The sequence below is a fragment of the Elaeis guineensis genome, chromosome 1 (genome assembly GCF_000442705.2).
Source record: "Elaeis guineensis isolate ETL-2024a chromosome 1, EG11, whole genome shotgun sequence".
Classification (NCBI taxonomy): domain Eukaryota; kingdom Viridiplantae; phylum Streptophyta; class Magnoliopsida; order Arecales; family Arecaceae; genus Elaeis; species Elaeis guineensis.
The window spans coordinates 115720089-115774441 of record NC_025993.2 but is presented as its reverse complement, the minus strand read 5'-3'; the positions used below and the strand labels follow the sequence as shown (position 1 = coordinate 115774441).

The 54353-nt window shown below is 45.1% G+C and overlaps 4 protein-coding genes across 4 annotated transcripts; all 4 read right to left on the bottom strand.

Annotated features, from left to right (window-relative positions):
* Positions 1 to 3781: 3781 nt before the first annotated feature.
* LOC105038744 (mitochondrial inner membrane protease ATP23) lies at positions 3782 to 10395 on the bottom strand. The gene is made up of 5 exons (XM_010914619.4): positions 10086 to 10395; positions 9846 to 9970; positions 6566 to 6703; positions 6316 to 6399; positions 3782 to 4138 (listed from the first exon to the last, which is right to left on the bottom strand). The coding sequence occupies exons 1-5, from the start codon at positions 10204 to 10206 to the stop codon at positions 4004 to 4006; spliced, it is 603 nt and encodes a 200-aa protein (XP_010912921.1). The 5' UTR covers positions 10207 to 10395; the 3' UTR covers positions 3782 to 4003.
* A 15993-nt stretch (positions 10396 to 26388) lies between these two features.
* On the bottom strand, positions 26389 to 31545 carry LOC105038743 (pentatricopeptide repeat-containing protein At5g50280, chloroplastic). The gene is made up of 2 exons (XM_010914616.4): positions 30490 to 31545; positions 26389 to 28068 (listed from the first exon to the last, which is right to left on the bottom strand). The coding sequence occupies exons 1-2, from the start codon at positions 31395 to 31397 to the stop codon at positions 26760 to 26762; spliced, it is 2217 nt and encodes a 738-aa protein (XP_010912918.3). The 5' UTR covers positions 31398 to 31545; the 3' UTR covers positions 26389 to 26759.
* Positions 31546 to 34888: 3343 nt separating this feature from the next.
* LOC105038742 (ultraviolet-B receptor UVR8) lies at positions 34889 to 39521 on the bottom strand. Its single transcript, XM_010914613.3, has 7 exons — positions 39243 to 39521; positions 38249 to 38388; positions 37888 to 38167; positions 37463 to 37812; positions 36979 to 37380; positions 36167 to 36551; positions 34889 to 35772 (listed from the first exon to the last, which is right to left on the bottom strand). The coding sequence occupies exons 3-7, from the start codon at positions 38110 to 38112 to the stop codon at positions 35530 to 35532; spliced, it is 1605 nt and encodes a 534-aa protein (XP_010912915.1). The 5' UTR covers positions 38113 to 38167; positions 38249 to 38388; positions 39243 to 39521; the 3' UTR covers positions 34889 to 35529.
* An 11852-nt stretch (positions 39522 to 51373) lies between these two features.
* Positions 51374 to 52517, bottom strand: LOC105054850 (acidic endochitinase). Its single transcript, XM_010936466.4, is given in 8 exon segments — positions 51374 to 51645; positions 51648 to 51758; positions 51761 to 51853; positions 51856 to 52062; positions 52065 to 52127; positions 52130 to 52162; positions 52165 to 52377; positions 52380 to 52517. Coding segments are annotated over 8 exon segments (909 nt in total). The 5' UTR covers positions 52396 to 52517; the 3' UTR covers positions 51374 to 51472.
* Between the last annotated feature and the right edge of the window lie 1836 nt (positions 52518 to 54353).

The window sequence follows — 54353 nt, the reverse complement described above, 5'->3', positions numbered from 1 at the left end:
TTCATTGACTTTTCTCACCATCACTATTTTGACGAGCCAATCAGGATAATTAGCTTCTCTGATGAAATTAGCCGCGAGGAGCTTGTCAACTTCTTCGTCGATGACCTTCTGCCTTTTGAAAGCTAAAGGCCTTTTCTTTTCTCTCACTGACTTAACTTTTGGATCAATATTTAGCCGGTGGGTTATTATCTCTGAAGAAATGCCTGACATATTAATAATCGATCAAGCAAAAATATCGACGTTCGCTCTTAGTAGATTTATTAGTTGTTGCCACTCTGGATCAGGCAACTGCAATTCAATTTGGACCGTCTTCTCAAGATCTTCTTCTTTTAATGAGATGGAAACCAGTTGCTTGGCCGGTTCATCCTTTTTTTATTTTCTCTTTGGTCCAATTTATCAATGGATAAAGAGTCTTCAGGTTGATTATTCTATGTAGAGATCAGGAAATAACGTCGGGCAAGTTGTTGATCTCCATGCATCTCTCCAACTCTATTTCTTGTTGAAAATCGGACCAATAGATGATATATTGAGACTACTGCTCTTAGGGCATTAAGTCCAGATCATCCGAGTATGGCATTATAAGTCGAAAAAACTCGAACAACTGTGAATGTCAATAAAATAGTACTCTATTGTGGATCTATTCTTGTGATTAATGAGAGAGTGATTTCTCCTTCCATAGTAACTACATCTTCAGAAAAACTGACTAATAGTATTGAGACTCTTCTAAGTTGATCTGTCGGTAGCCATATTCGAGAGAAAATCGAATAAAAAAAATATCTGTTGAGCTTCCATTATCAACTAGAATTTTTTTTATATCATAATTTGTTATCATCGTCGAGACAACGACAGCATCATCATGGAGAGTTTGTATTTTCTGAATATCATCTTTCGAAAAAGTAATTACATTATCGAGTCATCGTTTCTTCATCCACTTTTCTTCGAAAGTTGCCCCCCAGCTCTTTGGTTGCCCGAAGATCATATTGATTACTCCCATCGTTGGTCGATTGTTGATTGTTTCCTCAGCTTGCGATTGAGGTTGTTAGTCGGTGGGAGGTTAAGTCAGGCGATCGCATCAAAATTTTTTGAAATAGTCTCGTCGAATCAAGACTTCTATCTCGTCCCTGAGCTGGATGCATTGTTTGATGTCGTGACTGTGATCATGATGAAACCGATAATACTTCTTCCTGTTACGGCTCCTAAACGGTGCTTTCATTGGTTGGGGGTGTCGAAGATACTTCTCTCCTTCAATTTCCATCAAAATCTACGTGTAAAGAGCAGAAAGAGGAATATAGGAGTCATACCTGCCATAGCTGTTTGGCTTTGGACTCCGTCATCAAGGTGAAGCTCAATTATTAATAATCGGCCTACTTGATTCGATTGGAGCTTCACTTTTCTTATGCTTCTTTTTCTGACCTTTTCTGTCTGTTTGGCATTGGTCAGAAGCGTCCTCATCTGCACAGATATACTTGTATGCGTGTTCCAAAAGTTCAGCGTAGGTTCGGGAGAAAGTCTTGTCTAGAGAATAGGTAAATCTGGATTTCCTCAGATCTCTCTTTATGGTCGATATGGCCATATCTTCATTGAGATCTCTGACCTCAAGTGTGGCCACATTGAAAGAGCCATAAAATCTCTCAATGTCTCTATCTCACCCTAATTAATGGAGAAGAGACAGTCGGATGTCCGTGGCACCTTTCGGCTAGTGCTAAAATGAGCCACGAAAGAATGCTCGAGCTGCTCGAAGGAGTTAATGCTCTCCGCTGAAGTCCGGAATACCAAGCTCGAGCAGCCTTTCGAATAGTTGCCGGAAAGCCGATGCATAAGAGGACGTCAGTTGCCTCCTAAATCATCATGAGAGTTTTATAGCTCTCTAAATGATTGATCGGATCAGTGGAGCCGTCATATGGCTCCATCTGCGATATCTTAAATCGAGACGAAATCGGTTTATCCAGGATGTGCTGAGAGAGAGGTTGGGCAGTGCAGAAATCATAGTCACTGGAAGATTTTCGACCTTCCATCTGAAATGGGGCAACCTGGCAGTCGATCTCTTTGAACTTGCGTTTGTAGTCATCAAGCTGCCATTGTCGAGACAATCCAGGGGTAGAATCCCCTGAAGAATTTGAGGATGGAAAAGTAAAAGGTGTACGCAGCCTTTTTCCTTTATTGATACTATATATATGGGAAGGAGCAGGAGAATACCGTGAAGAATAGATGGCATGATGGGAGTGCCACGAATGTGGTTGTCCATCTCGATAAGAGTGTCGAGACGATCATCGTTCTGGAGATGAAGGTGAACGTCATGGTGGACAGTGGCCGTGCCTAGATGGCACTGAATGAGCCACCGGCTCCACCAGCGACTGCTGCTGCTGTTGTGTTTGTTGCTGCTGGAGGCTTTGGATCGCCTCCGTTAATACCTTCATTTACTGCATTAATACAACAATTTGTGCGTCTGTGGTAACCATAGGACGCGAAGAGCTGGACTCTGCCAATAGAGTTGAAGGAGAAACATCTTCCGACAAGAAGATTGCCTCGTAGATCCTGTTGAATGTTGAGCTCTGATTTTTGGCATGATTGTTTGTATCCGCCCCCTATCTGGCACGCCAATCTGTTGCGGTCAATCTCCTGTTGCGTCCGTCGTCGGAGAAGAGCACCTGTAAAAGAAGTCTGCACTGATCAGAGTTGTGTCCAGTGGGGATCCTCCGATGCTTAAGTCAATGGAGAGTGATGAATAATAGATGAAAATTTTGATTAGCAGAATCTCAACTCAAAATTGTCTTATCAATGCTATTCATTTATTTTCTTTTTATAAATGATTCAAATGTAACCCTCGAGCACGTGATCTCGTTTTTTATAGCACTAAATTTTCGAACCATAATTATAGAGTTAATAGGCTGTTTAAGTCCACTAATGATCGTGACATATAGTTAATAACCGTTTATAATGGTCAGATATATAGATTTCACACATTCTGACATTATGTGATCATGAGAAGATAAGCCGACTATATGTCGGTAATCGTGAAGATCCATATGAGTATTGATTGGTAACTCTAATATATCGATGATCATCGATCGGATATTAACTAAATTATCGTGGTTATCCGTTGATGGTTAAAGATAGCCGACTATAGGTTGATCAACTGACTGTCAGTCAACATGTTGTGTTTATGAAATCAATCTAAGTCAAAATAGGAGAGTCGGTTGAATTGTCCCAACAATATGTAAATCATTCTGAGTAGCCAAAATGCTGGAAAATAAACAGTTCTTACAATGAGCTTGCCCTTTTTTTTTTTTTGTTAACTCAATCAGCTTGCCTCTAATTGGCCGAAGGCTTCCAGCATTTGGAGCAACTTCAGAGCCAAATGCCCTTCTTTTCATCATCCTTGTCAGACCACAAGACCACAAAAACCATAGCATTGGTTGCACAAAGATGGTGATTGATCCCGCCTCTGGCACTCCAGCACTGGCAACATTTTGATAGAAGCTTCAAGAGGCCATTACCATGGAGATCCATAGCTTCTGATTTGGCATGCTTATGGAGAACATGACCTGCTAGCTATTTCGCCATCATCACAACCAAAAGTATAATGAAGTGAGTAGACGTCTAATTCCACCAACCTACCACCTTGCACATTGTAGGAAGTGTGAATCTTTCCATGCTTATATAAATTACAATCCTTTGACCAAAATTATGGGACTAATTAAGGATCCTTGCAGTTTATCCCATGTACTTCACAAAAATAAATTTTGATTTATAATCCATAAATTAATTTTCAGCATTAAAATAGCACCAATGCAATAAGTAATTTTTAAGACAAAAAGTTTACATGAACTAAACATCAGTATTTCTCTCAGCCTGTGAAGTAAAAAAAGGAAAACAGGCATAAAATAAATGAAAGGTAATTAATACAATATAAAATATCAGAATTGGAGGGTCTCTTTTGCATGAGAATGCAGGTATTCATTGTGCTTCAATGGGAAAAATATCAGCACACTATTTCAAGATGTTATGGAGCTCTCTCAAATGGGAAGGTGTCATTGTAACAGATATCCCAAACAGCCTCAATAGCATCTCTTGCAGCTGCATCTGAGCAGTATGGATTTTTTTGGACAGACTTCAGAGCTCGCCTTCTCACACATTCCTTCAAATGCCCCCGAACAGAGGAAAAGTAGAATACAATTAGAAGAAATATCATAAAAGCGATGTTGAATATAGCAAAGCAAGAATAGAATTTTGATGATCACAAATGCTTCAATTGACATTGTGCATTGGAACTTGGTAGTTTATGGAAACATACAAATGAAGACTGCAGACAGACACTAGTTACAGAAAAATCACAATTCAAAGAACTTGCTGGCAAAGCAAGAATACAAAAGAGATGATAAACAAAGATACTCTGCACCACTAGTTTGACAAAGCAGTTTGCAGTTCACCATATCACCTCGAGCTTGTCTGGACACCCCTTTGAGGATAAAACACATGCAGATTGAAAGTGAGGAGTCAGACGGGTAGGAAAAATGGAAAATTTCATGGTAGAGGATCTTCAGAGTACATAGCCCTGAAAAAGTCGGGTACTATATTTTGATTTTTTGGATTCTATGACTGGGGACTCCCCTGGTGCACTTCTCTCTTCTCTCCATTAATAACCTTCTAAATTTTCAACCTGGCAGGATTTATACAAGATGTGCATCCATCCAAACAGGCACTTAGCTTCCATGCTCATCAACACAATGCTAGGACCTCTATTTTCTTGAGGAGTAAAACTTCTACAAACTTGGAAATAACACATCGTTCAAGAAAGAAATGGGGCAGGTTTTGAAAAAGCTTAGACTAGCTACACACATCTGCAAATTAAACTCCAAAGTGCCCAACACCAGCAGGGATAAGCTCTCTCCCTGTACACTTTTCAGTAGTTGACGAGAAAAAAAAGGGAACAGAAAAAAGAAAAAAAAATGAATTGATGGAGGATATAAACCTTAATTTGCAATGTCTATATCAATTTCTTAAGCAACATCAGTTTGAAATCAGATATGGCACATTCCAGCTAGTTTCACTTCCACATCTATTTTAGCACTCAAACAAATATATGAATAGATGTAAAACAAATATATGAATAGATGTAGGATATAAACCTTGATGTGATTTAACGTGAGCCATGACAGATGGCTCAAGGCTAGTTTGTTCAAGCTGTGACCATTGCAACATATGATTAAGATATCTCCTTTAGTTATGTTAATTTCTGGAAGCAGTAATAACCACAACAATCAGATATTTTGTACCCATGACAAGAGAACAGCACAGAATTTGAAGTCATACACTGAAGAGTGCACATGAATAAGATTGGTTTTCGGATTTGGTTAATACACATCAGCCATCATTAACAAACATGACTAAATTCTGAGGCCATGCCTAAGGACTTGAAAAATGGATCATGTCAGATTGGAATGCTGGTCATGGAATGTATTGTCTACTCACGCAGGTTTCTCTCTCTCTCTCTCTCTCTCTCTCTCTCTCTCTCTCTCTGCTGGTTAATACAGATCGGCCATGATTAATGAGCATCACTAAATTCTGAGACCGTGCCTAATGACTTGAAAAATGGATCATGTCAAGTTGGAACTGGTTGTTGAATGTATTGTCTACTCATGCAGGTCAATCTCTCCGTCTCTCTCTCCCTCTCAAACCAAAAGAGTTGGTTGAAGTGGAATTGAGATGGTAGGTCTGATCCAATTTTATACAACTTGAATTACACACAATTCTACAAATGCATCTGACATCAAACTCCAACTTAAAATAGGTTGCATCGAGTTATTTCAGGTTGGACCAGGTCCAGGTTCTGATGGGCTCAATTTATTGAAGGCCTACAATTTATCAATACAAGGTAGGAAGTAGTTCAAAAGTATAAAATGATTGCTCCGATTACTCAATTTTTATTAATACAAGGCATTATGTTGAAAAGTTGTCTTCAGAGTAGATATAGCACTTGCCAAGGATGAACAGTGAAAAAATTTCATATAGCAAACCCAAAATGCTGGGATGAGGTTCACTACTTATAGTGATGGTCACATTCTTTTCGCAGGGAAAAACTGCTACTCTAACTGTCACTCTTTCCGAAAGGCTCCAAGGGACAAGCAGAATTAAGCAACAGATCAGCCCTTATTATCAGTATTCTTTATCTGCGATCATTATTGTAAATTGTAATTCTAAGAGGTCCAAGTTAACAAAATGTATAGTGAAATAAATAATTTGTACATTAGCACATAACCTAGGACCATAACAAAAGCATGACTCTTCAAAGTTATGGAATAAAGAAAAACTTACTTGTTCATGCCCTCGTATTTTCATAAACCCTCGCAGCAATTCCCGTTTGTAATGGCAATCCCCACTAAGATGGTTAGCCCGAATCTGGGTTAATAGGTAAGACAATATATTAACAGCCTTAAAACACTTCGATTTAAAATTATCAAAGACATTACTTCTTGAACTTAACCTTAGCAAGCAACAAAATCAATGTGCCTATGCCCATAAATAGCCCAAATAAATGTCAAGACATGTATGAATATAATGTTACCTCAGAGCAAGCATGATGACCACAATTATTCCAGTTCATGTTCTTTACACGACAATCATCATAAGCATGGATTAGCTCATGAATCAGAACTTGATTGATCTCATCTTGATAAGTCATATGATTACAACAAACAGTGATCTGAAATAAAAGAATGGCAGGGTTAGTCTATCTAAGATGTATTGCTCGCAACTAGAATAAGCCTCACTAACAAAGTAGTATCCTTTTTATAAAATTGTAGACAATAATTACCAATTTACAACTTGATGTTTTCAAATAGAAAAGCATGAACCAACTAACAGCAGCTTACAGAATGCATGATACAGGGCAGTGGTGCAAACACATCCACATGCATATTATCACCCTATCAGTGTGCCTAAGAAAAATGAAAGCAGGTAAACAAACATTACCAATCTTAATCCCGGACCCTGTACCCATACCTTACCGATACAAGTCGAACTGATACAGTATTGCCCTTGTACCGACACATAGTACTAGGGCCAAAAATGGATTGGATATTAGTAATAATCTAGATCTATAACTATAATTATTTAGTTGATACATTTATGCACTTGAATAATAACAGATACTAAAATTTGTATTGTCTTGTTTTAGACAGATACAAGTACGAATCAGATACTAATCATATGTATCTTTTAGTTAGATGGATATAGATATTAAATCAGGTATTATTTTAGATACAAAGTCAGATTTTTGAGAAAATTTAACAATGACAATATCGGATTATTGGGAAAGTGACAAGTTACTTGCATGGAGAACTATGTAATTAACAGCCCTGCTCTTGGTCATCATGAATGTACGCTCATTAATGTCAACGTCAGGTAAACATCTATGCACACTTTCAATGGAAAAGGCTTATTCTTTTACTAATATGTATACATGAATACTCATACCTGAAAGTATATCTTCGTATATCTGAATCCAAGTTCAAGATATTTAATATCCGGGTGTTTGAAAAACTTAGAATCATTTCTACATCCACATTTGAAAAATTATGTGTCTCTATATCCAAATTTGCATCCAAATCCGACTAGCTACAGGTTTTTCTATCCAAATCCAACCCAATTGAATATGAATATTGGATATGGTCAGATTTTATCTGATGCACTTTTAGGCCTATGGCATGCTGTTGGAGTCAAGGCAATAGTTATACCATGTGTGAGTACTAGGGCAAACCAAACCCCTGTACCATACCAAGTTAGTACACCTCATTTCAGCTGGTACAGGTCCGTAAACTTTTAGTCAGCCTCAAGTAAAGAAAAGCATGAATTAGATGCTTAAGCCATAAATATTAGGTATAAAGACGGGTGATAAACAGATTTCAGAAATTCTTGAGTGTTCTTTTTAAGAGAAATAAACCTAAAGATAGATTTTTTTTTTTTTTTAATCAATAGAAAAAAGCGTCTTCTAAAATTTGAACCCTATTTTTTTATTTATAAGGAATTTTAAAGTAGCATGCATTTTCAATTGATTTGGAAAATTTTTAATTGATTTGGTACCCTAAAGTGCTAAGGCCATTAGGCCAATAAGGTCAATCTACCTGCAAGTGTAACAAGCATAAAGGCACATGTTTATATGGTTATGAGTCTGATATGATGGTTAACTAAGCTTCAGCATTTAAATTACCCAATATACATCTTAAAAGTATCCAAAAATGAAGTCTGCTTTGAATGATCTAAACCTTCTACCTTATAAACGAACTGCCCCTTCAGGGAAAAAAAGGACAAAGAAATAACCGAAAATTAGTAAAGAGTGGTTAATTCTGAGTCGCATTTGGAATTTTCAACTATACGCCAAAGTTCCTCGTTTAATTCTTAGGTCAGGTAAGTTCTTTCACTGAATTAAAGTATTTGGAAGAATGGATATAAGATTAATATATTTGATTAAGTTATGCAAACAAAGAGAAGAAAAAGAGCACATATATAAAAAAGGCAAAAGGAGGGAAAATTAAGAGAAGGATAAAATGAGCAGAAAGACAAGAAAAGAGATCATATGCACCTTGGCAGAGAAGGTGGAGTTAGGTTTGATTTGGATTAGCAATAGAAGAAGGGAAAAGATTTTCCAAATGGCCAATATTTTCTTTGATCTGTGCACCATCTAGTAGATTTAAGATTTTGGCAAGTGTTTTTCCTCCCTTGGGAATAGTTATGCTAGAGGCTTCTGCTGGCAGAAAGTTTAATTCATTAACTGTAACCTGTGAATCTGTATTTCAAGTGGCAGAGGTGACAGAGGTAGTGGATGCAGATGAAATAATTAATGAGGTCAAGAAATAAGGGAAGCTACCAGTCAGGGAGTAGAAAGAAATCACTGTTACTCTTCAAATAAATATGCATATTTAATGTAGAAACAACTATAACAAACTAAGTTAAGCATATCAAGTTATGCATGCATCTGACGATGAAGAACATATGATTTAGGCATCTGATTGGTTAGCTGATGTCCGGTTCCCCTATTAATTCCAAGTGTGTAGTCATAAAACGGAGAATACAATTAAGTTGGTGAAGAGAAGTTTATAAAAAGGTTAGTCCTCATCAACTACAACTCCTGTTCCTTCAGACCAGCTCTTCTTCCTCACAATATCCCTCTAAATCCTTAGCTTTTGATATTCTAAAACAAATAACAAGCGGGTCCTTGTCTCTTTTCATAAATCTGTATCTCACACTTCAATTAAAAGAAATATCCATGCTGTGCCATATTATATTGAAGACCAAGAGAAAGAAAGAAAGGAGTGTGACTGCCTCATTTCATACTTTAAGCATTCATTAAACTTCACAGAGTAAGCTGATTGCAAGCTCAAGTGTGCAAACCCTATGGGGTTCGGAAAGGTCTGGTGTATGTAGCCTTACCCCTGCATGTAGAGAGGTTGTATCTGTGTTTTAAACCCATGACATCCCGGTCATAAGCCCAAACAAAAACCAAATTATTTTTATTATCTCCAACAACATTAGGGAGCCACTTCTCATAAGAAAAATCTCGCTTCGCTACATGCCATCCATGCTAAGAAACAACGTCAGATCTCCCACAGCATGTTCCATACATGGAAAAATAGGGGCTTGCAATACTAAAAAGTCTAAAAATCACTGCTCCAACAACTGTATGATCTTAATTCTTATGCTTAGATGAACATGAAATAAACAACAACATGCATCAACTATAACTCAAGTACATATTCTACCAGCTTTCAAACGTTCATCAATTACTTCGACAAATTGATAATGAAAGAAAAAGGGGGCGAAAAAAGAAAGAGGGAAAAAGTAATCACCCCTTGGCCGCTGGCATAGCCGCCGGCAGCGGCTTGGTCTCTGCAGTTGATGGCCAGGAGAAGCCGCACCCACACGGGACAGCCGGCTTTCTCCATGTGTTCCCGGAGAAACCTCACCATCGGATCTATAAAAAACCCAACACCAATGCATATAGGATTAGGAGTCAAGAAAAGTCACCTCCCACCTCCTCGATCGATAAGAGAGAGAGAGAGAGGGGGGGGGGGAAGGGGAGTCGTTACGTTTGAGGCTCTTTTGGATCCTATCGGTGCACTCCTTCTGGGACATGCCGGCGTAGGGATTGGTGGTCTCGACGCCGGTGCTCGCGTCCACCATGGGCACGGCGGCATCTTCCCCCTCCATCACTGCGTCAGGCTCTCGGCGGCGGCCGCGAGAGGGAAGAGAAAAATGAAGTGCTTTGGTTCTCTCGGTTTTGAAGGGTTTTCGCTCGGACGCGGTTTAGTTCGCAGGAACCGGGATTATATCGTGATCCACCATCTCAGCGGACCGGTCCGGTTGGACCGGTCTGCGCACCCGTCCTCATCGCTAGGCTCCCGTTCGCCGCCGTCGCAGGAGAGGGATGGTGATGAAATGGAGGCCGGCATCGACGAATATGGGAAGAATGAATGGTTTGACCCAGTTGATGGTCGGCGGGGAGGAGGGAGAAGGAGACGTGACTATATATTCATTTGCTTATTATTTTGTTTTACATCCATCTTACCTAAATCTTATAGTTTATTTTAAAAAATATAAAAATATCTTCTCAATTTTAGGTGGCTCTCAAAGGCATCCTTTTGAATTTAAAAGGCTCAAATAAAAATTTGCAAACTATTCCATATCAATATCCTAACTACCAAACAATATGAATTTGCCATTTCAATTGATTAAAATATTCTCTTCTTCTTTTAGTCTATTCTGATTTTAAAATCTATAACAATGATGGTAGTATCCATGACCAAAATTATATTCTAGAATGATTGCCTATGCATCTACAATTTTAGAATTTACTTTCACATATTTTCTTCACCCTTCAAGACATAATTGGAGTCCTTAGATAAGTTTTATTAGAGACGTTTAAGGTTTGTTTGGATGGTTGGATCCAAAATTCTGTAAAATTTATGATCTAAATATCAAAAATAATAGACTATAAGCAGATCAGACCATTTGTTTATAAATATTCAGAACTACTTTTTGAATGAGCTGGTCCGAATCCTATAGGAAGATCAGCCCATTCAAAAATGATCCTACATACTTATAAATATAAAACCTGACCTACATATAATCTCAGGCTGTTATTTATTAATTCTATTGTCTATTGAAAAATGTTTATCTCAACATAGGGTTAAAATCGGATAGGATACCAGCATATTCATATCCATATTTATTTTATTTGACGAATACAAATATGGATACGAATGTTATTTGGACGTAAAAATTTATATCTATATTTATTTTAAATAGATACGAATACAATTTAAATATTAAAAATATAGATATAATGATGCATATAACTTAGACAATTAAATTTTATGACTACAAAATCAAAGATATTACTAAATAGATGATAAATTAAGTTTAAAAAAAATTATATGATCGTATAATTTTTAAAAAATTAATAAATATTATATAAAATTATATAAAGTTATATATAGATTCTGATATTCGGATACAGATCAGATAGTTATATATCGATATCCATTTTTCTTTGATGAATATAGATATTGATACGAATATAGTCGGATCTCCAATTTCTATCCATATCTGAATTGTTTTGAATATAGAAACAAATCCGAATGAATAATATCTATATCACTTTCATCCATACCTCAACATCAAGTGCTAAATTGAATTTTTAATTGATAATGTGGTCTCAATCATTTGTTTGCATCCTTTGTGCATCTCATCGTTCCAGGACTCCAGAGCACACTAGCCAACGACAACGGTCCTTCTCTTCCATTCTATTATCTTGTTCAAAGAATGACATACATATGTCTTATGCATGGTTTGAAGTGTTCAAACCACTTGAATTTTGGTCCACATGTATTAAGTTGATATATAGAAAACAATTAATAATTTGCATATTAATAACACTTGAATTTTGGTCCACATGTATTAGTTGATATATAGAAAACAATTAATAATTTGCATATTAATAATGTGGATGCTTGGTACATCTACATTGGTTCACCCAAATGTAAATGGTTTGGAGGAAGTTCCCGACCAGCAGATTTGTCACAAGTAATGAAGCTGTAGTCCTTTGCAGTCTGCCACATAATCTGTATGTTGTGCATGTTTGATTTGAAGACTTAAATGTACGTGTCTGCATTTGTAATTTCCATGCAAACCATTCTCCAGTGAACCTCTGTTTTTTGTTGTTGCAGTCATGACTGCATTATTGTAGTTGTACTTCAGGATGCTGACTGCCCTTTCCTATGTTTTTGTTCGGGTTTTGAAGGGAGCTCTAGTGCTGTATGATCTATCATTTGGGTCTGTACTGTACTCATGTTGTTGCTGCTGGATGTGCTGCCAGAAATGTCACTTCACCATCCATAGTTTGAGACCATATAATATTGCGAGAAATGTTACTTCACGATCCATCATTTGAGATCATATAACATTACCGTGCAATTACTCATGTCCAAGTCCTTACCGTATGTTGAGCTGGATGTGCTGTATCATTTGTGAGCCTAGTGATGATTGTTTTGTTTCAACATTGTTACATGCTTGATTCTTTTGTGGGGAATGTGGTTTCTTTATTTCCCTCCATAATATGGTTGTACTCTTGTTGGTTATTTGTGGCACAGAGGTAGTGATGTATTGTTTGAAGTTGGGGTCAGTTTTATAGTCATGGTATTGTGCATACTGTTTTCTAATAATATCAATATTTTGTATATAGAAGGTGATACATAATGCTTCTACTCTTAAAATTTTCGCTGCAGAATTCACCTGATTTAGATCTTTCTGGTTGCCATCTTAAATTGAAGTATTCTGTCGTTCCCCTCCCCATGGTCTGGACTACCAGTTTGTACTATTGTCATTTTTAGTTTTCCTATCTTGCACAATGAGGTGCATGCTACTTTAGTTTCCATGGCCTATTTGGTTTTGCATGAAATGCTTCATGTTAAGTGCATGATCTTCTGAATTTTGAGATTGTGCATGTCTCTATTGTCATTCCTATCTCAACTCATAGCTCAGGTTCCATCATTCTTAGCAATCCTCCAACCTTTAATCCTGGATATATATATATATATATATCGTAAAATTCTAATCTCAGACATCTTTTCTGAGACAAGCTTGCATATGGATGATGGCATGTGGCTTCTAATTTTTGAACTATTCAGAACTCACCTAATAAAATGAGAGATACATCAGCCTTCCTTAGGCTATCCAAACAACAAAGCCTTCTGTTACAACAACTTGGCCTTTACTAGGATGGATCACAGTGACTAAACCAACTGGAACAGCAAGCCTGGAAGGACATGGGAATGATAGGCAAAATCCTCAGAACAAGATCGCATAATTTGAGAAACGAAGTCTGAGGAAGAAGGCAATAACCTCAGAACAAGATCACATAATTCAAGAAATGAGAGGTCTGAGGAAAAAGAATGTAAAAATGTCCTCTGTAAAGATCCAGAAATAGCCCTACCACCTCTCCACTGAAATATTCATTGCAATGACCAGCAAGATCCTCTCCAAAATGGTCATAGACAAAGGTCATTCAGGTTTCCACTAACAGTTCACTGGGAGCAAATCTAAAAAGCAAGAAGTGTCTTCTAGTAGTTTGAGAACAGTGGTATAGGCAATTCAAGCAAGCAGGGGCATCAAATAGTTAGCACGATTAAATAACTTACAGGTTTCATTAGTGAAAACTTTCCTCCTGCAAATCAAAAGGCTATTTTCGGAGGATAGCTTTTTCCTTATGTTGGTGCAGAATTTTACCGATGCCAGAGAAGCTGGAGCCGAGGGGATCACGCCACCGCCGGGACCTGCAAGGAAAGTCTAAATCAGAGTTGGGGGTGCTCTGGCAAGACCCTCCGACGCTCAAGTCAGTACTCTGCTTCAAAAGAAATGGAGCACTCGAATGGGATTTTAGCGGAGTTTAGAGATAGTGCTTAGAGCTTAGAGGAGAACGTATCTGGGGGGTCTCTTTTATAGACAGGAGAGCATAACCGATTGACAGCGACGTCCGTAACTACCTGTAGTGGACCGTTCGGGGCCACGTGGAGTTTGTTACGGAAAGTAGTAGTATCCGTTATCGTGACTTACCGGAGAGTGGTGGGGCCACGTAGAGTTTGTTACAGAAAGTGGAGTGGTGTCCGTTGTCGCGACTTACCGGAGAGTTCGGACCGGACGGCTGAAGCTCGGTTGGGACGTCTGATGGAACGGAATAGCTCTCTGTCTCAGCAATCTAAGAGAAGCTCAGATGTTTTTGAGGTTGCTGACAGATTAACTGTTTTGGGTGCCTTAGGCATTGATGCTGTAGACAAAAATCATCTGTTGTAGAAGCCCGAACGGAAACTTTCTGTTGGAGAAATCCGGCTGGAGTCCGATTGCTAGAGAAGTCCGTCTGAAATTTATCTGATGTAGAAGCTTGTCTGAAGACTGTCCGCTGGAGAGGTCGGTTGCATGAGGAATCCGACAAAAGGTCGACCGATAGCGAAATTCGGAAGGCGCTATAAGAGGTTGACTGATAGAAGAGTCCGGAAGGCATTGTGGAAGTTCGTCCACTGGAGGAGTCTGGAGGACACTGTGGAAGATCGACCGCTGGAGAGGTCCGAAGAAAATTTGTCCGTTGGAGGGGTCTGGTTGGCACTGTTGAAGTTCGATTGGTGCTGTTAAAGGTTGATGGCTGGAGAGATACGGAAGACATCGAAGACAGTCGGTCACTGTAGAAATCCGGCTGCTAGAGTCCGTCCGTTGTAGAAGTTCGTCTAGAATCCATCCGCTGTAGAAGTTCGGACGGAGTCCGGTTCTTGCAGAAGTCCGGAAGGAGGCCGCTTACTGCAGAAGCTCGGATGGAGACCAGTTGCCGTGGAAGTCTGGATGGAAATCACTTATTGTAGAAGCTCGACTGAAGTCCGCTTATAATAGAAGTTCGGACGAAATTCGCTGACTGTAGAAGTCGGATGAAATTCGGAAGGTGGTCGACCAATGTAGAAACTTGGATGGAGTTTGGTTACTGTAGAAGTCCTGCTGCTGGAGAAGCTCGGACATTGACGAAGTCCGGAAGAAGCTCGGAGTAAAATCGATCGTAACAGAAGGAAGTCTGGAAGAGATTCGGAGAATAGTCGATCACTGTAGAAAATCGACTGATAGTGAAGCCCAGAGAGCATTTGGAACAGTCCGATAGACAACTGAAGGAGCTCATTATTGGAGAAGTTCGGAGGATACGATAGGAGTTCGTCCGTTGGAGGAATCTGGAGAACACTGTGGAAGGTCGACTGCTGGAGGAGTTCAGATGGTACTGTGAAAGCTCGGACGGCCGGAAGAGTTCAGAAAGACGCCGCACAAGGTCAGAAGCCGGAAGAGTCTTGGGAGGGTTGGCCTCTTATGAACTTCGACTTGGGTTATTTTATACCCAACACTAGTCCCCCTACTTTCGAGTTCGGATTTCGAATGAAGGAAGTACAGAAAAATTTTTACAACCGAATTACCCCCCAAAATCTTAGTACTGTATATAAACCCATACTTAGGATCGAACCTCGTCCAATCTTTGTACCAGACATCATTCCCAGCTCTTTGACCTCAGACGAACTCTCGCTGATTAGGATTCAGTACGGAGTTCCTCCGGAGTATGAGCTTGAGCTTGAGCTTTCTGGGCTAACTGACCGGGCTAGTGCCCCTCCCCCTGGCCGCTTTTGTTTATACCAGGAAGCCTTCCGCATCGGGCTTCGACTTCCACTCCCACCTTTTGTTGTTGCTCTTTTTCGCTTTTTAAACATTTTTCTAGTTTCTGTAGCACCGAACTCCTTTAGATTTCTGATAGGATTTGTTTCCCTCCGTCATTTAGCTGAAGTCCGGCCAACTCTTCCCTTGTTTAGAAACTTTTATACCTTTAAGCGTCACCCTTCGGCAAATGACTGGTGGTACTTCTTCCTCCAATTCGGTAGAAAGGGGTTGCTGAAAGGTGCCCCCTCTTCAGCGATCGATCTTGAACTCAAGCTCCAAGATCAGCTCCCTCGAGGTCGAGTTGGCGGCCGCACAGGAGAAGATCGGCCCATTGGAAGGGAGCTCATCCTGGCTTCCAACTCAGGCTGACTACGGCTAGGACTGGTCGAAGAAATTCTCCGACCTCCAGAAGCAACTACAGGACGCCGAGATGAATTACAATACTTACTGAGTCGGCTGGTGCGGGCAAATAGACAACTACAGAAGGAGGCTCAAGACGGCGACCGACGAGGTTGCTCGCCTTCAGAAGCAGTTGTCCGAAAGAGCCCAGGCTGTTTCGGTTCAAGGCTCCGACGAGCTCCGATCCTTGAGGGGGACCACGAAAGAACTGTCCATAGCCCTTGGGAAGGAAAAGGTCGAACTGCGATGGCTGAAAATTCAACTGATCTATGAGTACCAAGCAGTCAAGGATGCAGAAACGGAGTCCGAAGTTTTGAGGAAGAGGCTTCGAAAATCGGAGGGCGAAAGCCGGCGGTTTCACCAAATGTATCAGGAGATGCTGCTAAGAAAGAAGGAACTGGAAGAAGAAGTTGAGAACTTAAAGCAATCTCTGATAATGGCTGGAACCGAGAATCTGAAGTCTGAAGAAGCCGAGCTTCTTTAGAGCTTTTTTTACCTTTTGTTCATGTATTCTTTTCTTTTCTTGTTGTTTTTTTTTTTGGCCTTCAAAGGCTTTTGTAATGCACTCTTTACTAATAAAATGAAAAAAAAATTTCTCATTATCTTGTCTATTCTTGCTCTGAGTTGTCATTTATCGAGTCCGAGCTTCTCTTGTCTTTTATCTTATTCGATGTCGACGTTGTTTGAAGGTTCCTGATCATCGCCGCATTGATTCCCCTTTTTGTTCATGACCGAAGATCTTTTCGAGGTCATTCGAATTTGACGCTTTCTCCCAGTGTTCGAACTTGGGGTCCGAACTTCTCGTTACTTTGAGGAAGTCTATTTTCTCCTGCTAGTGTTGGATTCCCCTTAGAGACTGAGGATTTTTGACAAAAATTTTCTTCCTCGTTGAGACGAGGTCCCTTGTATCTTAGATGTATTTCATTTTTCACTTATCTCTGGCGTAGCTCGTCGCTTTCTCTTTTTCTCTCTCCATTTTTTTATGTTTGAACGAGGATTTTTTCTCTGCTCCTAACGGGTTGTAGGGGTGTAGAGGAGCCGTTGAGGAGGTTTTTCTCCTCATCCGATCTTAAACGATCAGGTCTTCGTTTGTGTCAGAACGAGATTCTCCTCCTGTTTCCGACACAGTCAATTTCAGCTCATGTTAGGACAAGATTTTTCTCCTGTTCCTAACAGGGCTGTGGGGGCACATAAAACCGTTGCGAGAGCCTCTCCCCCCATCTGGTCCCTTAATAATCGAGTCTTCGACTTTGCTCATGTTAGGACGAGGTTCTCCTCCTATTCCTAATATGGCTGCGGGGGCGCATAAAGGCCGTTGCAAGGGTCTCTCCCTCCATCCGATCTCTTAATAACTGGATCTTTGACTTTGCTCATGTTAAGACGAAGTTCTCTCCTATTCCTAACATGGCTGTGGGGGCACATAAGGACCGTTACGAGAGCCTCTCCCCCCATCCGGTCTCTTAATAACCGGATCTTCACTTTGCTCATGTTAGGACGAGGTTCTCCTCCTATTCCTAACATGGCTGTGGGGGCGTATAAGGGCCATTGCGAGAGCCTCTCCCCCATCCATCTCTTAATAATCGGGTATTCGACTTTGCTCATGTTAGGACGAGGTTCTCTTCCTGTTCCTAACATGACTGTGGGGGCGCATAAGGACCGTTGCGAGGGTCTCTCCCCCCATCCAGTCTCTTAATAACTGGATCTTCGACTTTGCTCATGTTAAAACGAGGTTCTCCTCTGTTCCTAATATGACTGTGAGGGCGCATAAGGACTGTTGCGAGGGCCTCTCCCCATCCGTCTCTTAATAATCGGATCTTCGACTTTGCTCATGTTAGGACGAGGTTCTCCTCCTGTTCCTAACATGGTTGTGGAGGCGCATAAGGACCGTTGCGAGGCCTCTCCCCCATCCATCTCTTAATAATCGGGCCTTCGTTTGTGTCGGGACGAGGTTCTCCTCTTGTTCCTGACACGCTTAGTTTCAATTGTCTGAAGGAGCTACTCCCTGTCATTATAAGCTCATGCCAAAAGAAAAGATATGCGAATATGAAACTTTTATTTAAGGCAAAGTTATCGATAGTAATTAGTAAATTTTTCGAATTCCATGGTCGTGGAAGGTCCGCTCCTCCGAGCTCTTTTAGATAGTATGTTCCGGGCCGGACTACCTCCCTGACTTCATACGGGCCTTCCCAGTTTGGAGCAAGTTTCCCTTGATTCTGAGATTGTGAAACAGCGGCTCGCCGAAGTACCAAGTCCCCGCTTTGAAGGCTTTGCTCTTGACCCGGGAGTTGTAGTAGCGGGCTGCTTTCTGCTTGTAGGCTGCCATCCGAACTTGAGTGATCTCCCACTTTTTTTCTAACAAGTCGAGGTTGGCCTTGAGATCCTGTGAGTTGCGCTGCTCGTCGAATGCCACGACTCGCGCCGATGGAAGCTTGAGTTTAATCGGGATAACAGCTTCTGTTCCGAAGGCTAAGGCAAAGAGGATCTCCCCCGTGGGCAGTCTTTGGGTAGTTCGGTATGCCCATAACACATGATAAAGCTCGTCGGCCCAAATTCCTTTTGCTTTTTCAAGTCTCGTCTTGATTCATTGCAACAAAGTCCTGTTAGTCACCTCGGCTTCGTCGTTTGCCTGCGGATGGACTATTGACGTAAAGTTATGGGAGATGTTTAAGTCCTCACAAAATTCAGCAAACCTTGCTCCAGCAAATTGTCACCCATTATCAGTAATGAGAGTTCTAGGTAAGCCGAACCTACAAACGATTGACTTCCAGACGAAATCCTGCATTTTAGCTTCTGTGATTTTTGCCAAAGGTTCAGCTTCGACCCACTTGGTGAAGTAGTCAATTGTCACCAAGAGGAACTTCCGCTGCTCGGACGCATGGGAAAAGGTCCAAGGATATCCATCCCCCATTGTGCAAACGACCATGAGGCACTCAAAGGTGTAAGTTCGGAGGCGGGCTGTCTTTGGATATTCGCATATCTTTGACACCGATCACACTTTCTGACATATTCAATGGAGTCGTGGTACATTGTAGGCCAGAAATAACCTTGTCGAAGCAGTTGTGGGATAAAGATCTAGCCCCAGGTGACTTCCGCAGACTCCTTCATATACCTCCTACAAGGCAAAGTCAGCTTCAGAAGGTCGGAGACATTTCAGGAGGGGCAAAGAGTACAACCTCTTGTACAGCTTGCCCTCATAAAAGATATATCGGGAGGCCTGGTTTCTAAGCTTTCGAGCTTCTTTTACATCATGAGGAAGAACCCCATCTTTGAGGTATGCAACCAGTGGGTCAATCCAGCTGGGTTCATGGCTGATCTCCATTACAAGCTGCGGTTCTTCCGTACTTGGACATTTCAGAACTTCGAAGAGGACTTTTTTGGGTAGTTCAGTCGGAGCCAGTGTAGCCAACTTAAAGAGAAGATCGGCCCTGATATTTTTTGCTCTTGGAATCTGCTTGATGTCAAACTGCCAAAGGCAGGGATGATCTCTTTTACCTTTTCGAGATACTTGACCATACTGTCCTCTCGAGCTTCATAGTTTCCGCTGACTTGTCCCACTATCAATTGGGAGTCACTGTAGACTTGGAGCCGATCTACTTCTAATTCTTTGACGATCTTCAATCCTGCAATCAGAGCTTCATATTCTGCTCCGTTATTTATCACAGAAAATTTGAAGTGCAGTGCGTACTCTACGATAATTCCTTCCGGATTGATCAAGATCAGGCCCGCCCTGTGCCTGACATGTTGGAGGAACCATCCACATAGAGGGCCCAAAAACCATCTGGAAGATCTGTTCTTTCCTCAGGGGAGTTCGGCTGGAGCCCTGGGTTGTCAGCTTCACCTCGTTCAAGTTCGGCTTCTTCCGGGATAGTGCATTCCACTATGAAGTCTGCTAATATCTGAACTTTTATCGTCGGTCGAGGTCGATAGTTGATGTCAAATTCTGTGAGCTCGATCGTCTATTTTGCTATCCTTCTGGAAGCATCTGCTCGATGCAGAACTGCCTTAATCAGCTGGTCGGTGAGCAGTGTTATGGTGTGCCCTTGAAAGTAAGGTCGGAGCCTTCGGGCTGCAATCAATAGGGTGTAAGTTGTTTCTCTAACTTAGTATACCTGATTTCGGCGTCTCTCAATACTCGACTTATGTAGTAGATCGGCCGTTGAATTTTTATTTTTTCCTTCACTAGAACTGCTGCGAGAGCCACAGGGGAGACCGTCTGGTACAGGAAAACTCCTTTTCAGATTCGGACTTTGCCAATAGCGGAGGTGAGCCGAAGTAGTTCTTCAATTCTTAAAACGCTTGCTGACATTCAGTGGTCCAACAGAAATTCTTCGACTGCTTGAGAGTCTGAAAGAAAGATAGGCACCGTTCGACCGACCTTGAGACGAAACGATTCAGAGCTGCTACTCTCCCAGTAAGACGCTGAACTTTTTTATTGACTTCGGGGCGGTCATTTCCTGGATGGCACGAATCTTTTCCGGATTTGCTTCGATCCCACGCCCCGATACCATAAAGCCCAAGAATTTTCCTGAGGTTACTCCAAAAGTGCACTTGGTTGGGTTCAGCTTCATCTTGTATTTTCGGAGGGCGCTGAAGTCTCCTCAAAGTCGACGACGTGATTTATTGAGGATTTGCTTTTTACAAGTATGTTGTCCACGTAGACCTCCATGTTGCGGTCATCTGCTCTTTGAAGATCTTGTTCACCAACCGTTGATAGATCGCCCCTGCATTTTTAGGCCAAAAGGCATGACTCTATAACAATAAAGACCACGATCAGTGATAAAAGCAGTCTTTTCTTCGTCTCTGGTGCCATCCTGATTTGATTGTAGCCGAAGAATGCATCCATGAAAGTGAGAAGCTCATGGCCCGAGGTTGCATCCACTAATTGATCAATTCTGGACAGAGGGTAACTATCCTTCGGACAGGCTTTGTTTAGCTTTTTGAAGTCTATACACATCCTCCACTTGCCGTTCATCTTCTTGACGAGAACCACATTAAAGACCCAGTTCGGATAGTTGACTTCTCTGATGAACCCAGCTTTCAAGAGTTTATCAACTTCCTCACTATTGCCTTCTGCCTTTCCGGTGCATGACCTCAGATTTTTTTCTTCATCGACCGATGTTTGGGATCAACAGCTAGATGATGTTCCATGACTTCCGTATCAATCTCGGCATGTCCGTCAGAACCCAAGCGAAAACATCCGCATTCTTTTGTAAAAAATTGATGAGCTGTGTCCGTACCTCTTCTCCCAGATTGGAGCCGATCTTCATCACGTGCTCTTCATTCCCATCGTTCAAAGAAATTGAGGCAAGATCTTCAATTGGCTCATCCCGTTCTTCAGCAAGGTCGTCGTGGATGTCTAATCCATCAACCGACAGGGGTCAGACTGACCATTTCTTTGTAAGACTATGTTATAGCAGTGTCTTGCTAGGACTTGATCTCCTCTGACCTCTCCGACCCCTTGGCTTGTAGAAATTTTAATTTCAAATAGTAGGTCGATATCACAACTCGGAGGGCGTTGAGGCCAGGTCGGCCGAGTATTGCATTGTAGGCAGACGGTGCCCTTACTATCAGAAAATTCACTTGCACTCTAGATTGTTTCGAACACCGACCTGCAACTACGGTCAAAGTTATTACTCCTTAATCGATCATCCGGAATGGATATTTTTGAGAATGCATCGTAAAATAAAATATCGATCGAGCTTCCATTATCAAAAGAATGCGGCATACATCATAGTCAGCAATATTTAAAGAAACTACAACCGCATCATTATGGAAAAATTGAATCTCCTGAGCATCTTCTTCAGTAAAGGTTATAGATTCTTCAGTCCTCTGCCGCTTGGGTGGTCTGACCGATCCACTGACTGCTCTCCGTCGGGGTCCTCTAGAGATGGTATTGATGATCTCGATTGAAGGCCGATCTTCAGGCTGTTCTTCCTTCCTTGGCGGCTCTGATTGTGGTAGGGCCCTCGGTCGATCTTCCCTACCTTCAGACCGACGTCGGATGAATCTGTTGAGCCAACCTCATCTGATGAGCTCCTCGATCTCATCTCGGAGCTGAATACACTCCTCCGTGTCATAGCCGTGGTCACGATGATAGAGGCAGAACTTGTTAGGGTTGCGCTTCCTGGGATGTGTGCGCATCTTTTCCGACCTTGGTAGCTGCTCCCTGATCTCCATCAGCACTTGAGTTTTTGGAGCATTGAGAGGGCGTAGCTGTGGAATCTTCCTGAGGGAGAGCTCCGCTGAACTCTACGGTCTGACTCCTCTGCCTAGAGCTCGGGGGGGAATTCGGACACTCTTGTGTCCGGGGGAAGTTCGAGAACGTGGCCGAGCTTCACTCGGTCCTTTTTCAGCTGCGGCTTGCTGGAGTCGCCCGCCTGCCACTCCTTTGCGGTCTCCCATCCTTCAGCTTGAAGGCTTCCTCTGCTCGGGCATATCCTTCGGCCCGAGCCAGCAAATCAGCGAAGTCCCTGAAATACTTCTTTTTCAGAAAAAACAGAAAGTCATTCTTTTGAAGACCGCTCTTCAGGGCGGCCATTGCAACTGATTGGTCCAAGTTTCGGACCTTCAATGCGGCGGCGTTAAAACGATTGACATAAGTTTGGATGGATTCTCCCTCCTTTTGCTTGATATTGATGAGGGACTCCAAACTTCTCCGGGAACGTTGGCTGCTGACGAAATAAGACACAAACTGATGGCTCATTTGATCAAAGGAGAAGATAGTTTCCGACTTCAATGTCGAGTACCAATTTCTTACTGCTCCTTCAAGATAGATGGGAAAGCTCAGCACAGGATGGCATCTAACGCACCATGGAGCAGCATCATTGTCCGAAAGACCTCCAGGTGGTCAACCGGATCCGAGGTCCCGTCGTAGCTCTCAAATTGGGGGAGCTTGAAGTTCGACGAGATCGGTTCCTGCATAATCCTTTGAGAAAAAGGAGGATCAGTACAGATATCCTCACCGTAAGTAGGGGGAGCATGACGGAGCTCTTCAATCCGCCGGTTCATCTTTTGAAACCTTCGATCCAGGAGATCCTCTCGATCTCGAATCTCGAGGGTCTTCTGGCAGAATGGAGGTAGAGACCCTCTGGGGGTGGAATCATGATCAGACAGAGGGCTCTCCGCCCTCTGCTTCCCCTTTCCGGGGGATACAGGGGACTAGCCCAAGCGGACCGCCCGATCGTCGGATTCTGAAACTCCGACAATACTCTTTCCAGCCGCACAGATGCCTGCGGCTGCTGCTGCTGCTACATGGTCTGCACCACTTCGGTGAGGCCCCTGACCTGCTGATCCAGCAGGTCGAACTGCTCCATGCTGACTACCGTTGCCAGAGGAGGAGCCTGAAAAACTGGAGACGAGACCGGAGCTGGCGGATCTTGCTTAGATCTGGCCATGGAGGCCGTAGATGGCCTGGTAGATGCCTTTCGGGAGGTATCAGGTTGGGATCTGACCGGAGAAGAAGAAGAAGATGTCGAAGAAGATGACGGAGATGATCCCGTTGAGTACTCTTTTAAGAATAAGGGTCCTGCGAAGATACAGGGCCTTCCTCTAGCGTCAATTCTGTTGGTGCAGAATTTCGTCGATGCCGGAGAAGCTGGAGTCGAGGAGATTACGACCGCCATCGGGATCTGTAAGGAAAGTCTAAATCGGAGTTGGGAGTGCTCCGACAAGATCCTCCGACGCTCAAATCAGTACTCTGCTTCAACAAAAATAGAGCACTCGAATGAAATTTTAACAGAATTTAGAGATAGTGCTTAGAGCTTAGAGGAGAACGTATCTGGGGGGTCTCTTTTATAGACGGAAGAGCGTAACCGATTGACAGCGACGTCCGTAACTGCCTGGTAGTGGACCGTTCGGGGCCACGTAGAGTTTGTTACGGAGAGTAGTGGTGTCCGTTGTCGCGACTTACCGGAGAGTGGTGGGGCCACGTGGAGTTTGTTACAGAGAGTGGAGTGGTGTCCGTTGTCGCACCTTGTCGGAGAGTTCGGGTCGGACGGCTGAAGCTCGGTTGGGACGTCTGGTGGAGCGGAATAACTCTCTGTCTCAGTAATCTAAGAGAAGCTCGGATGTTTTCGAGGTTACTGACGGGTTAACTGTTGTTGGGTGCCTTAGGCGTTGATGCTGCAGACGGAAGTCATCTGCTGTAGAAGTCCGGACGAAAATTTCTGTTGAAAAAATCCGACTGGAGTCCATTGCTAGAGAAGTCCGTCTGAAATTTGTCTGATGTAGAAACTTGTCTGAAGACTGTCCACTGGAGAGGTCCGATTGTATGAGGAATCCGGAGAAGGTCGACCAATAACGAAATTCGGAAGGCGCTATAGAAGGTTGACCGATAGAAGAGTCCGGAAGGTTTGTGGAAGTTCGTCCGCTGGAGGAGTCTGGAGGACACTGTGGAAGGTCGACCGCTGGAGAGGTCCGGAGGAAATTTGTCCGTTGGAGGGGTCTGGTTGGCACTGTTGAAGTCCGATTGACACTGTTGAAGGTTGATGGCTGGAGAGGTACGGAAGACACCGGAGACAGTCGGTCACTGTAGAAATCCAGCTGCTGGAACCCGTCCGTTGTAGAAGTTGTCTGGAATCCATCCGCTGTAGAAGTTCGGACGGAGTCCGGTTCTTGCAAAAGTCCGGAAGGAGGCCGCTTACTGCAAAAGCTCGGATGGAGACCGGTTGCCGTGGAAGCTCGGACGGAGACCGCTTATTGTAGAAGCTCGGCTGAAGTCCGCTTGCAATAGAAGTTCGGACGAAATTCGCTTACTATAGAAGCTCGGATGAAATTCGAAAGACGGTCGACCATGTAGAAACTTGGATGGAGTTTGGTTACTGTAGAAGTCCTGCTGCTGGAAAAGCCCGGACATTGACGAAGTCCGAAAAAAGCTCGGAGTAAAGTCGATCGTAATAGGAGGAAATCTAGAAGAGATTCAGAGAGTAGTCGATCACTGTAAAAAAATCGACTGATAGTGAAGCCCAGAGAGCATTTGGAGCAGTCCGATAGATGACTGAAGGAGCTCATTATTGGAGAAGTCCGGAGGATACGATAGGAGTTCGTCCGTTGGAAGAATCTGGAGGATACTGTAGAAAATCGACTGCTGAGGAGTCCGGATGGTACTATCGAAGCTCGGACGGTCGGGGGAGTTCAGAAAGATGCCGCACAAGATCGGAAGCCGGAAGAGTCCTGAGAAGGTTAGCCTCTTACGAATTTCGGCTGGGGTTATTTTATACCCAACACCTTGATTGTAGCAACAGCAACCATTGACAAACCAAGAAGATGTCACCACACCTCTTCATTTTGCTTCATTTCACTGCTAACAAATAACTCAAAAGACCTCTATTTGTTAGGTTAGTTCCCCTGACAAATCTTGGAGCATGTTCAATAATCCCAGCTCCTCTAAATTTGCACCAAAAATACATAGTTCTGCAGCAAATAACTGTAGGCAAATGCAACAGCCATTAGGGAATGCAAGAATGAATTAGGCTTTTTAAGAAAAAGGAGATCTAATCAAAGTTAAACACGATATGATGAATTACAAGGATGAAACAGAAAGGAAAAAAATATTCATATTATAAGATCTGAAAATTGCATTTGGACCAGCCAAACGTCAAACAGAGTTAAAAATGATAAAGCCACAGTAGGAAACAACACATGATTTCACTTTCAACTATCATGTTCTAGACTACTAATACCAAAGCTTGCAGAGGGGGTACATGAGCTTTTTTATCAGTATAAACAGCTTGCTCCCCAACAATGAAAATTCTAAAAATCACTTTGGCAACATTATCCTTCTAGAACGATCTGAAAGAACAAGTCAACTGACTGCCCGGTTGTACCCCATGCTTAAACTTTGCCATCAATCCCATACATCAAAACATCTTGTCGCCCTCTTGCCAATCTGCTGAAACCACCTAGCAGAGATCTAGGAGTGAAATGGCAAATTCCAGGCAATGAACCAATAAAGAAATTTAAGTTCACACATATCTGTCACGTCAAAATTTCAGTGTTTCCTTTCTTGTCGTTATCCTCATTTGTTAGATAGTTAAGAGCAATAGCAGGCCACATCACAGTCCAAAAGGTTTTTAAATCAACTTCCAGATTCAAATAAAGTTTCTTCAGTAACCTTAACATACTTCTTTCCATGTCGCTACAAGGCATTAATAATCAAATGAAGTGCTAAATAAGTATTCTACTTGGCATATTTAATTCCAAAATATATAACCAATTAGACATCCCTCATTGATTTCCAGTCATTTTCAAAATGAGAGATAACAACAATACTGTCATACAGATTGGAGCATTATTTGCATTCCACATCAATTAAAACAAGAAAAATGTTTCATTACCTTAAAGGTGTCGCTAGACCACCATAAACAGAGTCAATGAGCAAAAATAATAATTTCATTGAAGGAGGAATTGTATGAATGTGATTGATGATCACCATGTACAAAGACTTAGAGGCAGATTTCTCTTTTCATAATCATCCATTTGTTTTTTGAGATGACCAGCTTCTTCTAGAAGGAGCACTAAAGTGACTCGCGAGAAATGTAGAACCATGAATCAGAATAGATGTATGCAAAGTGGATCAGTCCCTCACTCACCATTCAATCAGAAACAAAATGGATGAGTTGTTTACTGGATCATTTCCGATCAATAATAACCCTATTTGTCATCCACCGCTTCTTTTTGTTCTTCCAGAGCTCATCCTTCTTACCCTTCTTGGGTTTCAAGCCAAATTTGCTGTTGACTATTCCGAATATGGCACTCCTATCCCTCCTGTTCTTTATCGCAGCTTTGGCATCCAAAATAGCTCGCAGCTTCTGATAGGATCTGGCATCAGGCACTTGCCCACTCCTCACCATTTGTTTGTGATAATAAAATGCCTTAGTAAAATCACGCACACGAACATATGCGTATATCATTGTGGAATAAGTAACAGAGTCGGGATTCAATTCAAGAGCAGTCATTTCTTTCAGCAGCTGTGGCAACTTGTTGTGTTGTCCTCCCCGTGCATATGCATTCATCAATATATTATATGTCATAACCGTTGGCTGCAAACCTATCCTTCCAAATTCATGTATCACATCTCTTGCTTGAACATAGAGACCATGTTTCGCCAACCCATCCAAGAGAATGTTAAATGTAACTCTAGTTCCTTCCACTTGATTGTTGATCATCTCTTTCCAAACTTCCATCAGCTTCTCAGTTTCACTAGCTCGCCTAAAGGCATCAAGCAGGGCTGTGTAAGTTTCTATGGAAGGTTTTATTCCTTCTCTTTTCATATTTTGATATGCAGCATGAGCTTTTTCATGCCACCCACCCACTGAATATGCATGAATAAGAGCTGTATATGAATGTGATGTAGGCTTTATTCCAGCCTTCTTCATCCTTAAGAATGAGTCTGCTGCCATGTCACTCATTTTCCTCTGCCTTCCATAGGCACTTATGAGGCAGGTATATGATTTAATATTTGGTTTCAAGCCTAAACTTTGCATCTCTGATAGTAGAGCTTCAACAATCTCAGGTTGCATTCTTCTACTGTAGGCATCCATTAGAATGTTATAGGTTGCTGTGGTTGGCTTTAATCCCTTTTCTTTCATCTCAACAAAGAGACCTTCTGCCTCTTCAACCTGGTTAGACTTAACATAGGCATCCATCAAGGTGTTATATATGATGACGTTTGATGAAATTCCTTTCTTCTCCATTTCTGATTGAATGATAAGAGATTCCTTTTTCAGCCCCTCATCACAGAAGGATTTTATGAGAGCACCAAAGACCTCTAAGTTCCATTTGACACCTTTTCTGTTCATACATTCAAAGAAATCCCATGCATCTTTTGCATGCTTACCAGTTTTCCTCATAACAGTTATCAAAATAGAACATGTCACATGATCTGGCTTGATATTATTAGCTTCCAGATCCTCAAACACTCTCCAGGCATCATCATATCTGCAATTGGTGGCAAAGGTTCAGAAGAAAAGAGATTATGAATACAATCAAAAGATGTAGCCACCAAAGTACGCAAATACAAATAGTAGTAGATTATGGAAAACTCAATATGCAAGTCCTATATGGATGATCAATTTTCTGATAGTATAAAAAGCTTTCCTTGGTAACATGCGCGCATGTCTGTCTGCAGACAAGCTTCAGGAAGGGAGGGGTGCATGGGTTGGAGGAGTACTGATGGTTAGAATGAGAGCATGAGCTTGAATGAGATCAGATGGAAGGAATGATATACTCAAATGGGCACATAGAAAGAGAGTGAGAGGAAGAACAAAAGCTGTTGAGGGATGGAGTCAATCATCATACTCTAGTGATCACTGTTTCTAAAAAGATCCTAACTACCAGATTTCCAAATTTTAAATTTAGACCTTAGAAAAAGGAGAAAGCGCAAGAGTGAGATTAAATGAAGGGAAAAGATCTGTCCTGCCCAAGGTTCAAATGAGCATTTGAAATGGGAGCAAAAGGAGAAGCGAAAACCTGGCCCTGGAACAGGTTTGGCACCATCATTCATGCCATCTGATTCTAAAATTCTGTGTGCGTACAATTAATTCATAACTTTCTGTTTCTCAAACTGCATACTATTCTTACTTTCTTAATACAAGTGAAGATACAAAATGGAGAAAGTAACTTATGTACCATATGAGCTGAAACTATAAAAGCTGCAGCTATAATAAAACCATTCAGCATGAGAAGACCTTATTAAGGTTCTCTTATTCCTTTCATTTTTGAAATCCAATATGAACCTTAGTCATTATTTAATATGATCCCTAGGATCCAAAAGTCAATTCTCTTACAATAGTCAGATGCCTAAAAGGCAAGAACATCTAATAATTCACTGTTAAGCAAGAACATTTAATTCACATGAAAATCTACAAGTTAAAAGAAAAGAAAAGAAAAGTAGGGGATAACAGTATGACAAAGTCATCTCGAAAAGAACAATTTGCATCCTCTTCAGAAACTAACCAACAATTTTGCAATTTTGAAAGAGATGAGAACGACAAATTTACTTCATGGCTACGACCTAGTTCTTAATAATGCAAGTTCAAATTCACTTGGAGCATAAGTTCCCTAACAAGGTTATGGGTTCCTAAGTCCCCTAACAAGGTCATGGGGTAAGCAGCTTGAAACAAGTTAAAGACAATATTCCAGTTATGTTAAATAAAATGGAAAAATTCTGTTGGACAGCTAACAAGAGAAGGGCTTCTAATCACATCTCCTAGTAGAAGACTGGTGCTATTACCGTCAACCAATAATAAGGAACATGCCTGTGGTAGAATGGTAAAATGTAGCGGAATCATGGTTAACTAGTTAGATAATGTCAAAACCAATACAGAAAAGGTTGGAAGTTTTTGAGTGGTGAAAGAGAAATGCCAGCAACTTCTAGATACAAAAGACTGATATCACAAACTAGATTACGTGACCTTTGTACAAGGAAACTTTACAAGAAAATGACCTAGATTGAATTGGCTATTAAGTAGCAAAACTATTTCAAACATTACATTGAATCGATATTATTGAGCCAGAGAAGATAGCTCAGACAACTATCAAGATCGACTGAGGGAGAAAAAAATGGGAATGGTATTTTAATGTAATCAATGGGATTCTTTTTCTTTCTCTACAAACAAAAGGATCAGAGCATCTTTGCTTTCTCTACATATAAACAGATCAAAGCACCCTAACTTGATCCAGTGCAATTAAGCCCAACAAAAGATGACATTTTTACATTAATAAGACTTGTTTTAAAAGAACTGTAGAATTTCCAACTTCGAAACCTACCTCTAAAAACAACTGCACTGTGTAAAATCGAATATGGAATGAAACAATGACCTTAAGATGAACTGGGTGGAGGCAAACTGAAGGAACAATTGTAGGCCCAATGTGCCCAGTTTGATATTTCTTGTGACATATCATCATGATTTGAAAATTGTTGGTACGGAGTTATTTGAAGATGCTCAGCAGCAAAATTTCCTTGCAAGGCACCAATTCCACTTCTTTTTCTCTAATCCCTAATGAGGATGCTCTTGATATTAAAAGCAAATGAAGAAGTATCTTTATTAATAAGAATTACAGGATAGCCTTGAATTTTGAATGATATCTTTCAGAAGAATATGGGATCTCAAAGGGAGAAGGAGAGTCAAGAACACCTTATTGCAAATAACCAAACAATATTTTTTTCTAAATGCCAATCTAACATTGACAGTTTAAGAGAATGTCTAATTCTCTCTCCCTTCAAAGCGATTTTGCCTTAATTCTTTGGTGTGTCCCAAGTAGCTACTTGCATGATTATGTCCTTCTCATGAAAAATAAATAAATAAAGTGAGACTCACACACACAAAAGCAATTCATGATGCAGAACAGGATCCCCACCTCCCACAGCACGAAAGGCCCGAAATCGCTGCATTATACACGCAAACATCCCGAAATCTCTTCCCTCTTGGCAAATTCTCAAAGAGAACCATCAGCTTATCTCCCATGCGAGCCCTCCCCAGGATCGGAAACAGAACAGAGCACGACCTCGGCGTCACCAGCGACGGTTCCTGCAACCCCATCCACTCGTAAAGATACAAACTTTCCCGAACCAGTCCCTCCTCCCCCATCCTTCTCAGCAGCTCAATGCACTCCCCTTCGTCCACCTTCCCGGCAAAAGAATCCAAGAATTCTCCCAATGTGGAGTTTTCCGGCAGGCTCCTCGCGATCCCCATGATCTTCCCTACAACCCCGTCCTCCGAAGTTGGCTCAGGAACCCCAGAATCAGAATCCAGCTCTACAGCTTGCACGTCTTCCTCTTCTTCTTCCTCCTCAAGATCATCGCTTTCAAAGTCTGCGATGTGCCACGAGGAGCGGCGGTTCCGCTGGAGAGTGAGCCGGCCCTCGCGCTTCGGGTCTTGGGTTTCGGACCGGGATTTGAAGAAATTGAGGATGGGATCTGAATAGTCTTCTTCTCGTCCATTTTCCTCCTCGGATTCGAATTTGGACCCATGTAGTTCTCCGAATTCCTTCTCGAACTGCTCTTCTTCTTCTTCCTCGGCGTCCTCCGCCACCACCACCTCGTCCTCGAGGGATTCGGGGGCAGGAGACTCGAGATGGGGGAGGAAAATGGGGGAGGGGGAGGAAGAAACGGAGCTCGACGCAGCGGAGGAGGATGGAGGGATTAGGGTTTTGGGAGGGCGGAGGCGGAAGCGAAGAGAAGAGGGAAAGGGGAGAAAAGACGAGGGTTTACTACAAGGAGTGGGAGGAGAAGCGAACGAGAAGGCACCGAGGGTTTTGAGTGCCATGGGACGGGCCTGGAAGCCGGGTTCTGGGACTTTGAGCTCAGAGAGAGGTAAGGTGGAATATTTTGGGATATTTTTGCGGGTAGAGTGGAATAAGAGTAGAATATGTAGGGGATAAACGGATAAAGTGAGGATAACGTGATCCGCCACTGCGGATTTGCTTCTCCCGTCGGACGCCGCAGGGGACCGGGGACGGTCCAGGTGGGACCGCGCGGCTCTTTCGGGTTCGGGTTCGGGTTCCATCTTTTGTGCCCTTTTGTTTCGCGCCATCTGGATCATATCTCGCACAGCTTTCAAAGCACTCCGAACTCTCTCGTTTCTCTCTCTGCACATATGTTGTAACCGCTGCTGCACAATTCATTGGTGCATATAGTGGGAAAAAAAATAAAAAAAATAATATAAATAATATATATATATAAAAAAAAATATATATATATATATATATACAGCGCGAATTCTTGCATGGCACCGGGCCGGGGTTTGGGCAGTATCAAATCTGCCATATTTGAAGTAGGCTCCAACTTCAACTGATAATATGAGATGCAATAAAATTATTAAATTTTTTATCAAAAAAATAAAAATATTTAAAATTATATTTAAAAATTAAAGAATCTAATTAGAGATCTTCAAGCTATAAGGTAAATATTTATAAAAATTAAATGATCAAAATTATAATTTAAAGATATAAATAATGATGTAGTACATGGATGATGACGTGGCACTTGTAATTAGATATTTTTGGATAAAAAATTTTATCTGTATGCCATATCATCACCCAAGCAATACCATCAACATAAAAATTTTCAATTATTATATCATATCATTGCCGTATATCGTGTCATTTGTGAGCATAGGTTTTTAATCTCGCTATATAATCATCAATTTTTTACCACAAAAATAATGATTATTGCCTGCTAGAATTTTTATCGAGAAAAAATAGCTTAAATACTGAGAAAGGATCGTATTAAAATGGTTCAAAAAAATCAAAAGGTCGAATTTGAACTTTAAATATTGGAGATATTTTAAAAATCCAACCTAAACTTATGAGACCAAAGACATAGTTTATCCCTTATTATTTTTATGAACCACCAAATCAATGATATCAATGGAAGACTTTTTTTTTTTTTTTTTTGAAGAGACCACTGTTTGAAGATAAATTAAGTTAAATGCATGTTATTATTATAATTTATTTTTTTTTGAAATTTTCATGAGAGCTGTATATGACTAAATAGGATTGCGAGTAAATTCAAATATTATGGATAGATAGTTGGCAATGCATACCTGAAATTTGTTTTCTTTAATGAATATAGATATGGGTAGTGATATCTGTTGGATATATTTGGAGGATACTTAAATAGATTCAAATGGGCATTATCCTATCATTTTCACCTCTAATTTCTAGAGTTTTATTATAGATATTGTACAAAATATTTCAATATGAACGTACTTAAAAAAATAGTTAGTTGTTGCAATTAAATCAATAGGATTGTGGTATCGTCAAATTCCAGATTTATTTTATGAAAAGAGATGCAATAGTCGGTGCCATGGAGAGGAGAAGACAAAGAACACGGCACGGTGTTTTTCTTAATTGATATATTCTGCCATTAAGAAACATTGCAAAATTTATGTTATAGGTTTGTGGCACCAGGGAAATAATATATAGCAGTTTCAAAATATAAAGTTAATTATTACTTCTTAAAAGATAGAGATATAATGATTCAACCTATACATATAGGAACTTACAAAATGAGGAAGAATCAAGAGCAAAACACTAGAAAAGTTGTCACAAGAAAAAGAATAACAAGAAGAGTTACTGTAACAAAAATGATTTTTGATAGTAAATTGCTTGTGATAATTCTTGTTATGTACCATAAAAAATCTTTTTTTTTGCTGAATTATATAAGAAATGCTGCTATATTCCTACAAGTGTGTTTGGGGTCTCTTTTGGGGGCAGCATAATCAACCTCAATTGGAAGAATTCTGGATGTCGTATGTGATGTAAATTAGGTACAAGATGATCCAAACTTCTACAGCCCATTAATTTCTCCATTTTCAGTTGCCTGAGAGCACCCAAATTAATTCAAAATCTTGCAATATATTGACCTAAGATGCTAAAACTCATCCCAAGCAGATACAACCAAATCCAACACAATCCAATTAAACCCGATTGGGGCCAGTTATGCCCATAACAATCATCTTCCATTTATACAGCTAACCTGAAAACAAACACTTTTATTAGCTAATAAGTTGAATTCTACCAACTTACATTAAATGTAATTAAAAAAAACAAAACAAAAACAAAAACAAAACAAGCAATTGTTCCACACTCCCGTTCGGCAGCTTTTGAAAGCTACACTTGAACTACTGTTACTCTGTTTGGCAATGGCACTGCCACTCTGCATGACATATTTATAACAAGCATAGTTGCTTCTTTAATAGGTCCCAAACCCCCGGTCACAAGGAGCAATGCACAGAAATTAAACATGTCAAAATGTTTGCTTAACTCACAAGAAGGCTTAGCACGACTCTGTTTACCATACCAGTAACTTGGAAGAGACCAAGCTCCACAGTATTGCTAGACAAAGACCATTTTTTTTTTAAGAAGGTAGTTCTATTCCTTAAAGATGTGTAATGGCACAGCATTATGTCTTTATCTCTGTCAATCATAATATAGCTGGCACCAGTATATATGAAGATGTCACCATTGTGGACTTTTGTTTTATTTATCAGCAAGTCAGTGTCAATGGATGTTGCAAGGTTGATCCAGAAAAGCGGTTGTGGAATCTTTGTGATCCAAATTCACCACCATAAGAAACTTACAGATGACTGTAAGATTCTCTTGCCATTATAAAAATCCCTTTTTTTTTGTTTTTGGGGAGCAGAGGGGTGGGTGGGTTGGGGGGGGGGGGGTGTGGGGGGTGTTTTGATGTGAGACTCTCTTGGCATTATAAAACATCAGCTGGCCTTTGGGACAGTTCTTTGCCCCATCATCTCCAGGGCTCTATCAGTGGCCAAGGGGAATTTTAGAAGGGATGGGATGTCATGGGACCATTAATTGAGCCTTTTTGCTGGTACTGTCGGTGCCAAGATCTCTCCTTTCTGAAACTAAAATCATAAGGACATGGACTGATTTCATGGAAGGGCCAAGGCTGATGTGCCAAAAATACAAGACAAACAAAGGCCACATAACACCCATAATTTGCATTTGTGGTCCTTCTGGTATACCTTTCCTCCATAAGATAGCTGTTCTAAGCTGTTACTGGTATGGCCTACTAAATCGCATGAACCACCCTATGAAGCAGAATAACCAGAAGCATTTGCATGCTTGATTCAAATCCACATCCGATAACATGGCATAGAGCTTAATGTAAATAAATTCAGATAGTATAGACTAATTCAGGTTGTCACCGACAAACATACAAACCACCATAGGAAATCCCACAGCCTACTCATCTCCAACCTGGAGTTCAGAAGAGAATAAACTTAAACAAATCTAGCAAAAAGGATGATTCAAATTGGTGTTCTTCAATTAATGACAAGAAGTAAAATGATATAATTAGCATATTTAAATGTTTTATGCAATTGAACCTCGAGCAATAGCGCACACGTGCGCGCCCACACTCTCTCTCTCTCTCTCTCTCTCTCTCTCTCTCTCTGAGATTAGAAAGGGTTAAATCTCCACCTTCTACCCGATACCCACTCCACCCCTCGAGGATTGACTTCAACCGGACTTAAACCCTGCCCCCTTGCCCAAGTGGAAAGGGACCATCCAAGCACATTCAAGAGATCACATTGGCCTTCTTCACATTGATTTAATTTGCATACTTTGATTTTAAAACCCCTCAATGGCATACCAGCTGTATATGTTCAAGAGATCCAAGTGCTTCACCTGCACCCTGCTTCCAGCTCAAACATGCATTGGACAGGTTCTTCATATTTACATATTGACAACAATTTTAAACAGTATAAGTTTTCGTAGCATATGAACATGAGATGCTTTTGATGAGTCACCATGGTGGTCATGATCATGGCTATCGGCACCGGTGTGAGAGGACTTTGACAGAAGCCATGGAGCTGAAAGAAAGCGAAAGAAGCTTTTCTAAGAATGAAGAAGAAGAGCAGGATCCTATGGGAACTAACTGAGATCAATGTCGACGTGCTCTGGAGTCCCTCTCTCATTCTCCTGTCCAACAAGTTCAACGCCAAGCTGACCCTTGTCTGCTGCTCCGAATGCATACAGTTTTCCAGAATCTGTGAGAGCAAATGTATGTGCATTCCAGTATATCGAGTTTGTGAGACTAATCTGCACTACCTTCTCATTGATCTTCTTCAGTGAGGTGACTAACTCTGGACTGAGAACATTTATGTGTCTGTCGGCCTACAAACAAGACATCACTCAAAAATCATCAAAAACAATGAAAGCAAATCTATGGATCGAGAATATAGCCAGCCATCAAAGCAATACACAAACCAGGGTGGATTAATTGATAATTCAAAATCTGATGTTAATTTTGTATCATTCAAGGCAGTGAGTTCCCTATCTACTGATTGTCCAAATTAAAGTTAAACAAGTATGCAGGCAATGGTCAAATTAAGCAACCCACCAGCTAATAAATTTCAAGGATAAGTGATCGCCATTAGTCCTTCCATCAGTATCAAAAACTATAACTGGTAAATTGGGGAATGATAAAAGGATAAGAATTGGTTTTAAATGGTATGATGTGTTCTTTTCTACAATATAGAAGTTGATAACTAGCAAAAGGATGCCAAACCTGTCCATCAACCCCAGTTGAGTGTCCCAGGCTAGAGGATTCTCCACAGCCGAATGAGTAGACATCCCCTGTGTCAGCAACCACAAAGGTTGTGTAGTCTCCAGTAGCAACGTGAACAGCTTTGACATTGCTTAGGGCATCCACCACCTTGGGGACAGACTCGCACTCCTCATTCCCATGGCCCAAGCAGCCATAACGTCCCCAACCCCAGGTGCATACCCGGCCATCCCGTCCCACAACAGCAGCATGCCAGGCCCCCGCTGCAACAACCACAGGTTGCAGGTTTAAAGTCTGAAATTGCTCGATCAACCTTGGGTACCTTTCATCAGTCCTTGTTCCATGCCCAAGCTTCCCTCCCAAACCACAGCCAACAGAGTACACTGACCTGGAATAGTTGGCAACAAGAAGATTAGAGGGAAAACAATGGTCTACATGGAAATCATTTGGGGTCATGGCAAGATGATGTTAAGAGTCACTTGACAACCTCAGAGCATTCTTCATTATGACAATTGTGAAGATGCAGAAAGCCCTGTACTACAATAATTAAATAGACTATCTAACAGAACATAGATAGTTTAAAATCCCCTCAACAGAGTCTACAGAGCCATATGATTGCACCAACAATGGAAATTATTCGTTACAGTTAAACAATTTAGAACATGACAAGAGATACATCTTTTCTAGTACTTGACATACAATAAAACATTTCCATTATATTATGTATGCATGCATTTGAATGTTATATACTTCCGAATAGCATTACTAGAAACTGGACTTGCTAGCACTTACTCTTTCTAGAGAGGAAAACTTACATGCCACTGGGTTGACATGCCAATGCTAGCAGGTAACAGTAGCCAGCAGCAATCTGCACCACTGGAATGTTCTCAAGAGGGCCTAAGAGAAGATGGGGCTCGCGGTCATTTGGTTCTGTCTGATGACCTAGTTTTGTCTCATTACCCCAAGAGAATGTGTAAACCCTTCCCTCTCGAGAAAGAACTGCAGTAAAGAAGTTCCCTATGGCTGCTTGAACAACATATATGCCCTTCAATGATTCTACTATCTGAGGTGTTGTAACAACCTTTGACCCTTGAACTCCATATTCTGCTTCACCAAAGGAGTCTTTGCCAAATGCATAAACCTGTCCAGCATCACTGATCAACATTGTCCGTCCAGCTCCAGCTGCTGCTTGTATGATTCGAATGCCTTGCAGTGATCTGCAAGGACCAAATAATTTGTGTTCCAGGTACACTTGTATTTGCATCGAGTGTATGAAGCAACTGGAAATTTTAAAAGCACCTGATAAGACGCGGCCTCCATTCCTCTTCTAATGTGCCATGGCCGAGTTGCCCAGAGCTGTTGGATCCAAAGGAGTAGACTGCCCCACTCGATGTCACAGCAATGCTGTGGCCAGGTCCAGCAATCGCCTGAGACTTCTCTCTCCGGCAACATGCCTCACCTGCCAACAAGTACCTAAGAACTAACTTCCAGGAGCGCCCGCAGCATTCCTTAAGATATTCTTTCTCCTCCATTGTCATATGCTTAAAGATGGCCCTTTTCTCACACATGTCCAATGCTGCGAGCTCTGATATAGACAACTCAAAGTCAGGAGCGAAATTGGCAGGCTTCCTGAAAAATGTACATGTTGCCTGCCACAGCCACCAAGACCCATCAGCTCGGCATTATCAATTCCAACAACACGAGAACAAAGAAACACTACTTGCCTCTAGATAAGCAAGATCCTGGGGATCCAAATCACAGGTAGTGAGAACATGGAGGACAATGGAGGGGTTCGTCGCCAATGGGAATTCCCCTGGGGTGGAGTCGCCAAAGCAGTGGCGCTGCAGACGATGGAATGTTTGCTGCAATGGAGAGACAAGAGAGAGGGGCTGATCTATGATAGCGTGGAATGGCATGGATGGAGTGGCTCCACTGGTAGTGGCATCCATTGGGCACAGTCCAAACTTGCAGTGCCCCAAGCTTAAGCAGGAAAGAGAGTTCAAACTGCAGTCCATTTTGACAGCAACGACATAAGGAAAACACTATTCTAGACAATCACAAACTGCCCATAGTGATGACACTTACTCCTATTGGCTATGGAGTGTCTTCGGATAAGGAATTGTAAATGCACAAATCAACTTCCCAGGTTTGGGTAATCAAACCTATGCACAAATTAAACAGGGGCAGAGTCACACTTGCTCATCCTATGTGCCAAGAATCCAGATCTTCTTGCAAGAGAAAAAACAATGAAAGAGTAAACACTCTATAACAAATGGCAGATGAAAGAATGTAATATACTCTCACAATCTCCAAGAAAACAGTTCATTTATCTGAAACAAAACAGTTAAAGATTGACCCACAACCCCATGTCTCAAAAGAAAAGAAAAAAAGACAGCCATTACTCAGACCATAATCAATAGACAAACGAAGAGAAAAACAATAGCGAATACAACCAAGCACACCATTAAAACGTTCATACAGATCAGATAAGGGAAATGTTAGACACCCAACCAAAACCAGGAAGTGCCACTTCCAACAAAAAAGCCTATTCTCGAATGGTCAAGGGACACCTATGAAGAAAAGCACTCAACTTGAAAAAGAATTCTTCTCTTAATCCATCTGACGATTACCCATCAACTTCACGTTCAACACAATCCAATTCAAGAATCAAAGCCAAGATACACCATCTACACCAAATTTCACCAAAGAAAAAGATTAAGCAAAACGACGAACAAACAAAAATCTCCAAGAGATCAGATCCCCGTGAACAAGATCCAATCTTTTCGCAAACTTATCCAAGATCCGAACCTAAGAAATCCAAAACCATGAAAATCAGAAAGGAAGCGAGTGAATTCCAACTCCAGACCCCAAAAGAACTCAATAAAAAAAATCCAGATGAAAAAACTGGCATCTTTAACTGCAAAACCACAACAAACATCCCAATCCAAGCCTCCCTTTCCCCAGAAACCCCAAAAAAGCTGCATCAAAATCAGGAAAAGGCAGAGAGGGCAAAAGATCCGTTCTTTCAGGGTCAGATCGGGGTAAATCGAGAAAGAAAAGACCGATAAGGGTGCAATACACAATCGGAAGCGCCGAGACTTCAACAGAGGCCTAGAATTCCAAGGACCGCCGCCCGATGCTCGTGTTCTTCCCTTATTTCCTCGTTTCTGCACCAGAAAAAAGCCAGAATGGTCCAAATAAAACCTGGCAAGGGGCACACTATAATTCTCTGAATTCGATTGAGATATCGATTAAAATCGGTGGATTCTAAAGGGGATAGCCCAATCTTAAGGGGGAGGGAGAGGAGGAAATGGAGGAGTTTTTTTTCTTTTTTTTTTTTTTTGCCTTTGGCTTTTGGGTTACGACGAAGTTTATATATATATATAGAGAGAGAGAGAGAGAGAGAGAGAGAGAGAGAGAGAGAGAGAGAGGCGTGATGACATGTCCACGAGAGGGGAGGAGAGAGGCGTTAGCTTCCGGGAGTCATACGCAGGTGGGACGCGACGTCAGCGTAGCCTGTAACGGGGTTATAATAACGGCCGGTAAGCGTGGTAGGGCAGGCGAGAGCGCCGAGAGGAGAGATTGTGTGGGTGGCAGTCCGAGTACGGTTGGGGAAAGGGGTGTGCACAATTGGATCCGGATCGATTTTGGATTGATCTTCCAATGTATCGATCAGAATTGATTTCTTAAAACTTGTTGCGGCCAATCACCTCATCGTCGGATCATCGGAGAACGTGCGTCTGCAAAAATGAGAAGTCCACACTGATCGAAGACGGCTCCGGTGGAGACCCTCCGACGGTCAAGTCAGAGAGGTGACTGGGCAACAGTGAAATGAAGGCAGAGAGCTCAATCGAGAGAGGGAGAGAGGGAGAGAGAGGAGCGAGCCTGTGATTTTGAAGTCGAGAAGTGAGGGGAGCCGGTCCCTTGCACTGTTGCCTTCCCCGATTTATATAGTGGAGCACGGTATGGCGCCGTCATTAATGGCGCGGACAAGTAAGGAATTGTCAACTCACTGTAGATTGTCAGAGTCGCCGTGAAAGTGTCACATCGCCGTGGGGCTGTCAAATCACCAGGGTTGACAATGCCCTCGGTGGGACAATGCCCCTAGATGTCCGTGCCGCATGTTGCTGTCAGGACTGACAAGGTCTGGCGGCTGTACGGCGATCGGAGGAGCCGACCGACCCTAGGTCGGTGGCCAGCTGAGTAGCGTCGGGCCCCTCCGTTGGTCGGCGAGGCTTACGTGAGTCGGCCATCAGACCTCCGGGTTCAGACGGTCGGGAAGGTATGCCCGACCGACACATCCTCAGTCGGTAGTGGGCCGTTAATCGACCGGCGATGGCGTCCGTCAGTCGGGCGGTCGGTGCCTCCGGCCGTTAGTCGGTCGGTCGGTCCCTCCGCCTGTCGGTCGGTCGGTCGGTCCCTCCGGCCGTCAGTCGGTCGGTCGGTCGGTCGGTCGGTCGGTCGGTCCCTCCGGCCATCAGTCGGTCGGTCGGTCCCTCGGTGGGTATTCCCCAACAGTTGCCCCCCTCCACTCCTGAGTCGGACGGTGAGCTGGTCGATGCTTTTATTTGGGCAGCAACCCTGGGCGAACAGGAGTGGATTCGTCGTATGCCAAGTTCCGACCGTACCGAGGGTTGATCCGATGTCAGGCGTCTCATGAATGCCGAGCGATTCGCTGGCGTTAGACGTCTAGTCGGTGTCAGGTGTCAGACGTCACGTCCTGTCGTCGTCAGACGTCACGTCAGCGTCAGGAGGTCGGGTGTCGGACGATTTGGTGTCAGACGACCGGATATCCGGTGCCTTCTGGGAACGCAGACCGTCGTGGTGCGCTCTCAGGCATCCCATCGGGAACGTGAATCGGCGCGGGCGCTTTAATGCGGAACCGCGGCCCCGCTTGCCACGTGTCGGAGGTGGTTGGGCCGGCGCCCCCTGCATTTAATGGGGGCGGTGCGGCCGCCCAGGGATGGGGCGCGTCGAATCACCAGGCCACTCGGAAGTCGCCACGTGTCGCACATCCGTGAGGCTTCGGTCGGCGCGGAGACATCTCGGCCGTCAGACGGCCCTATATATATAGGACCATCCGGACCCAGGCCCCATTGTTGACATTTTGCTGCAGAAACTCTGTCCGGGCGATTTCTCAGTCGTCGCGGGCAGAGCCTTTCCTCCTGCTTCCGGAAGGGTTCGGTGCTGGTTCGTGGTCTTCCCCTCCTCTTCTTCTTCCTCCTCTTCGCTTCTTCCTCTTCTTCGCTTCTTCCTCTTCTTGTTCGGTTCCGGTGTAATGGCCGGAAATCCGACTCGGGGAGCTAGGTCGGGAAATCCGACTGACGACTCCCGGTCGACTCCGGAAGTTGAGGTTTCCTCGCTTTCGGGGCCGAACGTTGAACGGCTTCGGGAGCAGTATTGCATCCCGGAGCAGTTTCAACTCTCCGCCCCAGGGGCCGGCGGTCGGGTTAACAGCCCTCCGCCCGGCCAACTAGCGTTGTATGTCGAAGACCTTCGCGTGGGTCTTCGACTCTCGATTTCGGAGTTCGTCCGAAATTTGTTGAATTATTACGGACTCTGTCCGGCGCAACTGGAGCCGAACTCCGTCTGTCTCATAATTAGCTTTGCGCTATTGTGTCAGTTCTTGCCGACCAACCCTCGCATTTCGCTCTTCCGGGCCTTCTTTGTGCTCCGACCCCACCCTAAAGCCCGAGGGTGGTGGCTCTTCAACCCCCGGAAGGGCCTTTCCTTCATCACTGGTCTTCCATCGTCCATCCATGAGTGAAAGAACCAATTTTTCTTTGTATCATCTTCATCTTCTTGGGGCTTTCCTTCCCACTGGGGCGTGCCCCGAACCGAAGCCAATGACAACAGCCGGGTGGAGGCGGACGATCGGGAGGACTTCCACCGACTCAAAGATATGTCGGTCCCGAAGCAGAGGGAGCTTGTTACCGAACAAGCTCTCTATGACGCCGGCTTGAGCTTGGTCCCCCGACTAGGTATCGCCCGATCCCCCGATCTTCTTTCCATTCGGTCCTTGGTCCGGTTCTTTGATTAACACTTTTGACGGTATCGCAGGGACACCTCCAAGAATGCGGCCGTCCGATGCCGAGATTCGGCAATTCGCATCAAGGAAGAGGCCGGCATCGGGGGCAGGACCTTCGCGTCCTCCGAAGAAGCCTGCTCCCGTGGCGCCGACAGTCGAAGCGTCGGTGACCGACCAATCGGAGCCCGTCATAGCGCTCGCGGCTCCGGCAGTACCTGCGGAGGAGAGGTCGGTGGAAGGAGCGGCCGAAGGAACATCGGCGGCCTCACCGTCGGCGGTGGAGCCGGATGACGTTCGGGAAACTGAACATCATCCGACGGCGTCTGTGGCCGCAACGGGGGTGCTGGTTCGACCTCGAGCATCCCCTCGCTGCCGGTCCCATCGGTCGGGGCGGCCGATCGAGGGAAGGCCCCGATGGACCCCACGGACGAAATAAGGTCGGGGAGCCACACTGCGCCGCCAAGCGCACAGTTCCCCGAAGGGGCGTCGGCGTTGGCCGACCACAACTTGGCGAGGAGGTTGTGCCAGGGGATCCTCCTCCTGGCCGACGTGGAGTCGTTGAGGTCCCGGCAAGTGACCGAGATGCTGTCCAAGTTCTACCCGACCATGGTCGAGGTAAGCCTTGTTTCACCTTCTTCTTCCTTAGAATTTTTCTAACTATGTGTTCCTAACGAAACACTTGCGTCGGCAGCTGGTCTACACCATGTCGGAGCTTGAAGCCGGTTACCGGAGGTTCGGGGCCGTCCGGACGGCTTGGAAGGAGAGGTCGGCGGCGGCCGAAGCCGACCGAACGATGTTGGTCGACCACCTAAAGCAGTCGGCCGATCGGGAGGCTAAGTTGGTAGACGAAGTCTCCCGGCTCGGGTCCGAGCTAAGGTCGGCCAAGAAGGAGGCCAGACACAAGGGCCGGGCCGTGCGTCGTCTGCGGCACGAGCGGGATGGCGTTGCCGCCGAACTCCAAGGCGAGCGCGAGCAGCTTCGGGTCAGCTTGGAGAAGCTTGCCAAAGCTGAGGAGGACTTGTCAGTCGCCCAGGCCGACGCCGACATAGCGAGGGCGGAGGCGGAGTCGGCGAAGGACTCGCTCGGCCGGGTGGAAGAAGAGGCAAGGTCGGCGAGGGAGTCGGCCAGTCGGGCGGTGGAGGACTTCCGGGCCTCCGACCAGTACCGGGAGGAGATGCTCGAGTCGGACTTCGCCTCGTACTGGGTGGGGTACGAGGACGGTCGGGATGCGGTCCAGGCCTTGTACCCAGAGCTGGACCTCAGCAGCATCGTCCCACCGGGGGCCGAGGAGCAAGCCACCGAGGAGATGGCCGACCAGCCATCGGGAGGCGTCGTCGTGGCGGAGGAAGCCGTCCCAGAGCGAGTGGCGCCGACTGCCAGCCTGCCGTCGACCGAAGGTCCTGCTTCGGCCGTCGACCCAGCGTCGATCGTGGTCGACACACCGGTCATCCCCGATCTTCCGTCGGTCAAGGAGATCGACTCAGAAGGGTGACCGGACCTTGCCGACTTTTGTTTCTTTTGTCTTTTTCCTTTTGGAATACTTGTAATCGGGCTTCGACCCGACTTTGTAAGCTTTCTTTGAACTTTGAATGAAAGCTTCTTTCACTTTATCCTTCGTCTGTTTCTTTCATGTGTGTTGCTGAATGTCTTCGTAAGTCGCTAACTTATGTAAGTCGCTAACCCCCATAGGTCGGTTAGGATGTTCGGCAATTCATGCCGCCACGAAGGTAGAGTAGGTCCCGACTTTGGATCGGCCTCTGGTAGTCAAGGTCGTCAGTCGGGCGCGTCCGTTGAGTCGGGAGCCGACCGACCGTGATAAAGGTTCGGTAGTCGGATCCCCTCTGACGCGTTCAGTCAAATATCTTCCGACGCATTCGGTCGAGGGAGCATCGATAAGTCGGATCCCGATACCCTTGTGTCGGGTATCCGTACTGCGCCTCACGATATGCGGTGATAAGCCGGATATCTTCCGACCGACCGTAGCCTGGTCGGTGAATCATGAATACGACTGAGGTCGTATTGTGCGATAGACGGTGGTAAGCCGAATATCCCTCGACCGACCGTAGCTCAGTCGGGAGTCGCGACGTCGGTCGCGTAGGCATTTTGCCTTTCTTTGGTCGGGGCTTGACCGGCATGTCAGCCGATGGTATGGCCCGAAAGTTCGACCGTAGAAGGAGTGTCAACTCCCGTTAGTACAGATGCACCGATCCTTGTAAGGATCCGATGTGTCGTCGAAGGTCGAAGGAGTGCAACTCCCGTTGACATGGATACATCGGTCCTGGTAAGGGTCCGATTCATCGTCGGCCATCGAAGGAGTGTCAACTCCCATTCACATGGGTGCACCGGTCCTTGTAAGGGTCCGATGTATCGTCGATCGTCGAAGGAGTGTCGACTTCCGTCCTCATGGATGCATCGGTCCTTGTGAGAGTCCGATGCGTTACCGACGATAATGTCGTCGGTTTCAGGCGGATACCAAGTCCAAGTCGGCATGTCGGGGGTTGGGCTTGGTGAGCTCCATTCGTTAGTCGAAGAGTTAAAACTCCGAGATTTCAAACCGAGTTTGTATTTCGACTGAACAATTACAAAGTTCATTGGTAATACAACTTCAAGTTGTCGGCGTTCCAAGTTCGGAGAATGGATTTCCCTTCAAGGGTCTCCAGTCGGTAGGCCCTCGGACCATAAGTGTCTGCTACCTTGTAGGGCCCTTCCCAGTTTGGAGCCAACTTTCCTTGGTCCAGAGGCTTCGAGACCTCTGCCTTCCTCAGAACTAAGTCACCAGCCCTGAAAAGCTTCGGTCGGACCTTGGCGTTGTAATACCGAGCGACCTTCTGTCGGTACGAAGCCATGCGAATTTGAGCCTCGTCTCGCAGTTCGGAGAGGAGGTCTAGGTCGGCCCTCCGACTCTCGGAGTTGTCCGGCTCTCGATACCGCTCGACTCTTGAAGACGGCAATCCAATCTCGAGCGGGATCATCGCCTCCGTCCTGTAGGCTAAGCTGAAAGGCGACTCCCCGGTCGGAATGCAGGGGGTCGTTCGGTAAGCCCACAGAACGGAGCCTAGCTCGTCAACCCAGAGGCCTTTGGCTTCGTTTAGTCGGGTCTTGAGTCCGTGGAGCAATATCCGGTTGGTCACCTCGACTTCGCCGTTGGACTGTGGGTGCCCGACTGAAGTCAGTCGGTGCTTGATGTGGAACCTGGCGCAGAAGTCTCTGAGTCCTGGTTGTCGAATTACCGTCCGTTGTCGGTGATGATGGTGTGCGGCAATCCGAACCTGAAGATGATGGATTTCTGGATAAAGTCCTCCATCTTTCGCTCGGTAATCTGCGCCAGGGGCTCGGCCTCCACTCATTTGGTGAAGTAGTCGATGGCAACGACTATGAATTTTCTCTGACCCGACGCTGGAGGAAAAGGACCGAGAATGTCGACCCCCCACTGGGCGAAGGGCCATGGAGCGACAATAGGAGCAATTTGGCTGGCCGGTTGGTGCTGAATGTTGGCGTACTTCTGACAAGGCTCGCACCTCCGGACCAACTCGACTGCGTCCTTCTTCATAGTAGGCCAGTAGTAGCCCTGTCGCAGGACTTTGTAGGCCAGGGACTTGCCCCCAAGTGATTCCCGCAAATTCCTTCGTGAACCTCTCGGAGAACGTAGTCGGCGTCGGTCGGTCCCAAGCACCTAAGCAAGGGGAGGGAGAACAACCTCTTATAGAGTCGGTCATCTAGGGTTACGTATTGGGAGGCCGACCATCGGAGTCGCTTGGCCTCCGCGGGATCTTCGGGGCCGATCCCATCGGTCAGATACCGAACGATCGGGTCCATCCAACTTGATTCGGGCGCTAGTTGTAGCACCTCGTCGACCCGATCGACGCTTGGCTGCTCGAGGTTCTCCAAGAACGTTCGATCCAAAGAGTCGAAGGCTGAAGTCGCCAGTCTGGAGAGTGCGTCGGCACGGGCGTTCTCCGACCTAGGGATGTGGAAAATTTCAAAATACCTGAGGCGTGCTACGAGGTCCTTCACTTTCTGAAGGTATTTGACCATGGTCGGATCTCGTGCCTCGAATTCGCCCTTGACCTGCCCACAATCAGCTGAGAGTCGGAGAATGCCCGGAGGCTGTCGACGCCAGTTCCCTCGCCATCCTCAAGCCAGCGAGGAGTGCTTCGTATTCGGCTTGGTTGTTGGAGGCCTTGAAGTTGAATCGGAGGGCGTACTCGGTGACCACCCCATCCGAATTCGTGAGCAGGAGCCCGGCCCCGCTCCCTTGAGTGTTTGAAGCCCCGTCGATGTGCAGTACCCAGGTGGAGACCGGGTCTGGCTTGGAGACCGCGTCTCGTCCTGGGTCTTCAGCTCCCGACCCTTGGTCGGTCGTCGGGCACTGGGCGATGAAGTCGGCCAAGACCTGAGCCTTCAGGGCAGGCCGCGGTCGGTACTGAATGTCGAACTCGCTGAGCTTCATCGCCCACTTTGTCAGTCGTCCAGATGTGTCCGGTCGGTGCAATATCGCCCTCAGGGGCTGGTTGGTGAGCACCACTATGGCATGAGCCTGGAAGTATGGACGGAGTCGTTGCGCGGAGACGGTCAGGGTGAAAATCATCTTTTCATCTCCGAATATCTGGCCTCGGCGTCGTGGAGCACCTTGCTGATGTAGTAGATAGGCTGATGGGTTCGGTTCTCGTTTTCTCAGACGAGCACCGAACTGATCGCCTCAGAAGATGTGGCCAAGTAGAGATACAAGGTCTCCCCGACCTGCGGCTTTACGAGCAGCGACGGGGAAGACAAGTACTTCTTCAGGTCTTCAAAGGCCCGTTGGCACTCATCCGACCAAGAAAAACCATTTGCGTGGCGCAAAGTTTTGAAAAATGGGAGGCACCTTTTAGCTGACCGAGAAATGAATCGGCTAAGAGCGACGATTTTCTCGTTCAGCTATTGGACCACCTTCTTGGTGTTTGGATGACGCATGTCGAGGATTGCCTTTATTTTCTCAGGGTTGGCCTCAATCCTCTTTGAGAAATGAGGAATCCGAGAAACTTCCTGAGGTCACCCCAAAAGCGCACTTGGTCGGGTTGAGCTTCATTCGGTGTCGTCGAGGTGCGGAAGGTTTCCTCGAGATCCCGAACATGATCCGAAATCTGCGCGCTCTTCACCAGCATGTCGTCCACGTACACCTCCATGTTGCGCCCGATCTGGTCTTTAAAGACCTTATTGACAAGTCGCTGGTAGGTGCGCCGGCGTTCTTCAATCCGAAGGGCATCACCCGGTAACAGTAGAGGCCCTTGGGAGTCACGAAGGCGGTATGCTCCTCGTCTTCAGGCGCCATCCGGATCTGGTTGTATCCGACGAAGGCGTCCATGAAGCTGAGCAGTCGAAATTCGGACGTCGCATCCACCAGCTGGTCGATCTTGGAAGTGGGAAGCTGTCTTTCGGCAGGCTCGTTGAGGTCGGCATAGTCGATGCAGATCCTCCACTCCCGTTGGCTTTTTTGACCATGACAACATTGGCGAGCCATCGGGATACATGGATTCTCGGATGAAGCCGCTTCGAGTAGCTTGTCCACTTCTTCGTCGATGGCCCTCTGCCTCTCTGGAGCGAAGACCTTTTCTTCTGCCTCACCGGCCTCATCGTCGGGTCGATGTTGAGTCGGTGGGTTATTATTTCTGGGGGATGCCCGACATATCTGCTGCCGACCAAGCAAATATGTCGGCATTGGCCTTCAGCAGCTCCGTCAGTCATCGTCGTTCGGGTCGGGCAGTTGAGACCCGACCCAAACTTTCCGATCCGGATTTTCCACTATCGAGATCGCCACGAGCTGCTCGGCCGGCGAACCTCGCTCTTCCTCCTCCCGTTGGTCCAGCTTGTCGATTGTCAAGGAGCCCTTCGACTCGTCGCTTTAAGCGGAGATCTGGAAGCACCGTCGGGCGAGCTGTTGATCCCCGCGCATTCTCCGATTCCATTTTGGTCGGGAACCGAACGAGAGATGGTACGTCGAGACGATCGCTTTGAGGCGTTCAGTCCGGGTCGTCCAAGGATGGCGTTGTAGGCCGAAGGAACTTGGACGACCGCGAAAGTTAAGTGAACCGTGCTTTGCCGTGGTTCGGTGCCGGCCGTCACGGGCAGGGTAATTTCTCCCTCTGTCGTGACGGCTCTCCGCAAAAGCCGATCAAGGGCATGGAACCCTCTTAAGTGGTCAGTTGACAGTTGCATCCGGAAAGGTCGAGTAAAAAAAAATTGTCAACTTCCATTATCAACAAAAAATTCTTTTTACCATCATAATTTGCTATTGTTGCCGACTAACAACACGAGCATCTCATGGAGAGTTTGGATGCCCGAACGTCTTCCTCCGTAAAATGATCACGTCGTCCGGGCCGGCTTTTTCGTCGGCTCCCCTCCCGAGACGTCTTCGGGCCCAGCCGCTTGGAGATCATGTTGATGACTCGGCCGTCGGCTGATTAGTCGCCATCTTCATCGGCTGGGGTCGTCGATCGGACAACGGTTGGGTCGCGGATCCTTCCGAAATTTGCCGAGATACTCCCGGCGGATGAGAGCTTCGATCTCATCCTTCAGCTGGATGCACTGCTCGTGTTGTGGCCGTGGCCTCGTGAAATCGACAGTATTCGACGGTCGAGGCCTTTGCCTTCAGAGGCGTGAGCCGTCGCAGGTATTGTTCCCCCTCATCTCCATCAGAATCTGTGCACGAGGAGCGAGAGAGGAGTGTAGGAATCATACCTGGGGCGTGCCGGCCTCGGAGTCTGTTGCCTCGGTCTGTTCCGGGTGATTTTGGATTCGTCGGGGTGGTGAGACCCGACTATCGGTCGGGGGCCTGCTGGGTTCGGCGGGTTCCGACCTTTCCTCCGCTTCTCCTTCGGGCCTCTGGTTCGGCCAAGCATCGGTCGGATGCCCTTCATCCGCGCGCATATACTTGTATGCCGCTCCAGTAGCTCGACGTACGTCCGGGGAGGTCTTGTCCAGAAGTAGGTGAATCGGGATGCCTCACCCCCGCTTCATGGCTGAGATAGCCATGTCTTCGTTGAGGTCCCGGACCTCAAGCTGGCCGTGTTGAATCGCGCCACGAAGTGTCGGAGCGTCTCATTTTTCCCTCTTTGAGGGAGAAAAGGCTGTCCGACGTTCGCGGCGGCTTCCGGCTGGTGCTGAAGTGGGCCACGAACGAGTGCTCGAGCTGCCGAAGGAGTGGATACTTCCGATCGAGACGGAGTACCAGGCCCTGGCAGCCTTGCGGAGTGTGGCGGGGAAGCCGATGCAAAAAAGAGCGTCGGTTGCCCCTTGGATCGTCATGAGAGCTTTGTAGCTCTCAAGGTGGTCGATCGGGTCGGTGGAGCCGTCGTATGGCTCCACGTGCGGCATCTTGAACCGACTGGGAATCGGTTCGTCGAGAACTAGTCGGGAGAGAGGTTGGGCGGTCTGGAAGTCGACGTCGTTCGAAGACTTCTGGCCGTCCACTGCAACTGCGCGAGCGGCGGTCGATTTCCTCGAACGGCGCTCGTAGTCGTCCGCCGTCGGTGCTGGGAGACCCCAGGAGTGGAGTCTCCGAAGATTCCGAGAGGGGGCGGACGGCGTTCGCGGCGCTTCTCTCTTCCTCGCCCGTTCCAGCAGGGAAGGAGAGGGCTGCTGGGACCGTCGGTCATCGCGCCATGGCCGTCCCTCCTCCTCTCCGTGGGAGCGCTGTTGAGGGCGCTCGCGGAGGCGACGGGATCGGCGCGGTCGTCGGCGGCTGCTCCTGGAGGGCATCGGACGGGCCGCCGGTTGTTGCTGGAGGCTCTTGACTGCGTCCGTCAGTACGGTCATCTGCCGTACGATGGCCGCGATCTGCGCCTCCGTGGTCACTGCGGGCGTGGAGAGCTGGGCTCCGCCGCCGACGGTGGCGGGGAGGCCTCTTCCCGGCGGGAAGAGCGCCTCGCCGACCCGGTGATCCTCGATCGTTGGGCTCTTGTCTTCGTCATCGTTCCCCTACCTGGCGCGCCAATCTGTTGCGGCCAATCGCCTCGTCGTCCGATCGCCGGGGAACGTGCACCTGCAAAAATGAGAAGTCCACACTGACCGGAGGCGGCTCCGGCGGGGACCCTCCGACGGTCAAGTCAGAGAGGTGACTGGGCAACAGTGAAATGAAGACAGAGAGCTCAATCGAGAGAGGGAGGGAGAGAGGAGCGAGCCTGTGGTTTTGGAGTCGAGAAGTGGACGGATCCCTTGCACTGTTGCCTCCCCGATTATATAGTGGAGCACGGTATGGCGCCGTCATTAATGGCGCGGACAATGAGGAATTGTCAACTCACTGTAGATTGTCAGAGTCGCCGTGAAAGTGTCATGTCGCCGTGGGGCTGTCAAATCACCAGGGTTGACAATGCCCTCGGCGGGACAATGCCCCTAGATGCCGTGCCGCATGTTGCTGTCAGACTGACAAGGTCTGGCGGCTGTACGGCGATCGGAGGAGCGACCGACCCTAGGTCGGTGGCCAGCTGAGTGCGTCGGGCCCCTCGTTGGCGGCGACCTCCGTTGGTCGGCGAGTCTTACGTGAGTCGGCCATCAGACCTCCGGTTCAGTCGGTCGGGAAATACGTCGACCGACACATCTCAGTCGGTAGTGGGCCGTTAATTGGCCGGATGGCGTCCGTCAGTCGGGCGGTCGGTGCCTCCGGCCGTTAGTCGGTCGGTCGGCCTCGGTCGTCGTCGGTCGGTCGGTCGACCAGTCAGTCGGTCGGTCGGTCGGTCGGCCAGTCGGTCGATCGGTCGTCGGCCGGTCGGTCTCTCCGTTCGTTAGTCGGTCGGTCGGTCCATCGGTGGGTATTCCCAACAAACCTGTATTCCTGTACCATTACGGCTCTGCCAAACATTCAATTCTCTCGAGGAAGGTTCTTCTATATAACAAGATTGAACGTTCATCAATCCACGAATGATCACTCTCAAGCATGCTTGGGAAGAGAAAGCTGATAATTGTTCACCATGCTTGGAGATGAGTAGCCATTACTCCCTCTTCCTAGATTGATTATAAAGATGACCGGTCAAAGATGTCTATTTCGAAAATTTCACATTCGAACAATTTGGACTTCAACGATATCCTAGAATTAATATTTCAATATACATATTTCTAGAAGGCCGCACAAAAGTACCGCTTAGAAGTTACCACGAGGGTAGTGAGCTGCTGCGACTCTCCGGTCAAAGTGGGGGAAGTGGGGAACAAACAAGCATATCCAGTTCAAAAAAGATCACTTATCTTAATTAGTAAAATTAAATATCCATAGGACCATATCACTTCTTTATTTCTCGTACACATTTAATTTAAGACTCCGTTATTTGAGTAAACATGATCACAAGTGTAGACCTTGTATGTGGGCCGACCTTCACGGTGGCGCTGTAGTTGTTCTGCTCATCGAGGTACCTGTTCCACAGCATTATCCCACCATACTTGGCCGTGCCCTCAATTGCCGGCAGCACCTGAGAAGTCAGCACGTCGGGGGAATGTACCCACTCACGGCCGCATCAGTTGACGCCGGCAAGCCCAAGAAAAAGCTGTTCGCCGTCACGCTCGATATCCAGGTTCTCCACGCACTGGTCAAATTGTCGGGCTCCCCGAGGAGTACTCGCACGATGGGTTGTTGAAGAACTGGATCCAGACATAGTCGAAAATCCCGGTCTGCAGCGCCGTGTTGAGGTGCGCGTCGGGTACGGGCACTGTGGGGCCGCCGTGAGGTAGACCTTCTTTCCCTTGCTGCTGAACTGCGCCAGATCCTTTGCAAGGTCGTCGAAGAAGTCTCCGTTGGTCGCTTCGATGTCGAAGTCGATGCCATCGAGGACGGCGTCGCCGAGGGGGCGAGAAGAGGAGCTGCCGCCAAGGTAGTTATCCCAGAGGTAGTTGGCGACGCTCTGGGGTCGTCGGCGGAGGAGAGGGAGTAGTTGCCGGATCCGCCGCCGAGGGAGAGGAGGACCTTGACTTCCTGGACTGGCAGGACTGGATGTCGGAGGAGAGGCTGTGCAGCCGCCGGCGGAGGGATCGCAGTGGCCTGCGAGGTTGAGGACGGGGGTCTGGCCGTTGCCGAATGTGGTGAGGAATGCGAGGTTGACGTAGGCGTAGAGGCCGCTGGAGCAGGTGTCAGCGAGGGCGCCCTCATTGCTGTTCTGGCCCCAGTAGACAGCGATGCTGCCCGCATGGGAGGCGGCGACGAGAGCGAGGAGGAGGAGGGGAGCATTAGGTTGGTGGCCATGGTGAATGCAAGAGGAGAGGAAAGCTTATTGTTGGGCTTCTCTTCTCCCTGGGTTGAGGGAATTGGAGAGAGCTCGTGTCTCTCATGTAGAGTGAGGGGTGGTGTGAATTGGTGCTTTTTTTTCTCCGTTCGGATAGACTTAATTGGAAGACTGACAATGGCTTCATTGACTAGAAGCAGTCGAGCATGCATAAACAAAAGTCTTTAGCAGCGTCTTTTGTGGGTTTTGATTGGCTCCTGTTCACCTTACAACCAATCAAGATTAGCAATTAATGAAGCATGAACTGATGTGTGAATGTTTTATAAAAATTTAATTGCCACTCTTTCCTTTGACGTCACTATAACAAAAAGCCACTATTGACTAAAATTACAACTCCCGATCCATCAGAAATTGGGATTTAATTTTAGATCCCTCGTGAGACAAAACTGCACACAAAACTATAACTCTCACCCACGGCAGCCTCTCCTCGTCGGCCCACCCACGAAGGCCCCCCTTCTCGGCACCCAGACTCCTTCTTCCCCTTCTCGGCCCGCTCGCGATGGTCTCCCATCCCGTCCCCAATGACTGCCCATGATGGCCTCCCCTCGCTGGCCCGCCCGTGACGATTCCCCCTCCCTCCCTGACGCTCGAAACCCCACTTCCCTCCCCAGCCCGTCCGCAACGGCCCGCCCTCCCCTCCTCGACGATCGCCCGTGACGGCTCATCGGCCCACGACGTGATAGTCCCCTCTCTCCCCTGGCCCACGAACACCCTCTTCCCCTCCCCGACGATCGCTTGCGACGGCCCCCTCTCCCCTCCCCGATGATCGCCCGCAATGGCAGCTCCTTGCCAGCCCACCCGCGATGGGCCTCCCCTCACCATGCTCCACATTGTCACCAGCGTCGGCCTTCATCGATCCACAAAGAGAACCATGAGCTGCAAGAAACGAGCCGAAAATGCCCTTCGATCCACACTGACTCTATGAACCACAATTTTTATTTTAAATAATAATAAAAATATATAATATAAAAATAAAATATATAAAAATAAATATAATATAATAAAATAATATAAAAATTAAAATTTAGCGATCGATTTTGCAATCGATTTTGAAACTTAAGATATTATAAAAATAAATTTTGACTAATTTGTAACCTATTTTTTAATTAAAAATTCAAAAATAATTAGGGATAAATTTTGTGACAGATTTATTAATAAAAATTTTTAACAAAATTAGCGATCGATGTTGTGATCGATAAATTATTTTAAAAATTAAAAATAATTAACAATCAATTTTATTAATAAAAAATTTAAAAATAATTAGTGATTATTTTTACGATTGATTTATTAATAAAAAATATTTTAATAAATTTAGCAATAGATTTTGTAATCGATTTTAATGATCAATTTTTAAAAAATAAAATTTAATAAAATTTAAATTATTTTTTATGATTACTTATTCATCAAATGAAATAGTTGTTAAATTAACATAATACATAGTTAACTAACTATGATACATAATTTAATTAATATGATACACATTTAAATGAATACTATATACAGTTAAATAAACACTATACACAGTTAAATTAACATGGTATATAGTTAACTAACTATAGTATGCAGTTAAATTAATATGATACATAGTTAACTAAATATAGTACACAGTTAAATTAATACGATACACAGTAAATGAACTTTGTATATGATTAAATAAATAATATACATAAATAACTAAATACAGTATATAGTTAAATGAATACTGCACACAGTTAAATGAATCTTTTACACAATTAAATGAATCCTACCGACAGTTAACTTTTTCTGTACACAGTTAATTTAACACTACATACAGTTAAATGAACCCTGCACACGGTTAATTTAATACTGCATACAGTTAATTTAACACTACACACAGTTAAATGAATCATGCAATTGTTAAGTAATATTGCATATAGTTAATTTAACATTGCACATA

Bases quoted from the DNA above. Each gene is read 5' to 3' on its own strand.
- LOC105038743 (XM_010914616.4), bottom strand. From the start codon at position 31,397: ATGGCACTCAAAACCCTCGGTGCCTTCTCGTTCGCTTCTCCTCCCACT. The intron at 28,069-30,489 runs GTGGGGATCCTG...CACCAATTGCAG, and splicing joins GGCCTTTCGTGCTGTGGGAG to ATATGATGATGCCTGGAGAG.
- LOC105038744 (XM_010914619.4), bottom strand. From the start codon at position 10,206: ATGGAGGGGGAAGATGCCGCCGTGCCCATGGTGGACGCGAGCACCGGC. The intron at 6,704-9,845 runs GTGATTACTTTT...CTTTTATTTCAG, and splicing joins GCTATGCCAGCGGCCAAGGG to ATCACTGTTTGTTGTAATCA. The intron at 6,400-6,565 runs GTAACATTATAT...CTATTAACCCAG, and splicing joins GTCATCATGCTTGCTCTGAG to ATTCGGGCTAACCATCTTAG.
- LOC105038742 (XM_010914613.3), bottom strand. From the start codon at position 38,112: ATGGATGCCACTACCAGTGGAGCCACTCCATCCATGCCATTCCACGCT. The intron at 37,813-37,887 runs GCAAGTAGTGTT...TGGCTGTGGCAG, and splicing joins AGGATCTTGCTTATCTAGAG to GCAACATGTACATTTTTCAG. The intron at 35,773-36,166 runs GTTTGGCATCCT...TCTTGTTTGTAG, and splicing joins CAACTGGGGTTGATGGACAG to GCCGACAGACACATAAATGT.